Genomic DNA, 72,089 nt, shown 5'->3' on the forward strand with positions numbered 1-72,089 from the left:
TTAATTACAATAATGATTTCTGGTTATGTTAGGCCAGCAGAAAAGGCCTTGCTGGCCCTGACGGCACACCACTAGTTAATGGCACCGTCAGAGGCCACAAAGAAAAGTAATAATACAAACCTTGTGTACATTGGCCACCTGTTTAGCCAACAACGAATTATTTTGCATCCCAGAATAGTTTTACTACTCCACTAATATAGAAATTTGCTACAATGATCCATGGTGTTGATCGATTGAGCTTTATCGCAAATTTCAAAAGAGTGCATTTGTTTGAAGGACAATGTGCAGTTACATTGAGAAGATGGCTGCATCAGATTTGGCACCATGCTCATTTCCATCTGTAGTCCTTTTATGGCGCATTTAGCATCCACAATTAAAATGACACAGGATTGAAAATACACAACAATATTAAAGTTCCATAACGATAAGCAATTTAAAATACAAGTACAATACATAAGAGGGTATGAGAGTTACAAATCTGTTTTGACACCACTTTATAGTTATTAACCGCTGAGGGTGCGTGGGAGGGAAGCTGCACTTATTCCCTTCAATATCATCAATCAATCAATGTTTATTTATATAGCCCGAAATCACAAGTGTCTCAAAGGGCTGCACAAGCCACAACGACAGGCCTGGCCCTAACCAATCTGGCGCCCTAGGCAAGATTTTAGGTGGCGCCCCCCCCACATCGGCAGTGAAGTGTATATACTCACAAGAAACCGAATAGCTTTGTCTTTGACCTTTTTTTTACTTAAAGAAAGCAAATGAATATATTATATGAGAATGTTATGTTATGATTATCTTTAACCGAATCACAGCAGTGCTCAAATTAAAAAACAGCATTTCCTCTCATGTGATATTGCTTAATTAACATTAATGATGTGCACTTTAACAACTAGGCTTACAACTATACCTAATATATAAAGGGGTGGAAAAGTGACTATTACCTGCAGGACAAACATTAGCTAACCAGAAGGCAATAACAATGTAAACAAAAAACACCTGCTTAAAAGATCTAATACAAATGTCCCTGAGGAATGTAAGGTGTAATTACCTAACGTTACATTATTATTTTCCATAACAGTTTAGCCCCCTCCACAATATTAACCCGACGTTAAAATAGAACTAGCTATTTATTGATTAGCAATTGCCGAATCATGTAATATTAGCTTAATGCTAAAAAGCCAGGTTACTATCACATTCTGTAACAGACAAATAATTTCATGTAGGCTAACGTTACCTACCTGCTACCTCTGTCTTTTTCTCGTTTCTCCTCCTCTTCTTTTCTATTTTTTCTTCCCTGGGCACCTGACAGTTTTGGCCGTTTTGACATCTTTTGTAGATTCTTTGATGTGGTAAGAGTCATGATACGGGAAGGGAGGGGCGCACCGTGCGGGGGATGGGGGGGCGTAATGTTGTAACAAATAATATTTCTATTAAATAAGCTTTACTTTGCATTTTAATTAACGTGGGATTATTTTTTGTATTTAGAAATAATAGTACCAACTTTTTTTTTTTTTTTTTCTCCAACATTTGTGGCACTGGCGTGGCGCCCCCTGATGGACGGCGCCCTTAGCATTTGCCTATACGGCCTATGCCACGGGCCGGCCCTGCACAACGACATCCTCGGGTCAGAGCCCACATAAGGGCAAGTAGAAACTCACAACCCAGTGGGATGTCAATGTGAATGACAATGAGAAACCTTGGAGAGGACCGCAGACCCCCTCCCCCCCCAGGGGAGACTGGATGCAATGGATGTCGAGTAGGTCTAGCATAATATTGTGAAAGTCTAGTCCATAGTGGATCTAAAATAATAGTGAGAGTCCAGTCCATAGTGGAGCCAGCAGAAAACCATCCCGAGCGGAGACGGGTCAGCAGCGCAGAGACGTCCCCAACCGATGCACAGGCGAGCGGTCCACCCCAGGTCCTGACTCTGGACAGCCAGCACTTAATCCATGGCCACAGGACCTGTGCCCCCCCTTCCACAAGGGAGAGGGGGCAGAACAGAAAAGGGATGGCAGATCAACTGGTCTAAAAAGAGGGTCTATTTGAAAGGCTAGAATATACAAATGAGTTTTAAGATGGGACTTAAATGCTTCTACTGAGGTAGCATCTCTAACTGTTACCGGGAGGGCATTCCATAGTACTGGAGCCCGAATAGAAAACGCTCTATAGCCCGCAGACTTTTTTTGGGCTCTGGGAATCATTAATAAGCCGGAGTTCTTTGAACGCTGAAGTATGCAAAAAGTGCATGCTTCAGGAAGTTTATTTTCATATAAGAAACATTTTAATAATATATATTCTTTGAAAAAAAAACTAACAAACTAAAGGACACCAAAACGCATCAATTGAATTTATTTTAATCAGCCCTTTAGGTCCTTTATAACAGCCATACAATAATAAAAGTATGTTGCTGAATAGGCGAAATGTGTAATATTTGTTTTATTTCCACTAATCCTGCTGCCGTTTGAATGTCCTTCTGACAAGTGTTAAATAAAACGCAAAATAGTGCTCCCAAAACAGTGATGAGTGTTGATAAATCACATTGCTCGTACTAAATAAGTATATTTGCATTTTCTCCTACCAGTATTGTGGGCGTTTTGACGATCAACATATATTTAGCATATTAATGAAGACAGACACGCACAATGCATTGCACGCCTTATTCCGCTCACTTTACAGGCGCAATCCACTTTGCACGCGTTTAGAAATTCAGCTTTGCGTGTGCTAACAGTTTTGCACATTTTGGTACACGCAAACCTTTAGTCAATCAGGCCCAGAATGTTTTATTTTGAGAATCAACCACAGATTTATTTAGTTTGCGTTGTACTTCCTGTCCTGCTCCTGCATCCTTGCCACATTGCCTCCAGTGCAAATTGAAACCCTGCGTATTTTCTGCTGAGAGCTCCAGAGGGCTTGAGGTGTGACAGAGTAGACGTGCAACACAGCTGAGCTGCTGGACGTTGACTAATGACTAGAGTGGAAACCAGCGGCGGCTGCTGTTTTTTCAAGCAGGGGAAGCTCATTTTCAGCTGATTGATTGATTGATTGAAACTTTTATTAGTAAGTTGCACAGTACAGTACATATTCCGTAAAATTGACCACTAAATGGTAACGCCCGAATAAGTTTTTCAACTTGTTTAAGTCGGGGTCCACGTTAATCAATTCATGGTAATGAATTATTTTCTCTCGAAACACGCAGACAGTCTCCAATAGCAGATGAAAGATGCTAGATTTTACTTTATTTTTAGTGTAGACTATATTGGTCTAGATACAGAATGTCCCAGATGTAGTCTAGACTAGGGTTGTCCCGATACCAACATTTTGGTACTGGTATTAATCTACTTGTTCATTTACTGTTAATATCTGCTTACTTTCTCTTTTAACATGTTCTATCTACACTTCTGGAAAAATGTAATAATCCCTTATTCTTCTGTTGTTAGGATGCTTTTCATTAGTTTTGGATGATACCACAAATTTGGGTATCAATCCGATACCAAGTAGTTACAGGATCATGCATTGGTCATGTAGAAGTTGCTTCCTAGCAGTTCCACTGTAGACACGGCACAGGAGCTAAGCGTGCAGTTTTAACAAAGTTTTAATGTGCATATATTTTTGTCAAAGTCTTTCTCCAGTACAACGTGACTTTTCAGTGACGTCCGTATCTTCTCGCTCCTCCTGCTCTCGGCCGCCTACTGTTAAAGACAACAGATGATTAGATTAACACGTACCAACTGGGAAATCTAATCACCTGTCAGCTGTGTCTCGCCGTCAGCACATGCCCTGCCCCTATCCGATGGTGCTCGTCCTCAGCCCCACAGACAGAGGCGGTGACCTTTGCTCCTGCAGGCGCGCTGGCCACACCTCCCTCCACAGGTCATTATCAAAGTCCTCATGTGTCCAGGGACATATTTCCCGAGTTTATAAACATAATATACATTTTTTTAAAATTAAAAAAGATTTTGTCATGCTAAAAAATATCGATGTAATCATAGTAGCATCGACTAGATACCCTCCTGTACTTGGTATCATTACAGTGGATGTCAGGTGTAGATCCACCCATGGCGTTTGTTTACATTGTGACGCCGGTAAACTACAGTGTGTAGCGAAGCATGTTTAGCCATTCCTCGTCCTGCAGGGATGATACTTGTAAGAAACTTACTTTATTTGTCGCCATGGAGGCGAGGATTAGTGATTTAGAAGTAGCTAAAACACTGCAGACTGCGGCTGGACGTTAGCCGCTAACTAGCTAGCCATGTTTTAAAGCACCTCTTCCTAAGGGCGTTTCAGTGTTATAACTTTATCTTTAGTTTTTAGTCCAAAATGCGTCCCTTCTCCCTTTTCTGTCTACACACTGTGTCTGCTGTAAGTACTCTGTGTTTGTGCGCTGCCGAACACGCTCCTCTGCTCGTAAAACCGACGCACCGTCATGCCCGTTAAAAAAAGGGGGGGAGGAACCGGTACTTTTTAGAGGCAGTATAGTATCGAATATGATTATTAGTTTCGCGGTACTATACTAGTACCGGTATACAATACAACCCTAATCTAGACTAGATTTATTTAGATTATCTTGAGGTGTGTTTAAAAGTGAGTTTGTCCCAAATAATTGGCTTCAAAACTGGTCGGAGCGAACAATCGTAAATATTGAGCAAAACTTTTACCGTCTGTTGGGAAAGCCGCTTCCAGATTCACTTCATTTTGTGGTAATTTTGGAGACAGCTGAATGTTTCCAAAGACAAGAAAGGCTTGTAATAAAAAACACATCATGTCCAGGACATGGTAATATTGCAGGCATGCAGCATGCTTGTATTTATTTCTTGGAGACACATTGGTTCAGTGGACATCATCTGTGACCCAGAAAGAGTATGTTTGCGTCCGGTCCGGATGAAGTTAATCTGCAGCTAATCAAGTCAAACAAAAGTTGCTGTGCTTTCTTTCCAAATATCATAAAGTGTTAGCTGCAATAAAATTGATTCAGGAAATAATTACACAGCACATTTGGCTGAGACTACCTGCTTCTTTTTTATTGGAAATTTACTGCATTTTTCTTTTTTCTTGGCAAAAAAAAATGCTGCTTTTGTACATTTGTAGACACATTCGCACATTGCCTGGAAATCAGAAACAGGTACTGTATTTTTCGGATTATAATTCGCAGTTTTTTTCATAGGGGGTGCGACATATACTCCGGAGTGATTTATGTATGAAATTATAGAGGTTTATTTGAAATAGGGACTGATACAAAAACATAGACATCTGAAACAGTTATCCACTTGTCCCCAACAACAACAACAACAAAACAGATCCAACATCATTAAAATAGGAAAATAAAAAATAGAATGAGTCGATAATAATGATAATAGTAATAATACAGACAAAGTGCAAACTAGATAAAAGCCAATAATAATAATAACACAGACAAAGTGCAGACTAGATAAAAACCAATTAGTAAAAATTAGTAAAAACTAAACATGTGAACACGATTGTTGCTCAACTAGCCATAATAAAATTATTAACACATTACCGTAAAATATCAAATAATATTATTCATCTCATTCGCGTAAGAGACAAAGCAAATGGCAGCAATCGTCACACACACGTCAACCAATAAGAATTTGGCGGGGGCGGGTCATGGCAGAAGTGCATTGTGCGTCATGGTAGAAGTGCATTGTGGGTCATGGGATGCTAACTGCTACTGCTACACAGCACACTGCTACAACATTGGCGGTAACTTATAAAAACTGAGAAGGGCTGAACAAAAATGGCACCGAAAAGGAAATCATATACTGCAGATTACAAGCTATGGACGTAGTGAAATGTGCAACAGAAAACGGCAATCGAGCAGCAGAAAGAATGGACGCTAGCGGCGCATACCAGGAGCGACGAAGAGGAAGAAGATTTCATCGGATTTAGCGATCAGGAGTGACAGATTGTTTAGTAAACTTATAGCATGTTCTATATGCTATAGTTATTTGAATGACTCTTATGTTACGTTAACATACCAGGCACGTTGTCAGTTGGTTATTTATGCGTCATATAACATACACTTATTCAGCCTGTTGTTCACTATTCTTTATTTATTTTAAATTGCCTTTCAAATTTCTATTCTTGGTGTTGGATTTTATCAAATAAATGTCCCCCAAAAATGCGACTTATACTCACTCGAGTGCGACATATATATGTTTTTTTCCTTCTTTATTATGCATTTTCGGCCGGTGAGACGTATACTCCGGAGCGATTTATAATCCAAAAAATACGGTAGTCGCGGGAGAAAAAAAACAAGAGAAGCATTAAGAGACGTGTTGGTGATGAAAAATGTTACACTTGACCTGGGACTTTTTCAAAACCACGAGCTAAAATACTGCAAATAAACTATAGTATCACACTCCTGATCTCATTCACTGCTAACTGGATGCTCTCGGGGGTCTGTCAGTATCTGTTTGATTTCCATTTAGAACAGAGCTGGGCAAATATTTTCACTCGGGGGGCCACATTAAGAGAAAAAAATGTGTCTGGGGGGCCAAGGTGTATGTGTGTATAAATGATATATACACATTTAGCTGTAAAAATCTGCTGTACAGTATGTGTGTGTGGGTCCCTTTTTTTCCAGGAACACTAATACCAAAAGACACAATGTCGGATGGAATTCTAAAAAAGTTTTGACGGACCACCTCAATAAAACGGAATGGAATTGTACAATTTTTTTTACTGAATGGGACACCCAAAATGTACATTAAAATAAAGAAATGTACTATATTAACTATGAACAATAAAACATTGAATATTAACAACATATGAACCATCGCTCCTCTTGTACTTCTCAGACCAGCTCCTCCATAGACATCTTTTACAATCAAGCAAAATATGAATGCAAAGGGTAATAATAAACACATACAATATGATATATTATCACTTTTATACAGAAATTTGTTGTAAAAAAATCTTGCTTCCGCATCTGTTCCTGACACACGCATTTCGGGCTGGCTGCTCTGAAAACAAACCCCGCCCACTCTGCTTTGTTCCTCGTCTGAGCTGCTGTGACGTGTATTATAACACTCAAAAGCAAAAAAGACAGAAGACACAGAGGAAGATGGCCGCCGTGAGCAATGTGAGTTGAGACCGTCTCTACACAAGTCCCAGTATATAATGTTAAAAATGGCATAAACGCTCCAGTGACATAAGAATTTAAGTCGTTTTCGTTATATATATCCACCTCTCTGCAATTGGTGAGATATATACTCCTCACGAGGGTGATTTTGCGGAAGATAAGGTGCCTCGAACGCCGAGTGACTCATTGTTCACCTGCAAACATGCCACAACGCGGATCAAAGGAGTCTATACGCGGCCGTGATCAATTGTCCTCCAGTGATTTGGATGAAAAAGCAACGTTTACTCCGGACGATCGAAAAATGTTGCAAGCTATGGTTGAAAAACTTGGAAAATTTGACATTTTGGATGAACTAAAAACTGACGTTTCATACCTGAAAAAATCAGTCGAGCACAATCACGCTGAAATGGTGGAGATAAGAAAGGAACAGACAACGCTAAAAGTTGAGTTAACAAGCCTGAAACTCGAAACTACAAGACTGACAACGGAGAACGAGAATTAAAGGCAGACTTGTTAGAACTCCGCTGCAGGAGCATGCGGGACAACCTGCTAATCATGGGAATTAGCGAAGATGGAGGAGAAACTTACGGCATTGCGGAGAACCTCGTCAGAGCCTTTCTGCAGGAGCAACTCGGCGTCCCGGAGGAAGAAGTCAAGAGGATCCAGATGGAGCGAGCACACAGGATTGGCAGACGCAAGGAGGATGCTAAACCGAGACCTATGCTTGTAAAGTTTACTAACTCCAAATGCAAAGACGAAATGCTTGCTCTCTCCAGAAGACTGAAAGGTACTAAATTCTTCATGTCCAGCCAATATCCAATCGAGGTGGTGGAGAAACGACGTAAGTTGATTACAATTATGAAGTCCTTTAGGCAGAAAGGACAACAAGCTCGTCTTGTTGTGGATAAACTGTACGTTAACGGTGAGCTGTACAGAAGCATGTGAGGAACAATAATGTCGCACAGTGATTGCATCATCGCGACATCGCCATGGTAACAACTTGACGGATATGTTTTGACATTTTGTTTGTGGAGCTTTTTAGTTTATTCTGGGACCGGACAATGTAGTAGATGTTGGGAAACGGTCAGCGAATGATATATTTTGGGGGTTATGTGTTTGTTTGTCTTGCGTGCTGTGGTGTGAATGGTACGTCTGTGGGTTTATTAGAGGGGATCTTGGTTTCCTTGGAAATAGCAGGAGATGCTGCAGTTTTTAGTTATAAGATTTTCATGTCTATGAAACTTATGGTATTAAGAGAATCAATAAAATATACAATTAATTTACTCAGATTATATGATTTATAGGAACGATAATGAATTTGGAATAATTAGTTATAATTGCAATGGTCTTGCAGACAACAGAAAAAGAAAACTTATATTTATGTGGCTTAATGAAAAAAAACAAGATCTTTTTTGTCTTCAAGAAACGCATTCAACACATTTAGATGAAGAAAAATGGAGAAAAGAATGGGATGGTCCAATTTTCTTTTCACATGGTTGCAGAAATTCAAAAGGCGTTATGATTTTGATTTAAAAAACTTTTAATTTTCAATTTAACTCTATGGAAAAAGACTCACAAGGACGGCGATCGCAGGAGACGTGGGAAAGAAGCTCAAGGCCATGTCCTCGATAGTCTGGAGTATTGGCGCTGATCGCTTCGGAAAGAAACAACAAAAAGGCAGAGTAAACATCCAGCCCAAGGAAAACAGACGCCTGAAGGAGATAGCAATCCTTAGAGGAGATCTGCGTAGGCTTAAGAAGGCCTTTCGTGAAGCAACAGCAGATGAGAAACCAGCTCTCACAGAATTGCGAAACGGCCTGAGGGAGCGCATTAAGATCTTGCGACGAGCTGAGTGTCACCGCAGGAACAGGAAGCGGCGGTTGAAGGAAAGGGTGGCCTTCACAAAGAACCCATTCAACTACCTGTCGAAACTCCTGGGTGACAAAAGATCAGGAGAGTTGAAAGCAACAAAGGAAGAGGTGGAGGAGCACCTTCGGCAGGTCCACAGCGATCCCAGGAGGGAGGACACTTTGGAGGAGATGGAGAGGCTCATTAAACTAGCTGAACCAACTATTCCTTTTAAGGCGGAGGAACCAAGCTGGCAAGAAGTCAACAGCTTCCTCAAGAAGGCAAGAGGAAAATCAGCCCCAGGGCCGAACGGCATCTCGTACAATGTTTACAAGCATTGCGAAAGGCTCAGGAAACGACTCTGGAAGCTGCTGACGGTGGCGTGGAGGAAGAACTTCCTTGCTGATGAATGGCTGGTGGCTGAGGGGTGCTTCATCCCTAAGGAAGAAAACTCTTCAGGGATTAAGCAATTCCGTACCATCTCCCTCCTCAATGTGGAAGCTAAGCTCTTCCTGGGGATTCTGGCGAAGAGGTTAACCACCTTCATGTTGGATAATGGCTACATGGATACTTCAGTTCAAAAAGGTGGCATTCCAGGGGTATCTGGCTGTCTCGAACACACCAGCGTAATCTCCAAGATCATCGAGGATGCAAAGAGGAACCACGGAGACCTAGCAGTCTTGTGGCTTGATCTAACAAATGCCTATGGAACGATACCCCACAAGTTAGTGGAGCTGACTTTGAAGACCTACCACATACCAGAGCGATTCCAGAAACTCTTGCGTCAGTACTTTGACGGATTCAACATGCGATTCACCTGCGGAGAATTCACCACCAACTGGCAGAGACTCGAAGTGGGCATTGTCACTGGCTGCACAATTTCAGTGATTTTATTTTCTGCAGCCATGAATCTTCTTGTCAAGTCGGCAGAGAAGTTAGGTCGAGGCGCAGTCCTTGCAAGCGGAATCCAGATGCTGCCCATTAGAGCGTTCATGGACGACCTTACCATCACAGCAAGATCAGTGCCAGAAGGAAGATGGATTTTGGAGGACCTGATTGAGCTCACCAATTGGGCAAGGATGGAGTTCAAACCGGCAAAGTCCAGAAGCCTAGTTCTGAAGAAAGGGCGTGTTCAGGACCAGTTTCGCTTCAAGATCAGGGAGAACATCATCCCAACTGTCCAAGAGAAACCTGTGAAGTGCTTGGGGAAGTGGTATAGGGCAGACCTCAATGACCGGCTGAGTGTGAGAGAAATGCTTAGCCAAGCAGAAGCCTGGATGACATCCCTCGAAAAGAGCGGCCTCCCGGGCAAGTATAAGGCCTGGGGTTACCAACATGGGGTTCTCCCCCGTCTGCTCTGGCCACTCCTGGTTTATGAGGTACCTGTATCCACAGTTGAGAGTCTGGAGAAAAAGTTGAACACCTACTTGAGGAGATGGCTGGGTGTCCCAAGAAGCTTCTGTTCCATTGGACTGTACAGCACAGGAAGCAAGCTACAGCTGCCAATAACATCAGTGGTGGAGGAGTACAAGGTGACAAAAACACGCCAGGCCATGATGCTACGAGACAGCAAAGACAAGCGAGTACGGCAGGCAGGCATTGTCGTCAGGTCAGGCAGAAAGTGGTTAGCCAGCATAGCACTGAGGGAGGCGGAGGATCGACTGCATCACGCGGACATTGTGGGATCAGTAGCCCAGGGAAGACTTGGTCTGGGTTGCTCATCCAGAACAAGATGGAACAAAGCTGACCCAAAGGAGCGGCGAGGCTTGGTGCAGAGGGAGGTCCGAAAGGCTGAGGAGGAAAGCCGGTATGTCAAGGCAGTAGCCATGAAAAAACAGGGCAGCTGGACTAGATGGGAGAGTGTAAAAGACAGATCTCTAACCTGGCAGGACATCTGGAGCATGGAAGGCCACCGGATCAGGTTCCTGCTGTGTTCTACATATGATGTCCTGCCCACCCCATCAAACCTCCATACTTGGGGAATGGTAGAGAGCCCCAGCTGCACACTCTGCGGGAAGATAGCTAACCTGGAGCATGTCCTCTCCTCTTGTCACTCAAGCTTAGCAGATGGCAAGTTCCGGTGGCGTCATGACCAGATCCTTGCTCAGCTGGCAGAAGGTGTTGAGCAGGCCAGGAAGAGGACAAGGCAGCTCTCTAATGGGCCACGCTTCATCCACTTCGTCAGGGCAGGTGAAAGCGCAGCAGCAGGAGGGAGGAACAAAGGAGTTCTGGCCACAGCAAACGACTGGGAGATGCGGGCCGACCTGAAGAAGCAGCTCAAATTCCCAGAGGAGATAGCCCACACTACCCTGAGACCTGATATTGTTCTGTGGTCTAGAGGAACCAAACAGGTGGTGCTTATCGAGCTGACAGTACCTTGGGAAGAGAGGATGGAGGAGGCGTACGAACGCAAGCTCAAGAAGTACCAAACCCTCATCCTCGAGAGCCAGCACAATGGATGGAAGGCCTGGAACCTACCGGTGGAGGTGGGCTGTAGAGGCTTTGCGGGGCGGTCGCTCTGGAGAGCACTCGGACTGCTAGGGATCGAGGGGCTGGCTAGGAAGCGGCTGGTAGCCAACATCAATAAAAGGGCAGAGGAAGCATCGCGCTGGATTTGGTTACAAAGAAAGGTGCGATGGCAGAGCCGACCTACTGAAGGACTAGGGACATAGAGTTGGGTGGCATTCAGCGGGGGTAGATCCAGGACGCTGGATCTGCCGTCGAGCCCCTCCGAAGCGTCATGGGCTTAATTCGACGAAACGTTGATGACGGGGGGTGCCCATTTGAGAATCTGCTGATGCCAACCAACTCATGTCCAGTTGAGGTATGCGGTCAAGCTTAGTTTTGGCTCAGGGAGGAGGACGTCCCTGCCATGCAGAGTCCCGCCGGTGCCTTGATGGAAGGAGAGATGAAGAGAGCGAGGCCACAGGCTCACAGATGGTGCAGGGGCGAGTACCTGTAAAGGTGAGCCAGTTGCGATACCCTTATCGTATTTTGCATATGGTCTTGCAGACAACAGAAAAAGAAAACTTATATTTATGTGGCTTAATGAAAAAAAACAAGATCTTTTTTGTCTTCAAGAAACGCATTCAACACATTTAGATGAAGAAAAATGGAGAAAAGAATGGGATGGTCCAATTTTCTTTTCACATGGTTGCAGAAATTCAAAAGGCGTTATGATTTTGATTTAAAAAACTTTTAATTTTCAATTTAACTCTATGGAAAAAGACTCACAAGGACGTTGGCTAATATTAAATATGATTATTCAAGGTCAAAAGATGTGTGTTTTGAATCTGTATGGGCCAAATGTTGATGAACCTTCCTTTTTTGAAGTAATAAGTGACATGTTGCAAGAACAACAAGGGGAAATTATAATTGTGGGGGACTTTAACGTTGCTTTAGATAAAGTTTTGGACCGAAAAGGGAATTTTTCAATGGATTATCATCCTCAATCTTTACAAAAGATTCAAAATGTTATGGATGCATTTGATTTAATTGATATCTGGAGATTTAAAAACCCTAGGTTAGTACGGTATACATGGAGAAGACAAAACCAGGCAAGTCGTATTGACTACTTTTTTATATCATTTTCATTGCTAAACAAAGTGACTGCAATATCAATCGATGATAAATTGCGCTCTGATCATAATTGTATAGGAATAAATATTGCAATTGAAGATAATACACGTGGGCCCGGATATTGGAAGTTTAATCAAATGCATCTACAGGATGATGAATTTATTGAAAAAACAAAGCAATTTATTACTGACTTTTTTAAAAAATAATGTAGGACCTTCAAATCCCCAAATAGTCTGGGAAGCTTTCAAATGTTGTTTTAGGGGATATGCCATTGCATACTCTTCATGGAAGAAAAAAAAACTTAAAGCGGCAGAACAGGAATTAAAGAAAGAAATTGAGGATTTACAAAAAAACATTGACAGTAATGATAATCTAACTAGTGAGCAACTGAATACCTTTACAGCCAAACAAGAGGAGTTAGCAGATTTAGTTGAAAAACAATTATTGAAAAGTTATGACTGCAACAGAGCAATCTGGATGAAAAAAGGTGAAAAGTGTTCAAAATTCTTTTTAAATATCCAAACAAAAAACCGTTCTAAAAAGAACATTTCCAAGCTTATTAAAACAAATGGAAAGGTATTGGATACACACACCACATTGTTGAAAGAAATGGAAAATTACTTTAAAAACATTTTTTCTAATCCAGTAATCCCTCCGGAAACTACACATTTTTTTCCAGAAAATTATGAAAGAAAATTGAATTCGGAAGAAAGCCATTCATGTGAAGGCCTCATTAGAGAGGAAGAACTTGTGGAAGCTGTTAAATCTTTTCATCCAGGGAAAACCCCAGGATTAGATGGAATACCTATTGAGGTTTATCAAGTATTTTATGAAGATCTTAAGAAACCATTGCTTTCTAGTTTTAATTACTCATATAAAACAGGTTTTTTGTCCAACACTCAAACAGAAGGCCTTATTTCTTTATTATTGAAACAGGAAATAAATGGTCAGTATAAAGACCCAGTGCATCTAAAAAATTGGAGACCAATAACACTTCAGTGTTATGATGCTAAAATCCTGGCAAAATGTTTGGCTACACGACTTAAGTCTGTTTTGTCAAATATTATTCACCAAGATCAATCAGGCTTCCTACAAGGAAGAAACATAGGAAACAATATTAGACAGTTATTAGAAATTATAGAAAATTATAATATGGAAAATAAAAGAGGATTAATTTTTGTAGCTGATCTGGAAAAGGCTTTTGACAAAATTAGCTTGGATTTTATTTGTAAAAGCTTAGTTTTTTTCAATTTTGGCAACTCTTTATTACACTGGATCAAGACGCTATATAATAAAACTAACTGTAGAATTATCAATAATGGATACATCCCTGGGACAATACCTCTATTAAGAGGTCTAAAACAAGGGTGCCCTTTGTCTCCATACTTATTTATTATTGCTATGGAAATATTGGCGATTAAAGTTAGATTGAATAAAAATATTGAAGGGCTCAGTAATAATAATATTGAAAGTAAAATAAAAATGTATGCAGACGATACAAGCTTCTTTATAAGCCCCAATCCTCATTGTTTGCGAAACCTTCTTGATCTTTTGGATATATTTTCACAGCAATCTGGGCTTAAGCTAAATTATGATGAATGTAAAATATTAAGGATCGGAAATCTAAAGGGAACGTCCTTTCGAATGGAATGCAAAGTGCCTGTTTTGTGGACAGATGGACCAGTTAACATACTTGGTGTTGTTGTACCAGAGAATCTGGAAGATCTAGGCTCAGTAAATTATGATAATCGACTAAGAAAGCTGGATAAAATTATGCAATTATGGAAAGGGAAATCATTAACCTTGTATGGTAAAATATCTATTGTCAACTCGTTAATTATTCCTCAATTTATTTATTTGTTTTTGTCATTACCAGCTCCATCACAAAACTTTTTTAAGATTTATGAGCGGAGGGTCTTCGATTTTGTCTGGGACGGCAAACCAGAAAGGATTAAAAGAAAGGTTTTGTACAATGAATATGAATATGGGGGCCTGAAACTTCTCAACCTTGAAGCTATGTGTCTGTCTTTAAAAGCATCAATTGTTCCAAAGATGTATTTAAACACTGAGTGGTACACAAGTGTCCTGTTGGGCAAAAAAAATGTTCTGTATCAAAAGAAATTGTATCCTTTTTTACAAGTGATCCCCTCCCATTTTCCTTATGTAGAGAGTCTGCTGGGAAACATGGCGGGGTTCATAAAGGAAACAATCCACTCATGGTGGTGTTTTCAATTTTATGTACCAGAAAAAAGAGATGATATTTTGCAGCAGATAATATGGATGAACTCTAATATTGTAATAGATGGAAAGCCTTTCTTTTGGAAAAATATGATTGAAAGAGGAATCATTTTTGTCAATTACATTATCAATGAGAATGGTAAAATTATGAAATATGATGAATTTACAACTATGTATGGTGATGCTTGTTCAAGCTTTTCATTTAATCAACTAACTGGAGTCATTGGGAAAAGATGGAAACAAATTAATTATGGAACTACTAAATTATTAGTTTGTAAACCCTTAATAAGAAATTCTAGTTGGCAAAAAGGAACTAAAATAAATAGAAAAATATATAAGTTTTATTTAATAAAGAAATCTTTGAAGGCTGCCCCATACAACACATATGGAAAATGGGAGGACTTTTTTGACTGCCCGTTGCCGTGGGATGCAATATTCAAATTAATCTACAAAACCACTATCAATGTGCAAAATCGTTATTTTCAAATTAAAATTATTTATAACTTCCTACCCACGGGAAAAATGTTAAAAATATGGAATATGACAGAGTCAGATGATTGCCGATTTTGTTGTCAGGAACCTGACAACACTTGTTTTGGTATTGTCATATTGTGTCTTCATTTTGGGTGGAAGTTGGAAAAATGTGTTTAAAGATTGGTTTGTTTATTAAGCTTGATGTGGTTTCAGTTATTTTAGGAGAGTTCATTGACAGTCATGATAAATGATAAATGGGTTATACTTGTATAGCGCTTTTCTACCTTCAAGGTACTCAAAGCGCTTTGACACTATTTCCACATTTACCCATTCACACACACATTCACACACTGATGGCGGAAGCTGCCATGCAAGGCGCTAACCAGCAGCCATCAGAGGCAAAGGGTGAAGTGTCTTGCCCAAGGACACAACGGACGTGACTAGGAAGGTAGAAGGTGGGAATTGAACCCCAGTAACCAGCAACACTCCGATTGCTGGCACAGCCACTCTACCAACTTCGCCACGCCGTCCCTGATTTAGTCAATTTAATTATAGTACTCGGTAAAAGGTTTATTTTTAAGGCCAAAAACAGATATTCACTTAGTATTTCTTTCTTTAAAACATCTATTCAGTATTTTTTAACTTTAGAAAATTATATGGTTGAAAATGATAATGATGCCAAAAAACATAAAAAAAGATGGGAAGTCCTCAAAGGCTTATTTTGAAAATGTAAATTTGTTTATATATAATATGCAATCTGTTGTTGTATTCCCTATTTTAAGTGTACATAAAAGAAGGTGTGTGTTGCTGAGTTCGACTTGGATATGATCTGGACTGTACATGGGTGCTTAATTTGAAAATGTATTTTTGTATGTGGATTGTATGCAACCTGTTGTGTTCCCTGCATGGTTTTTGGTGTACATGGGTGAAGGTGTGTGTTGCTGACCCCGATCTGGACGTTATCTGAACTGGACCTGGTTTTAAGAACCCTTTTGAACAATCTGATTTCATTGATAACCCGGTCTGGTGAAGTTAGGGTCCTTTGTTTGTTTTGTTTGAAAGTAAAGCAATATAAAAACAATTACATAAAAAATAGTAATTAATGAAAATGTTAGTGGACCAGCACCACACACAATCATGTGTGCTCTAGAGACTGTATCCCTTGCAGACTGTATTATTCTATGTTGTAGGAACCAGAAGATTTTTTTTTTTTAATAACAGAAAGAGACAGCCCCTTTTGTGTAAATGAGTGTGGATGAGTGTGAGTGGGGGAGGGAGGGTAAAAAAAATAAAAAAAATAAAAAAAATTAAAAAAAACACTCAAAAGCACACATTTCAACCATTGAAATACTTTCTATAGTTCAAGACTTACAGTCATTTAAAAACATCACTGCACATCATTGGCGTTGTTAGGCCTATTTTAGGGGGGCTCAAGCCCCCCTAAAATGTTCTTAAGCCCCCCTAAATAATTTGGTGTTTTAAAAAAAAAAAATACATGCCGACATATTCATTATAAAGTGGCCCGAATATGAGTTTAAATAAATAATCATATAACCTGTCATTATTCACTCAGTTTCCCCTCACTTTTTAGTGTAAGGCAGAGAGCCCCTTTAGTGTGTCGGTATCCAATCCATTCCACTTGTTCATATAGAAAATGCCCACATCACTCAAAATCCAGTCCACATTTTCTCTGCGACCTTGCTTGCGGTCCTGCAGGTGTACGAAGCACATTAGCACACAGCACTGCGGAACAAGAACCTTGTGTCTGCAATTGTAAATAATTTAGTTTTTAAGTTTTGTGTTTTTTGTAGAATCTATATAAAGTAATATACATTAGCCTATTGTTAAGATAATGAAAACAACATCATTAAATATATTTGTTTTATTGTATTGTTACATTAATAGCTGTTGTATTATTATAGGATGGCTTGTTAAACATTTCATAGGATTTTCAGAGGGTGGAAAAACCAAGACATTTAATATAAAATGTAAAATAAATAAATACATAAAAAGAAAAAAAAAAATGGTTAAAAGCCATCGTCCCGGGGAGCATTTAATTTCGTCCAGTGCATTTTTTTTACCGTCCCCGGGACGACGGGACTGCATTAATCTCAAGCCCTGGAAGTTACATTTTATTGTTTGCATTATTTGTTTCAGCATTGCACTTTGAAGATGGTCCCTCAGCTCTTTGACAGCTTTGGCTCTTTTTCAGATCAGCAGACGGACTCTAAGTCTTTCTTATTTACAGTATATATAAACGTTTCTCATTTCTATTCAGACTTCCATATATATTTAATTTCCTTAACGGCTTGCCATAATATATATATATATATATATATATATATATATATATATATATATATATATATATATATATATATATATATATATATATATATAAATATATTATATACAAGTCAAATTATTGCGATCCAGATATTACTTTAATTCAAGTAATTAAGTAATATTTCCAGGGCTTGAATTTACAACCATTTTAGTCACATATGTGCCCAAAATGTAATCTGTGCAACTTCAAAATATTTGGGAACAAACAACTATTGTATTGTGAGCGAAAGTGGTGGCATTAGCCTCTATGTTGTGAATGAATAACATAGAGGCTAATGCCATGACTTTCATTGTGTTTCAGTGTATCTTGAAGGATCATGGAAGTAATTGTTTCTTGTTGATGCTGTAAACAAAATGTCACTGTGCAAACCCATGTTTGTTGTTGTACTGAACACAGATTGAAAATAAACCGACTGAAATAATAATAATAACAATGAATAATTTCTAAGTCTTTGTTAGCCGTTTGTGAAGTTTTGTGCTCTTGCACTACGTTCGCTCGCATCCTGCATCTCCTGGGGGCTAGGCCCCCCTGTCCTTAAAAGCTAGTGACGCCCCTGCTGCACATCATAATAGCGGCGACAGTTTTAATGTTAAAGGTCTAGAAATATGATGTAGAACGTCCGGCGGGCTGGATTGAAAATCTTAATGGGCCTCATGTGGCCTGCGGGCCCTATTTTGCCCAGATCTGATTTAGAATCACACATCTGCTTCCCAAGGAGTTGATGATGTTGTTGATTGTGGAATGTTGATCCTTTTCAATGTTTGTATGAAGTTGCAGGATATTGGCAGAAAGAAAAAAACACGCTTGTTGTACACGCTGATCAAGACATGTCCAGGGAGTATGCTGGCCATGCAAGAACTGAGATGTTATTTAGGTATTGTGTATCACGCCGTGCGTAAATTATCATGCTGCAACATGAGGTGATGGTTGTAGATCAGGGGTAACAAACTCATTTTAGCTCCGCATGAAGGAAAATCTATTCCCACGCGGGCCAGTCTAGTAAAGTCATTGCATAATAACTTCAAAATAAGACAACTTTATATTGTTTTCTTTGTCTCACTTTCATACTTGCCAACCCTCCCGAATTTTCCAGGAGACTCCCGAATTTCAGTGCCTCTCCCGAAAATCTCCTTGGACAACCATACTCCCGAATTTCTCCCGATTTCCAGCCGGACTTAAGGCACGCCCCCTCCAGGTCCGAGCGGACCTGAGTGAGGACAGCCTGTCGTCACGTCCGCTTGGCCAACCAAAAAGTAACCACAGAACACTATACCGTATAGTGTTCTGTGGTTACTTTTTGGTTGGCCAACGGTTTACGTTGTATTGCGCACCCTGACGGCAAGTGTGGGAGTCGGTTCTGACTCCAACCCAGAATATTACACTGCCCGTACCTATGCTCCTTCAAAGGCTGTGCTACTGGCTGCAAAGCATTGCACTTTCAAATACAACAATGAGTAGAGGAGTGTTATGTGTGTATACGTGTAAAAAAATGAACACTGAAATTCAAGTATTTATTTTATTTATATGTATATATGCATAATAAAAATAAAAATAAATATATATATATATATATATATATATATATATATATATATATATATATATATATATATATATATATATATATATATATATATATATATATATATATATAATTGTGCTCATAAGTTTACATACCCTGGGAGAATTTATGATTTTTTGGCCATTCTTCAGAGAATATGAATGATAACACAAAAACCTTTCTTCCACTCATGCTTAATGGTTGTGTGAAGCTATTTATTGGCAAACAACTGTTTACTCTTTTTAAATCAAAATGACAAAAGAAAGTACCCAAATGACCCTGGTCATAAGTTTAAATACCCCAGTGACTTTGATCTGATAACAGGCACAAAAGTTGACACAAACAGGTTTGAATGGCTAATCAAGGTTCCAATCCTCACCTGTGACATGTTTGTTTGTAATTAATGTGTGTGTATAAAAGGTCAGTGAGTTTCTGAGCTTCTGACAGACCATTGCATCTTTCATCCAGTGCTGCACAGATGTTTCTGGATTCTGAGTCATGGGGAAGGCAAAATAATTGTCAAAGGATCCACGGGAAAAGGTACGGTAATTGAACTGCATAAAACAGGAAAGGGGTATAAAAAGATATCCAAAGAATTGGGAATGCCAATCAGCTGTGTTCAAACGCTGATTAAGAAGTGGAAAATGAGGGATTCAGGTAGACCAGCAAAGATTTCAGCCACAACTGCCAGGAAAATTGTTCGAGATGCAAAGAAAAATCCACAAATAACTTCAGCTGAAATACAGGACTATCTGAAAAATTGTGGTGTGGCTGTTTCAAGATGCACAATAAGGAGGCACTTGAAGAAAATGGGATGCATGGTCGAGTCGCCAGAAGAAAGCCATCACTCCAAATTACTTTGTTCCAGATGTTTTGAGGCTTGTCTCTGTGCTGTTTGGCGTAATGTAAGCGGGATACTTTGTGACATTTGCGCAGAAATGGCTTTTTTCACACATTTAATACAAGAGGCCCCTGGTGGGCCTCTCTGGTACTGTTTTTAACTGGTTCCGCTCTTATCTTACACACAGAGGGTTTTATGTAGGTATGGATGCATGTTTCTCAGTAACCCATAAAATAGGGTGTGGGGTCCCCAAGGCTTAATTTATGTCACATTCTTTGTAATCTTTATATGCTGTCTCTTGGAGATGTCATTAGGAGACGCGGCATCCACACATATAAATGCATTGTTATTACTGTTATTGAATATTTTACTCACTCAGTGGCCTAGTGGTTGTCACAAAGTGTTGGTGACGAACTCCAAGATGCAGAGAAGGCAGGATTGGTGCAGGAAAACATGATTTAATGTCCATGAAATTTAGAAAAAACACAAACCAGGAACCAGGAAAACACGAGACAGGAAACAGGAACAAGAATCAGGAACCAGGGAGAACTGGAGACAGAAAACAGCCCACGGCATACAACGACAGCAACATGTATTACAATGACAATACTCCAGCACAGACTGGCTGGCAAGGCAGGTTTAAATAGCATCTGGCTGATTGACACCAGGTGTGGCCAGGTGCCAATCAGCCGCAGCTGAGGGAACACAGCGCACAGGGAGACAAGCAGGAAACAACCAAAATAAAAGCGCTGACAGGAAATAAAGACAAACACAGAGGAAAAACTAAAACATAACCAAACTGTTAGGGACAAGCCTGACAGTGGTTAGAGTGTCCGCCCTGAGATCGGTAGGTTGTGAGTTCAAACCCCGGCAGAGTCATACCAAAGACTATAAAAATGGGACCCATTACCTCCCCGCTTGACACTCAGCATCAAGGGTTGGAATTGGGGGTTAAATCACCAAAATTATTCCTGGGCGCGGCACCGCTGCTGCCCACTGCTCCCCTCACCTCCCAGGGGGTGAACAAGGGGATGGGTCAAATGTGTGTGTGACAATCATTGGTACTTTAACTTAGCTGAATTTAACTGAACTTAACTTAACTTAACTTAACTTGAGGTTTATTCGTTACTAATTTATAGACTTTTTTTCAAACTATTTGTAAAAGATGAGCTTTGGTGTTACAATAAATGCTGATTTCAAATTAAATAGTAATCGTGATTACAATATTAATCAAAATAATCCTGATTATTATTTTTGCCATAATCGTCCAACCCTAGTTTTGCCTAATGTTTCACGTGCGCTTCCTGTCTTTTGTTTTTTCACTTAATAAACACCTTATACCTTATTACGTTTCTGCTGCTGTTCTTCTGCATCGACCATGACTACCATTGCTATCAGCGTGACATAGAGGGCTTTAATAATATTTACACATGTATTTAAAAGGTTGTAAACAGTTGTTTAATTGATGACTCTCTCACTTTTAAACCTTATATTAATAAACTGGTGGAGAAACTAAAACTTAAATTGAGGTTTTTCGTCTGTAATAAGAAATGTTTTTCTTTTGGTGTAAAAAAAGCGCCTTGTCTCTGCCACATTTTTATCCATGCTAGATTATGGTGATCTTGTTTTATGTGAATGCGACTCGATGGTGGACTGTGTTTACCATGCTTGTTTGAGGTTCATCACAAACTGTAGAGCCATGACACACCACTGTGACGTGTATCCTCGGGTGGGATGGCCTTCTCTGTCCACTAGGAAACAGTGTCATTGGTACACTTTTATTTACAAGGCTCTTCTGGGACTATTGCCCCATTACTTTTGTACATTAATTACACAGAGAAGTATGGACTCTTATGCACTGAGATCCAAGGATCAGTTGTTGCTCTCTGTCCTTTTTGATCGCACTGAACTGGGGAAAAAAGCTTTTGTACTTGTACAGCTCCTTGTGCTTGGAACATGTTACAAAGAGACTGGAAGATGACTTAACGTTTATCCTTAAATGCTTTTAAATCTAAACTGTGAGAATTTGAAGGAGCCTCAGTTATCTGTAACTGTTTTACTTGATGTCCATCCTGTCATTTTAATGTGTAATGTGAATGTAATTGTATATGTAACTTTGCTGCCTCTTGGCCAGGACTCCCTTGAAAAAGAGATTTTTAATTTCAAAGGGATGTTTTCCTGGTTAAATAAAGGTTAAATAAAAAAATTTAAAAAATGAAGCTCTAACTATAAAAAAGTAATTAATTTACCGTGTTTTTCGGACTACAAGGTGCACTTAAAATCCTTTCATTTTCTCAAAACTCGACAGTATTTTATTTGGTACATGGTGAAATGATAAGTGTGACCAGTAGATGGCAGTCACACATAAGGAGATATGGGTAGACTGCAATATGATGGCAGTCACACATACGATATAAGTTTAGACTGCAATATGACTCAGGTAAAGAACACCAGCATTGCATATGTTCCATTGAAAATATAGAACATTACCAAGGCGCTCAAAAATCTATCAAAATGTTTTAGGATGACTTTGGTAAGCTATAAAGTCACATCGCTTGATGGATGGTACTGTGCTTCAACATACGAGTATTATTATTGTGTGTGTATAAGGTAAGACATTATCTGGCGTTTTGTTTCGCAATATTATGCAAAAGCAACTTTTCTTACCTTCTGGTACCTGCTGATCTGTATTTGGGATCTGCATAAGTCCTGAAAAAGTGTGCGCGTCCGCCTTTGTAGTCTGTGCCGAAACCGTAGTCAATAAGCTTCGTCTTTTTCTCTATCTTCTTGTTATGGGACATTCATCCTCCGCTGTTGCCATTTCTAATATAAAGTAGTGTAAAGTTCTTACTTATATCTGTCAGTAAACTCTCCATGAAAGTGCTAAAACATACCGGTGTAGTGAGTTTACATTATTCACCCAAGGAACTTTAGTTATTAGAGAGTTCCGGTCGGACAGTTTTTCAAGAGACACAGATGCTGCTTCGTATTGATTGAAGAAAATGAATGTCATTAAAACAGTTAGCTCCATCTTTTGACACTTCTTCCACTCCCGTCCTTGCACGCTACACCGCTACAACAAAGATGACGGAGAGAAGACGCTGTCGAAGGTGAGCCACATAAATAAGACAGCCCACAAAACGGCGCATGCAGAAGCGACTGTCAGAAAGCGACTTGAAGATGATCTGTAAAACATAATCTATGCAACATTTTGACCAAAGAACCACCATTACATGTTATGTAGACCACAAGGAAGTGTTTTCCATTCAGAAAAAAAATAAAAAATAATATGACTCCTTTAATGCGCCCTATAATCCGGTACGCCTTTTGTATGAAAAAAAGATAGACTATTCATTCAAAATAGACTATTCATCAGCGGTGCGCCTTATAATCCGGTGCGCCCTATAGTCCGGAAAATAGGGTAATCATTTTCTCTGTATGTAGTAAATAAAAACATAAAATCTCATGACTTGTGCGTTGTTTGGGAACAGTTGATAATGGTTATTATGTGCAGTAAAACTTAGAACTCAGCTCACCTTAATGTGTGTTCTTAACCGTGTGTTCCACGTCTTCCATGTCGAGAGCAGGCTTACTTAGACAAACTGTAACAATCCACAAGGGAAATTGTTCCACACAGTAGCTCAGTTACAAAGGATGGAAAGTGTAAGGATGGAAAGGATAATGGAGGTATAAAGTAGACTAAAAATGAGGGATGTCCGATAATGGCTTTTGTCGATATCCGATATTCCGATATTGTCCAACTCTTTAATTACCGATATCGATATCAACCGATACCGATATATACAGTCGTGGAATTAACACATTATTATGCCTAATTTGGACAACCAGGTATGGTTAAAAAATTATAAAATGAAATAAGATAAATAAATTAAAAACATTTTCTTGAATAAAAAAGAAAGTAAAACAATATAAAAACAGTTACATAGAAACTAGTAATTAATGAAAATGAGTAAAATTAACTGTTAAAGGTTAGTACTATTAGTGGACCAGCAGCACGCACAATCATGTGTGCTTACGGACTGTATCCCTTGCAGACTGTATTGAAGAAACAACCCTTTTGTGTGAATGAGTGTGAATGAGTGTAAATGGGAGAGGGAGGTTTTTTGAGTTGGTGCACTAAATGTAAATGTATATTGTGTTTTTTATGTTGATTTAAAAAAAAAAAAAAATTTAGAAAATTAAAAAAAACGTTACCGATAATAAAAAAAACGATACCGATCATTTCCGATATTTTAAAGCATTTATCGGCCGATATTATCAGACATCTCTACTAAAAATGTACCGTAGTAGCAATATAAAATATAACATATATGTAAAATATTCTCTGCATTTGACCCATCACCCTTGGTCACCCCCTGGGAGGTGAAGGGAGCAGTGAGCAGCAGCGGTGGCCGCGCCCGGGAATCATTTTTGGTGATTTAACCCCCAATTCCAACCCTTGAGGCTGAGTGCCAAGCAGGGAGGTAATGGGTCCCATTTTTATAGTTTTTGGTATGACTCGGCCGGGGTTTGAACTCACGACCTATCGATCTCAGGGCGGACACCCAAACCACTAAAATATGACAGTTATTTAAACATAACTCCTAAACAAAACATGCAATATGTCTAATAATGCCTTAAATAATGTATCTTTGTAAGTTTTACTAGAAACCTATGCTTTTGTAAGGTTTGCAAACACAAAAATGTGTTTTTTACTCAATATGACAGTAATGTTCTTAGAATCCTCAGATATTTTTTTTTTAATCTATCAAGATAAAAAAATGATATCAAAATCCAAATACAGTATGTTATTTATGTAGTTTGATCATTTTCCTCGACTGGTGCACTAACATCATGTGGTTTATTTTGTACATATGTAGCATCATCTACAAAGATACAAAGAATTGCTATTGCGACATCCAGTGGACACATTTAGAACAGCAGTTTCTTTCATTCAGATATTTCAGGTTCATTTTTATTCTTAGTAAACTCATCCCGTGGGCCGGAAAAAACCTGTTCGCGGGGCTGATCCGGCCCTCGGGCCGTACGTTTGACATCCCTGAGCTAGACCCTTTAGTATTTTATAGGTAAGTAGTAAAACGCCAGGAAGAAGGAGGAACTTACACACATAAGGGGCTGATGAGATGTAGATTTGAATAAAGGTTACAAAAAATGTTATTAATTTAAAATAAGACACGATATTTGAGTAAACAAAGTCAATAGAAATACTTTTGATTTTTTTTAAAAAATGTCATTCAGCATACTTTGTTGAACTGGATTGACATTATACTTAAATTGAGGACAAAAAATGGAATATGTCAATATGTTGCCTCCAGCACAAGTAAAAAGTGTGTGTGAGAGCGAGAGGGCGAGCTGGAGAGAGAGACTATTGCTATATGTGCCAATGAATACCCCTTTGTGCAAATGATGTAGTGTCCCATGGGTGCCAAGTGTCAGTTGTGAGGGCCTCCCAACCTTCCCAACCTCATTTGTAGCCTCAATGGCTTTACGCTCTGGAAGTTCTCACACAAACACACGCACCTATCCCTATTTTTTAAGTTATGGTTTTGCAAAGACCAGTTTAAAAATGTATTTGGGGCTCAATACTCCATGTGGAAAGCCAAGTAAAAAAAGACTTTGAAGAAAAGCTGGTAAAAGAGTGTTTGGGTTCAGACCGCATCCAGCCAAGAAGGGCCAGGGTGCCAGGGTTCCAGCATCACCCACACGGCACAAACACTGCATTTCTTCAGCTGCAAAACATCCAACTTAGCAACAGCTTTGTCTCAACAGCACAGAATACACACACACATTGTCGTCTTCCTGATAGGATATTCAAGTGTGGAAAGTGCGGTTGGTGTGGAAGACAAAAAGTATTTTCATGCAAGTGAATACCTGCTTTCAACGTAGGACTTTCAAAGAGAAAGACACACTGGACATAAGACGTATTGTCCACGCGTCTTCTCAGCCAGTGGAAGCCAATCTTCTGCATCAAAACATTTCACCCTTACAGACCTTTACACTCCATTCAGTATGTTTATGTGCACCAAAAAACGAAAGAACAAAATTTTGTTGCATTAGCTCGCTGTAGTGCAGGATAAAAAAGCAATAAGGTGCAGATATAAATAAATAGATTACTCTACAGATAAATATATTGCACTTTTGCATATGCATCCACGTTTATGGATGTATGTTATATTGTCTTTATATTCCAGCGAGTTAATCCATTTTTGGGGGGAATTGAGGGGATTATTATGATGCGTTCAAGAGTCTTACGGCCTGAGGGAAGAAGCTGTTACAGAACCCGGAGGTTCTGCTTCGGAGGCTGCGGAACCTCTTTTTAGAGTCCAGCAGTGAAAACAGTCGTTGGTGGGGGTGGGAGGAGTCTCTGCAGATTTTCTGAGCCCTGGTCAGGCAGCGGCTTTTTGCAAACTCCTGGATAGGAGGAAGAGGAGTCCTGATGATCTTTTCCGCCGTCCTCGCCACTCTCTGCAGAGACTTCCAGTCTGAGGCACTGCAGGCTCCAGTCCAGACAGAGATGGTCAGCAGGCTCTCTATAGTGCCTCTGTAGAATGTGCTGAGAATGGGTGGAGTGAGTTGTGCTCTTTTGATCCGATGCAAAAAGTGCATGCGCTGCTGAGCTCTTTTTACAAGAGCCCTGGTGTGTAGGGACCAGGTCAGAGTAACAGTTATCTGCACCCCCAGGAACTCGGTGCTGCTTACCATCTCCACCGCTGTGCCGTTGATGAAGAGTGGAGTGTGGCTGGACTGGTGCTTCCTGAAGTCAACGATGATCTCCTTGGTCTTGTCGACGTTCAGGACCAGGTTGTTGGTTCTGCACTGAGGTAATTGGCTTGAAAGCTAAGTTGTGCCGAATGTTTGCTCATTTTTTTAACATTTGAGGTCAAATTAAATGGTGAATCTAAATGTTAATTGTAAATGTTAACTGCAAATGTTAAATCTAAATGTTATAATTAAATCTAAACATTAAATCAAAATAATACATCTTAACTCTAAAGATGTTTAAATTGTTGTTTTAGGTTTTATTTATTCAGATATTTGAAAATTTGACAAGCACATTTTTGTATTCATGTACCGTATTTTTCGGACAATAGGGTGCACCGGATTAAAAGGCGCACTGCCGACGAGTGAGTCTAATCGGGCCGTTTTTCATACAAAAGGCACACCGGATCACAAGGCATGGGTCATGTTATGATTTTTTTCTAAATTTAAAACACTATCTTGTGGTCTACATCAGTGGCACAAGAAATAAAAATAAAAAATAAAAATAAAAAAATATATTTTTTTTTTATTTATTTATTAAATCAACATAAAATACACCAGATACACTTACAATTAGTGCACCAACCAAAAAACCTCCCTTACCTATTTACACTCACTCACACTCATTCGCACAAAAGGTTGTTTCTTTCTGTTATTAATATTTCTGGTTCCTACATTATATATCAATTTGGATCAATACAGTCTGCAGGGATACACCATGTGTAATGTTCTTTACTCTCAATGGAACATTTAAAGTTTTGGTGTTGTTTACTGCCATCGTATTGCAGTCTACACGTATCTTTTATGTGTGACTGCCATCTACTGGTCATACTTATTACACCACGTACCAAATAAAATTGCTTCGAGGTCAGTAAGCACAACCACAATTATTCCGTACATTAGGCGCACCGGGTTGTAAGGCGCATTTTCGATTTTTGAGAAAATGAAAGGATTTTAGGTGCGCCTTTTTGTCCGAAAAATACGGTAGTCTGAAATGGAATAGATAGAAGCCAAAACGTATTACACTTTTCCCAATGTATTTACAAAACAAAAACAGAAAAAAAAAACTGCGAGAGTTAACTTTTTTTAATCAAACCACTTCTTTAACAATAATAGTATTTTTTCTACTGTATCTTTTAATGTTTCTAGATTGTTACGTTGACTAAGTATGTCTTTAGCAAATAAAATAATATGTGATGTTTTTTAAACTAAATAAAGATCAGCAATATATAAGGAATAAAAAGGACCCAACACTGACCCCTGTGGAAAACCACCGGTCTCTGTCAGCAGCTGGAAATCAGTAGCTACTGTATGTGCACATTGACACATTTAATCAGATTAAAAGCCGAACAGGAATAAAAATGCTTCATGTAAACACACCATTAGGAATATTCTGACCCAATCACACACGTTTGGATCAAAATTTCATTCTGATTGAGATGGGTGGTTTTTATCAATGGCTTGATAAAAATATAGTTTTATCAGTAACATCAACTTGATTAGTGTTCACTATTTCTTTAGCCAATTTGGGGCCAATATTAGTGAAATATTGACTAAATTGATTTGCAATTTCATCGGATTGATTGATCCAAGTTCTATCGTTTGTTAGGAATTCAGTTGGAATGTCAACATTTTGATTTCCCTTTTTGACTATCCATCCATCCATACATCTTTTTCCGCTTATCCAAGGTCAGGTCGCAGGGGCAGCAGCCTAAGCAGAGAAGCCCAGACTTCCCTCTCCCCAGCCATTTCATCCAGCTCCTCCAGGGGGATTCCGAAGAATTCCCTGGCCAGCCAGGAGATATAGTCTTCCCAACGTGTCCTGGGTCTGCCCATGGTCTCCTACCGGTCAAAAGTGCCCTAAACACCTCCCCAGGGTGGCGTCCGGGGGCATCCTGACCAGATGCCAGAACTACCTCACCTGCGCCTCTGGATGTGGAGGAGCAGCGGCTTTACTATGAGCTGCTCCCAGATGACAGAGCTTCTCACCCTATGTCTGAGGGAGAGCCCCGTCACCCAACCATGGAAGGTCATTTTGGTAGCTTGTACCCAGGATCTTGTCCTTTCGGTCATAACCCAAAACTCATGACCATAGGTGAGGATACGGACGTAGATCGACCGGTAAATTGAGAGCTCAGCTCCTTCTTTACCATAACGGATCGATACAATGTCCGCAGTACTGCAGACGCCGCATCGATCTCACAATCCACTCTTCCCTCACTCATGAACAACACTCCGAGGCACTTGAAATCCTCCACTTGGGGCAAGATCTCCTCCCCAACCGAGAGATGGCACTCCACCATTTTCCGGGCGAGAACCATGGACTCGGACTTGGGGGTTCTGATTATCATCTCGGTCGCTTCACACTTGGCTGCAAACCAATCCAGTGAGAGCTGAAGATCCTGGCCAGAGGAAGCCAACAGGACCACATCATCTGCAAAAAGCAATCAAGCAATCAATCAAAGCTTATTTATTTAGCCTTTAATCACAAATGTCTCAAAGAGCTGCACAAGCCACAACGACATCCTCGGCTTAGATCCCACATCAGGGCAAGAAAAAACTCAACCCAATGGGAACAAAGAGAAACCATGAAAGGGACCGCAGATATAAATAGCATCAAATGTAACTAGTTACAGAAGCACTTCAGATAGAATGGCTCAGATCCCCCTGAATATCTCCAAGAGGCAAACCTTGAAAATCCTCCATGTTACTTTCAAACATCCAGCCATACGGATGAAGATGATATGGTGTACGAAGACATTGACAAACTACTTGATGAAGACAAGGCAAATCACACAATTGTCATGGGTGATTTGCTAAAATAGAACAACAGAAAGATGACAGTGAGTCTAGGATGGGGAAATTTAGAATAGGCACTAGGAATGATAGGAGAGACTGGCTGCTAGAATTTGCCCTCAACAATGGTTTGAAGATAATAAACAACTTCTTCAAGAAAAAGGAACATCAAAAATGGACTTGGCGGAGTCGAAATAGTGCCACCAGGAATGAGATGGAGTTCATTCTGATCAATAGGCCAAATATTGTCAAATATGTAAGAAACCTAAATCACTTCAACATTGGCAGTGACCACAGGCTAGTGAGAGCAAAGCTACACATCAATTTGAAACTTGAAAGATGCAAGCTGATTAAGAAGAAGAAGTCACATCTGGCCAATATTCAACAGCGTTAAGAGGAATTTCAGATAAACTTCTATCCATCCATCCATCCATCTTCTTCCGCTTATCTTAGGTCGGGTCGCGGGGGCAGCAGCCTAAGCAGGGAAGCCTAGACTTCCCTCTCCCCAGCCACTTCGTCCAGCTCTTCCAGAGGGATCCCGAGGTGTTTCCAGGCCAGCCGGGAGACATAGTCTTCCCAACGTGTCTTGGGTCTTCCCCGTGGCCTCTTACTGGTCGGACGTGCCCTAAAAACCTTCGTAGGAAGGCGTTTGGGTGGCATCCTGACCAGATGCCCAAACCACTACTCCTCCTCTCGATGTGGAGGAGTAGCGGCTTTACTTTGAGCTCCTCCCGGATGGCAGAGCTTCTCACCCTATCTCTAAGGGAGAGCCCCGTCACCCGGCGGAGGAAACTCATTTTAGCCGCTTGTACCCGTGACCTTGTCCTTTCGGTCATAACCCAAAGCTCATGACCATATGTGAGGATGGGAATGTAGATCGACCGGTAAATTGAGAGCTTTGCCTTCCGGCTCAGCTCCTTCTTCACCACAACGGATCGATACAGCGTCTGCATTACTGAAGACGCCGCACCGATCCGCCTGTCGATCTCACAATCCCACTCTTTCCTCACTCGTGAACAAGACTCCAAGGTAATTCAACTCCTCCACTTGGGGAAGGGTCTCCTACCCAACCCGGAGATGGCACTCCACCCTTTTCCGGGCGAGAACCATGGACTCGGACTTGGAGGTGCTGATTCTCATCCAAGTCGCTTCACACCCGGCTGCGAACCGATCCAGTGAGAGCTGAAAATGCTGGCCAGATGAAGCCATCAGGACCACATCGTCTGCAAAAAGCAGAGACCTAATCCTGGAGCCACCAAACCGGATCCCCTCAACGCCCTGACTGCGCCTAGAAATTATGTCCAGAAAAGTTATGAACAGAATCGGTGACAAAGGGCAGCCTTGGCGGAGTCCAACCCTCACTGGAAACGTGTCCAACTTACTGCCGGCAATGCGGACCAAGCTCTGACACTATACGTACAGGGAGCGGACCGCCACAATCAGACAGTCCGATACCCCATAATCTCTGAGCACTCTCCACAGGACTTCCCGAGGGACACGGTTGAATGCCTTCTCCAAGTCCACAAAGCACATGTAGACTGTTTGGGCAAACTCCCATGCACCCTCAAGGACCCTGCCGAGAGTATAGAGCTGGTCCACAGTTCCACGACCAGGACGAAAACCACACTGTTCCTCCTGAATCCGAGGTTCAACTATCCGACGTAGCCTCCTCTCCAGTACAACTGAATAAACCTTACCGGGAAGGCTGAGGAGTGTAATCCCACGATAGTTGGAACACACCCTCCGGTTCCCCTTCTTAAAGAGAGGAACCATCACCCCGGTCTGCCAATTTAGAGGTACTGCCCCCGATCTCCACGCGATTCTGCAGAGTCTTGTCATCCAAGACAGCCCAAGAGCATCCAGAGCCTTAAGGAACTCCGGCATAATTGCCAACACTCCCGAATTTTCCGGGAGACTCCCGAATTTCAGTGCCTCTCCCGAAAATCTCCCAGGACAACCATTCTCCCGAATTTCTCCCGATTTCCAGCCGGACTTAAGGCACGCCCCCTCCAGGTCCGTGCGTACCTGAGTGAGGACAGCCTGTCGTCACGTCCGCTTGGCCAACCAAAAAGTAACCACAGAACACTATACCGGTATAGTGTTCTGTGGTTACTTTTTGGTTGGCCAACGGTTTACGTTGTATTGCGCACCCTGACGGCAAGTGTGGGAGTCGGTTCTGAAGTATGAAGTAAAGAGACGTAACTTCATCACCTCGCCTGGTTATTGACTCCTACCCAGAATATTACACTGCCCATACCTACGCTCCTTCAAAGACTGTGCTACTGGCTGCAAAGCATTGCACTTTCAAATACAACAATGAGTAGAGAGGAGTGTTATGTGTGTATATAACATTTTTTTATTTTTTTTATTTTTTATTTTATTTTTATTTTATTTAATAATGTCCTGCCCAGCTTCTCGGGCAAATCATATAGCAGATGTAGATGCCCATATCGGCTGTTCAGATTTACTTTACAAAAGAGAAGTGTAGGATACTTCTCTTGTTGCCTTACTTGTATTTTGACTTTATTAAATGTATTTATATTATCATTTGGTGCAGCCGGGCCGGAGCAGGAGGGGATAGAAAGAGAGAAAAAGGAAGACAGAGGGGGGAATTGTGGGGACAAGAGGGGGATTAGACAGAGAGACAAAAACAACAACAGCAAACACAACAACAACAACAAAAACAACAACAACAGAGCAACATCAGCAAATACGACATGTACAAATATGATGGTAAAAGTAATAGCAAATAAGCAGTTAGCGAAAATTTTAAAAAAAATACAGAAATGAGCATTATTACACTAAAAATGGAGCAATATGAATACCAATAGAAATAGTGCTATTGATAATAAACAATACCAGTACTTTACCTTTATTATCAACAATACAATTGTTCAAATGCAACAATACATATACGTAATGATAACTTGAGATACGAAAGAATGCAGAAAAATGGAGGGGAAGATATAGAAGCAATCTTAACCTTGTAGATTGTTATAGTAACAATAGGTTAAGCTTTGTCAGTGTGCCATGTGTTATACCCAGTTTACCCTAGGGCAACAACGTTAATATATGTTTGATGAAACGTGATTATGTGCATGAGTGTATGTGTGCATATGTACAGTATGTGTATGTGTGCTTGTACAGTGAATGTATATGTACAGTATGTGTATATGTGTGTACAGCGAATGTATATGTACAGTATGTGTATACAGTATGTGTGTTTGAACAGTGAATGTATATGTACAGTATGTGTAAATGTGTGTTTGTACAGTGAATGTATATGTACAGTATATGTATGTGTGTGTTTGTACAGTGAATGTATGTGTAGTATGTGTATGTGTGTGTTTGTACAGTGAGTGTATATGTACAGTATGTGTATATGTATGTTTTTACAGTGAATGTATATGTACAGTATGTGTATACAGTATGTTTGTATAATGAATGTGCGTGTGGATGTACGAACTTTGAGTGTGTAAATATGTACTGTATTTATTTGTATATGTATGTGGGAGCGTAGGTACCTATGTATGTCTGTATGTATGTGTGTGAGTATATGTGAATTTGCATGTACAATACATTTGACTCCCAGTGTGTGCGGGAGCCAGAGTACGGCCCCAGCCTCCCCGAGAACCCATCCCACAAACAGTAGGTGTGGTGCCCAGGGAACCAGGGGCCACTTCCCCCACGCAGCCAAGCCGGACAGCGACAGGAACCCCAGAGCCTGGCCCACCGTGCCGCCCACAAGGGCCAGCAGCAGTCCGCAGACAGACGCACCCGGCAGAGGACAAGGCACGAGAAAAACAGGGGGAAGCCAGACCCCAAGCCAGCGAGAGACCACACCCCACACGGACAGAAAGGCGGGACGCCCCGCCCGAGGGGCCCGGAGACCCCCCGCAACCGGACGGGAAGACCGCCCCCGCCCCACCGGCAACAGGGCCCCCACGAGCCCCCCCCCCCCCCACCCCCGGAGAGCGCGGCGAGGCCAGCCCACGGCCACCCCACCCAAGCCGGCCGCCACAGGACCACCCAGCACGGGGCCACAGGAACCACCCACCCCACCCGCAGGGACCCCAACGATGGAGATGGAACAACCAGCAACCGCCCCGCCGAGTACCCCCCCCTGAGGTAGGGGAATAATTAAATAAAATAAATAAATACATAATAATAATAATAAAAAAAAAATAATTTTAAATTAAAAAAAAAAAAAAAAAGGAAAAAAATAAATAAATAATTAAATCTATTTATTAAAAAAATAAATAAATAAATAAATAAATAAATAAAGAATTAAAAGAAGATCACAGACATGCTGACACACAAGGTCGCTACCCCAACAACTGGCCGACTCGCAGCACCTCGGAATACCCTGCAGCACCAAGCCACCACAGTAGACGCAGGGACCAGACCCAGCAGGCCCCAACCAAGACGGGCACCCGGAAGGGATGGACGGCGGGACCCAGGAGCTCCAGACACGCAGTCCGGATGCAGTAGCCTGAGGCGCCGACCCCCACCCGACAGGCAGGCCCAGAACGTACCCCCAGAAATATACATACATATATATATACATACACAATAACATACACATGTACACATACACACACATACACATGCATACACATACACATATACATACATACATACATACATACATACATACATACATACATACACACACACACACATACACATACATATACACAGTTTGTCAGCCCCGACAACCACCACGCGCGCGCGCTGCCACCAGTCACAACATCAGCCACCCCCCTGCACCAGACCCAGCAGCCACGGGCGCCCACACCACAAACAAACGGCAGCAGAAACAGCAGCCACAACACCCCCAGACAGCCAGCACCACCCAATCAAATCAAAGCGATCAAAAAAAAAAACGCGACCGGCAACCACACGCCAACAGGATCACAGATACCAGCCAGCGCCAGCCCGCCAGCAAGCCCAAACGCCAACACGCAAACAAGAGACCCCACCACCCCAACCCAAACCCGCACAAACACACCACCGCCCAAACAACCGAGACACAGTATCCAGACCAGACACGGGCGCCGCGCCGCCACCACATCAAGTCGCCAACAGAGACCCCACAGCGCAAGGTCGGGCCACACGGGCACGGACCCCACCCAACAGGAAGCGAGACCCGCGCGACGCCACACACAAATAAATAATACGATTAAACAAAAATAACAATAATTAAAAAAAAATAATAATAATAATAATAAAATGAAATACAAATGAAATTAAAAATAACAAATACAAATAATTAAATAAAATAAAGTAAGTAAATAATAAAAATTATTTAAAAAAAAATAAAATTAAAAATAAATAAATAAATATATATATATACATATATATATACATATACATACATATACACATACACATACATACATACACACATACACACATATATATATATACATATATATATACATATACATACATATACACATACACATACATACATACACACATATATATATATATATATATATATATATATATATATATATATATATATATATATATATATATATATATATATATATATATATATATATATATACATACATACATACATATAAATACACATACATACACACATATATATATACACATAAAAAAAAAAAATAATAATAATAATAAATTAATAAAAGCCTGGCAGGCCACCAGAACGCAGTCCCCGGAATCCGCGCCGGCCGACAAGGCAATGAGGGGTGCGCCGAACCCCAACCCCCCCACATGCATGTGTACAAGGTCCCCAGAGTGTCTACTGTGTAGTTAAAATTAGGAGGTCAGCCATTACAGCCGACCTCCAGTCCCTATTGATGCGTGTACTATAGCGTGAGTGAGATATGTATGCTTGTGGGAACTAATAATGCGATTAAAATTGGGGGACATCAAGGTCTTGGTGGGTCCCAACCAAGCCGAGCCCTCTAAATCCTAAGTGTCTAATATGCAGCTAAGATTGAGGGATGGACGAGCAGGGGACAAGACAGGAGGACCGGAGCCCCATAGGAGGCATCCTCAACCCCCCGCCATGCCTCCCCGCAGGACAATCCCCCAAAGTCCTATATTTGTGTGACTGTGTGTGCTATAAGTAGGAGGAGTAGAGGGCCCGGACATCCCCCCCAGTCCATGCGGCCGACAACCAGGAACTACGGCCAGGAAGCCCCCCCCCCCACGGCCCGTGACCCACACCAGACCACTTTAGCGTGACGTCACGCGAGCCCACCCCCCGCCAAACAAAGCCATCCCCCGCCCGCCCCAACCCAACCCCGCAGAGCCCATACCAGCAACCAAACGCAGAAAAACTGCACAGCCCCATGCCCAATGCAAACACCGCATCCCGGCCATCCACACAGCAACGTACCCATACGAGTTCCGGCCAGGGGATGGTGCCCCCCAACTGGGGAAGAAGTCAATGCACCCCGTCCGCACGCCAGCCCCCAAACCAGCCGGCAAGCCAACGCCAGCCAGCCCCCACAACCCCACAAGCGCACAGATACCAGCCACAGTCCCCCAACCACTCCAACCCAACACAGCGACGCCAACCGCCGGCAGTACCACAGCAACCATCACCACCACCGCCCGTCCGCAGTACAAACACCCGCGGCCGGCGAAACCTGAAACAAAAAAAAGCGACCTACCCCGTAAACCACAACAACGCACACCCCCAGCTACCACAGAGGCCGCCAACCCACCTACCCCAACTCATCCACATACAGGCCAATCGATCCACCGGACATCCACACCCATACACACACCTACACATACATACACACATACATACACACATACACATATACATACATATATGTATATACACATACATACACGTACACACATGCATGCATATACACATACACACACACACACACACACACACATATATACACCTACATACATATACATATGCACACATATACACACACATACATACACCAAAACAAAACAAAAACAAAAACAAAAAATATAAAAAATTAAAATTAAAATTAAAATAATAATAATAATAATAATAAATATAATAAAATAAACCCTTTAAATAAAATAAAATAAAAATAAACATGAGGCCTGGTTGCCAACAGTGTCCAGCGCCACCAAACCCCGCAGCCATACCCGCACGTCCAGGCCCCCCCGCCCACCACCCACCAGGCACCCCATCCGGTAAAAAGCCATAAGGGCCCAGCCCCGCACCCACAGCCGGCATGCCATGGCATCTCTGCAGGCCTGGTGCCGCAATCAGCAATGCACACCGGGGCAGCGACACACACACATGTACCTACATACATACACACAGATTCCACCATACATACATACAAACGTACACACACACACACACACACACACACGCACTTATATATACATATATATAATTTAACAGAATAAATAAAATGTATTAAATAGAAAATTAAAAAAATATATATATAAGTATATATATAAATAAAATTAATAAATAAATAAGGGCGGAGTAAAACACAGGAGGGAGACCCCGCAGGGCAGTCGGGCAGCACCGCCGGGGCCCCAACAAGGGAGGAAAGCAGCCCCCCCAACCCGGCACCAGGCGGGCCCGCACAGCCGCAGCGTAGGGCGACCCCTGGCAGACCCCGCCCCGCGCCCCAGGGGAAGGAGGAAGCCCACGGACACCCGAAGCCAGAGGGGCACGAGCCGACCCCCGCCCGACAGCGGCAAGTGTATATAACATATAACATAATATATATTGGGACGGCGTGGCGAAGTTGGTAGAGTGGCTGTGCCAGCAATCGGAGTGTTGCTGGTTACTGGGGTTCAATTCCCACCTTCTACCTTCATAGTCACGTCCGTTGTGTCCTTGGGCAAGACACTTCACCCTTTGCCTCTGATGGCTGCTGGTTAGCGCCTTGCATGGCAGCTCCCGCCATCAGTGTGTGAATGTGTGTGTGAATGGGTAAATGTGGAAATACTGTCAAAGCGCTTTGAGTACCTTGAAGGTAGAAAAGCGCTATACAAGTATAACCCATTTATCATTTATTATAAATGATTATATTGTAAATAAATGAACACTGAAATTCAAGTATTTATTTTTTTTATATGTATATATATATATAATAAAATACATATATATACATTCATATAGCTAGTGAATTCTAGCTATAAATATACTCCTCCCCCCTTAACCCGCCCCGACCCCGCCCACCTCAAAGTTCCCCCCCCAAAAAAACTCCCAAATTTGGAGGTTTCAAGGTTGGCAAGTATGATCTCCGGGCGGATTTCATCCACCCCTGGGGCCTTGCCACCGTGGAGTTTTTTAACTACCTCAGCCCCAGAAATAGGAGAGCCCACCACAGATTCCCCAGGAACTGACGTGTTGGTAGGATTAAGGAGGTCTTCGAAGTATTCTCTCAACCGATCCACAACATCCACAGTCGAGGTCAGCAGAACACCATCCTCATCATACACGGTGTTGACAGTGCACTGCTTCCCCTTCCTGAGGCGGTGGATGGTGGTCCAGAATTGCTTTGAAGCTGTCCGGAAGACGTTTTCCAAGGCTTCTCCGAACTCCTCCCATGTCCGAGTTTTTGCCTCCGCGACCGCTGAAGCCGCACACCGCTTGGCCCGTCGGTACCTGTCCGCTTCCTCCGGAGTCCTATGAGTCAAAAGAACCCGATAGGACTCTTTCTTCAGCTTGATGGCATCCTTCACCACTGGTGGACCAGCGGGTTCTAGGATAACCGCCAAGACAGGCACCAACTACCTTGCGGCCACAGCTCCAATCAGCCGCCTCGACAATAGAGGTGCGGAACATGGTTCACTCGGACTCAATGTCCAGCACCTCCCTCGTGACATGTTCAAAGTTCTTCCGGAGGTGGGAATTGAAACTCTCTCTGACAGGAGACTCTGCTAAACGTTCCCAGCAGACCCTCACAATGCGTTTGGGCCTGCCAGGTCTGTCCGGCATCCTCCCCCACCATCGCAGCACCAGGTGGTGATCGGTAGAAAGCTCCGCCCCTCTCTTCATCCGAGTGTCCAAAACATGAGGCCGCAAATCCGATGACACAACTACAAAGTCGATCATGGAACTGCAGCCTAGGGTGTTCTGGTGCCAAGTGCACATACCCTTATGTTTGAACATGGTGTTCGTTATGGAAAATCTGTGACGAGCACAAAAGTGCAATAACAAAACACCACTCGGGTTCAGATCCGGGCGGCCATTCTTCCCGATCACGCCTCTCCATGTTTCACTGTCGTTGCCAACATGAGCGTTGAAGTCCCCCAGTAGGACAAGGGAATCACCCGGGGGAGCACTTTCCAGTACTCCCTCGAGTGTATCCAAAAAGGGTGGGTACTCTGAACTGCTGTTTGGTGCGTAAGCACAAACAACAGTCAGGACCCGTCCCCCCACCCGAAGGCGGAGGGAAGCTACCCTCTCGTCCACCGGGTTGAACTCCAACGTGCAGACTTTGACCCGGAGGAGAAACAAGAATTGCTACCCCAGTTTGTCGCCTCTCACTGCGTGCAACGCCAGTGGGGAAGAGAGTCCATCCCCTCTCGAGAGAACTGGTTCCAGAGCCCTTGCTGTGCGTCGAGGTGAGTCCGACTATATCCAGCCGGAACTTCTCCACCTCGCGCACTAGCTCAGGCTCCTTCCCCCCCAGCGAGGTGACATTCCACGTCCCAAGAGCTAGCTTATGTAGCCGAGGATCGGACCGCTAAGTGCCCTGCCTTCGGCTGCCTCCCAGCTCACATTGCACCCGACCTCTATGGCCCCTGCTATGGGTGGTGAACCCATTGGAGGGGGGACCCACGTTGCCTCTTCGGGCTGTGCCCGGCCGGGCCCCATGGGGTCAGGCCCGGCCACCAGGCGCTTGCCATCGTGCCCCATCTCCGGGCCTGGCTCCACAGGGGAGCCCCGGTGACCCGCGTCCGGGCGAGGGAAATCTAAGTCTTGGTTCTTGTATTTCCATAGAAGTCTTCAAGCTGCTCTTTGTCTGATCCCTCACCTAGGACCTGTTTGTCTTGGGAGACCCTACCAGGGGGCATGGAAGCCCCCGGACATCATAGCTCCTAGGATCATTGGGATACGCAAACTCCTCTACCATGGTAAGGTGGCAGCTCAGAGAGGAGTTTAAATAAATTCAAATTCAGATAAATTTGAAAAACAAATTTTTAAATTTTACATGGCTAAGTAGACCAAAAAGATGTAAATAATATATATGACAATTTTATAAAACCATCCAAGACAGTGCTTTGAATGTTAAAGGTAAACAAGAACCACAGAAGATTGATAAGATCACAAAGGAGACTCTTGATTTGTTGAAAAAGAGAAGCGATATGAAGACTAAAACACAAAAGGAGAGTATTGAAAATACAGAACTGTGTAAAACCATTAGAAGATGCATGACAAATGAAACTCGCAACTACAACATCAAGAAAGTAAAAGAGACCCTTGAAAAAACAGTTCTAAACCTGCAAAACGAAAACTTGCAAGCGAGAAGTCACAACTGATAGCTTTAAAATGGGAGAATGGAACGATAATCCCCGACAGCGAACATATTTTTACACATGTGAGGGACTACTACCAGAAACTTTACTCCAGCAAGGTACATGTTGACCCCCGATCCATTATTGTGGACACTGATGATGACGTACCACCTGTTAAAGCTGACAAGTGTTACAATAATTATGTATAATTTTTCACACAACTCTTATGCTTAAAGGCCCTCGCTATAGTTATTATCAATTGTGCTGAAGTTGTACTTTTCTATCTGTGCAAAGGCACACAACTTGTAATCTTCCATTGCGAGTTGTTTCGCATCAGCAGTTTGTTTCCAGACCCTGCCTGCTGACAGCCAAGGACGGACATCGAGTACCTCAACGCAGACAAAACAGAGACAGGGCGAAATCACGAGTGTCAGCACATTTCCATTCTGAATAATCATGTATTGTGTCTACTGGGGCTGCTTGCATTACCCCTTCAGAAGCAGCCTCAGTGATGTTAACTAGGGAACTCCCGAATGAATAGAGGAGCACGTTGGACTGTACCTTAGAGTGTAGGGTGAAACTGTAACTGAGTGTGCAGCCCCAAACGTTTGAGCAAAGTTGAACTCTGTCTCTGCCTGATTCCTTCTTCTTGTCTTGTGTAATAGATAGTTCGGTGTTTGAACCTGACACAAGTTAGCTAAAGCCCTTAAGAAATGAAGAGATGAAAAGCACCATGCCATAATGAAATACTTGTGGATATCATGAAAGATTGAGGATATAGTATCTTGGATCAACTGGCCAAGTTATTGACAGTTTGTATTGAAATAAATCAAATACCAGATAGCTGGAATAATGCACTCATAATCCTCCTCCACAAAAGGGAGACATTAAGAATGTGGGAAAACTACAGACCAATCAGCTTACTCTCAAACACCTACAAGTTATTAACCAAAGTCTTTACTAATCGAGTCGCAAGAATCCTAGACTTCAACCAACTAAGAGAACAGGCTGGTTTCAGAAGTGGATTCTACACAACGGATCATCTTCACACACTCAACAAGTTCATTGAGAAAATTGTGAATACATGCGTTGGTTTAGTGGATTATGCACAGCCTTTGATAGCATCGAAACCCAGGCAGTGATCTCCAACAACAGGGTGTCTACTACAAATGCATCAAACTCATAGAGATGATGCATAGTTAGGCAACTGCGACCATCCACCTGCATAAAGATAGTGACGAACTTCCCATTAACAGAGGAGTCCGGCAGGGAGACACTATATCTCCTAAACTCTTCAACGCTTCACTTTAGGCTATCTTTCGTAAAATCAGCTGGGAGAGTAAAGGAATAAACATAGACCGTGAAAGATTAAACCACCTACAATTTGCTGATGACATCATCCGAATTGCTGAAGATGGTTACAAGTCAGAAGAAATGCTCAATGAACTTAGCTTTGAAAGCAACGAAGTCGACCTGAAGATAAACATGAAGAAGACCAAAAAAATGTTCAATCAATTCTGTAGAGAACAGTAAATTATATTAGATAGCACTGAAATTGAGAAAGTAGACCACTATGTGTATATATTTAGGACAGCAAATTAGAATGGATCAATGAACTATTAGATGAGGTCAAAAGAAGGACAAGAGCTGGTTGAAAGTCGCATGAAGAAGCACATTAAAATCTAAATTATTGAATGACAAGGCGCTTCATATAATAATTTACCCCAAACATATCCTGGCCACGTCATTGATTACAATATGAAAAGTAAATAAAGTAAATTTTCCCTCTGATGGCGGACGTCATTAGTACCTGTAGTGCCAGGCAGCAGAGGTTGGGTCCGAACCCTGGTCGAGGGTGAAACTTTGGTATTTTTTAAATTATTTATATTTTAATGACGTTAAAATTGTGTAAAATGATCAACTTCAGGATATTAATACAAAAGTGGACTGTTACAAAATCATGTTGACTATCAAAGATGTTAGATGAGTTAAAAGTTAAAGTGCCAATGATTGTCACACACACACTAGGTGTGGCAAAATTATTCTCTGCATTTGACCCTTGACCCTTGATCACCCCTTGGGGTTAGTTATAGCTCAATTAAAGCTTTTGCTATTCTGGAAATTCATTGTGTTGTTCGAGGTAATATAATTTATATGGTGCTGGGATACCCATGATTTCTGTTACAGCTCAAGCACCCTCCGCTGCCACACATTCTTCTGTGTGCTCCTCTGAGCACTCTCCTGCTGCGGCCGTGCATCCGGCTGCATTCAATCTGCAATCTTCACACCTGACGCTGATGAGGAGGCACCACACTTTTTAGGCCAGCGTGTCCTGCGTTCCAGTGCCAGAACGTAGCTACCTGTATTGTACAGTAAGCCCACACGTCTCTAGCTTCCTTTTCCATGTGCCTACTTGCTCTCTGTTTCCCCTCCTCTGTGCTCATTGTGTCTTGTCCTGTGTTGTCATCCTGCAGCTCCTCTCTGTCTCCTGGATTCAAGCCGTGTGCCTCGTCTCCCAGGACTTTCCCTGGACTTCTTGCTGCCTTCTCGGATCTCGACCTTTCGCCTGCCCCCGCACATTGACGCCTCTCTCCAGCCCTCGACCTCTCGCATGCCCACGGACTTCCGACCCTGCCTTGCCCTCTCTGGACTTCTGCATTGTTCACAACACGCACATTCAACACCTGCCGGTAACACTCTCAAGTTAACCGCAGCACATAGTCGCACACCACATATTTTGGCTAGTTGCACACTTCATACTCTCGTATTAATAATCACGCCTAAGGATAAGCGACGTCCCTGTCTCAGTGCCGTCTCCTTCTCCACTGTACCATCACAATTTCAGCCTTTCAAGGTTTCTCTTGGACAACCCATTTTTGACCTCGGTGTTTGTCAAATCCTAGTTATGGCCCTGTGTGTCTCTTCCCAGACCGGAAGCCCCAGTGACCCTACCCCAAATCTCCCCCGCAGCACACATTTCCAAATCAACGTAAGTCTTGGTACATCTTAACTTTGCCGTGAAAAAGGGCGTTCGGCAGGTTTATGTGCGTACACTAGCTTGTTACATGGGGCCTCTGGTCTGCACACACATGTCCTCACAGAATGTATAATGCCACAGTGTGAGTGAGTTTGTCAAGATTTCCATGTTACTTCAAAGACACTCCTATCAGTACAATCAAAGCAGACCTGTAACTGCTGTTTTGATTTCTTTGACCATCTCTTTACTACAGGCTGAGCAGTTTTTAACTTCTGCCTGTTGGTCGGGATGATCTGAATTAGACAGTGATCAGAGAGTCCTAAATCTGCACAGGGATCAGAGCGATAGAAGTCATTTATTACTGTGTAGCAGTGTCTGTCACGTAGGTCCACTACTAACCACATTTTGAAGTATGCGGACGACACAACAGTAGTGGGCCTCATCCGGGACAACAACGACATGGACTACAGGGAGTAGGTGAAACATCTGGTTGACTGGTGCAGAACCAACAACCTGGTCCTGAACGTCGACAAGACCAAGGACATCATCGTCGACTTCAGGAGGCACCAGTCCAGCCACAATTGTCAATGGCACAGCAGCAGTGGAGATCGTAAGCAGCACCAAGTTCCTGGGGGTGCAGATAACTGTCAATCTGACCTGGTCCCTACACACCGAAGCTCTTGTAAAAAGAGCTCAGCAGCGCATGCACTGTTTGCGTCGGATCAAAAGAGCACAGCTCCCTCCACCCATTCTCAGCACATTCTACAGAGGCAGTATAGAGAGCCTACTGACCAACTGCATCTCTGTCTGGACTGGAGCCTGCAGTGCCTCAGACTGGAAGTCTCTGCAGAGAGTGGTGAAGACTGTGGAAAAGATCATCAGGACTCCTCTTCCTTCTATATAGGAAATTGCCTAAAAGCCGCTGCCTGACCAGGGCTCAGAAAATCAGTAGAGACTTCTCCCACCCCCACCAACGACTGTTTTCACTGCTGGACTCTGGAAAGAGGCTCCGCAGCCTCCGTAGCAGAACCTTCTAGTTCTGTAACAGCTCAGACCATAAGACTCTTGAACGCATCATAATAATCCCCTCAATTCCCCCCAAAAATGGATTAACTCGCTGGAATATAAAGACAATATAGCATACATCCCTAAACATGGATGCATATGCAAAAGTGCAATATATTTATCTGTACAGTAATCTATTTATTTATATCTGCACCTTATTGCTCTTTTATCCTGCACTACAATGAGCTAATGCAACAACAGTTGTGTTCTTATCTGTACAGTAAAGTTAAAATTTGAATGATAATAAAAGGAAGTCTAAGTCTAAGTCTAAGACATGAATGCTGTGCATTGTGCGTGAGTGCAAGTGTGTGTGTGCTTGCTTGTGTCCTCACAGGGGGTGGGATACACTTGCAGTCAATCTCTACAGCTGTTCTTGCTTTTATTGAAGTTGTCTGGGAAGGCCGCAGGAAATGAATGTACTGTTATAAAAGTTGTATTTCTTAAGGCCACCACGGACCTCAAATGCTTTGGAATGTGCAGGGTTGCCCCCGGCATAAATGTGGATAAACCTATGACTTACACTGAAACGAATATTGTTATTACTGACCTTTGTCTTTTTTATCCTGCGTTTCAAGCAGATGTGCTACTTTTTATATTTGCACTCTCCAAAGTAGCAGTGCATTCCTCAGGTGCGCAGTCAGTCATTGTAAGGTATAACAAATGTACAACTGCAATACATAGAAAGACTAACAGAGCATGTAGAGGAGACATTTCATGACGTGAATGTACATATAAAAGTATTTTATTACATAAATCACAATAATAATAGTTGTCAGGTGGTTCTAAAGATTGGTCGACAGTGGACAGATTTGGCAGGACGACTGTGAAACAGACACTTTGGCCTTCAAAATAAAAGATTAGTCACCATGCTGTGCCAAACCTGTGCCAAAATTCAAGTTCTTAAAGGGGCCTCCATATCTGGGTTTACATACATACTTTTATGACTCACACCACCCACTGGAGCATAAACTGGATGTTATCAGAACCTTACATCACAGAGCTGATAACATTCCCACCAGTCCACAGGCCAAAGATAAATAACATTAGCACTTGAGGGAGGCCTTGAAAATCTCTAAAACCCCAGCTGGTCGTTCTTAAAAAAGCGCATCCAGTTCTAGAAGAAACAAGAACAAAGTGGGTGAGGCAGAAAAGGTGACCGACACAATAACATTGTGATAACATACATACATACATATACATACTTGGGTTGTCCCGATACCAATGTTTCGGTACCGGTACCAAAATATATTTCGATACTTTGATACTCTTCTAAATAAAGGGGATCACAAAAAAAGACATTATTGCCTAGGCTGACCATACGTCCTCTTTTCCCCGGACATGTCCTCTTTTGCGGGGGTGTCCGGGGTGTCCGGGCAGGGTTTCTTAAATGCCTCAAATGTCCGGCATTTTGAGTTAGGGTTGTGTGTATTTTCAATGTACGTCCAGGGTTAAGTTAAGAAGAGGTTAAACAAAACAAACTGTGAAGGTGCGCACGCAGAAACATTCGTGAGGGAGGGGCAGAGACACAGAGCGAGAGAGCTAGTGAATGGAGACAGACATGAAAACAAGAAATGCCGAAAAGTAAATGCAACTTCACGGATGATTTAAGGAAAAAGTATTCGTGTTTTGGTCCTGGCCGTGACACATGGGAAGCAGAATGCACTGTGTGCAAAGCAGGAACGTGTATATCTGTGGCAAATAAAGGGGCCAACGATCTACAAGCCCATATCGACACTACAAAGCACAAAACAGCTGTGCAGGGCGAGAGCTCGTCTGCTGTTTTTTGTTTGAATGTAATTAACTTCTTTTGAGGCATTATTTATGTTTAGATTATATACAAGAGGTTATTTTGAATATTTCTACCTCTGCACTTTTTTACCAAAACTTACAGAATATAAGTGTGACTTATTTTGTTATACTGTCAAACAGTGTTGGCGTTAACACACTTTTTGTGTCTTTTTAACGCATTGAAATCAGAAAGGACGCAATTTATTTATTTTTTTTAACATTTGCGGCCCACAGCTAATGTTTTAAAGGCCCACGGCACATTCTAAAAATACTATTAAAATAAACAAAAACATAACAAAAGTGAAATAAAAAAGCTTACAGGTGAAATGTCATTTAGAAAGAGTTGCAATGTTGACTAATAAAACAAAAACAAAAATTTTTCTTACAAACTGTCATTGCTCAAAACATAATAATAATAATCAAAATCAATGTTATTGTGAATTATTGACCTATCAAAGGTTCCGATTACTTCACATCAAATATTCCACTAAGAAAAATATTTTTGGTGGAAGATTTTGCATATTTTGTGTGTTTGCCATAAAAACATAGTTTTGTTTGACAAAAAAGGGCGGCAAACAAACAAAATACACAACATAAAAAAACTAAAACATTTTGAAATGAGGAATAGATGTGAAGTTGATGTAGACTCCAGAGATTTAAGCGTTAAATATAAAATGTATGTATGCCCTGGCACACAATTATCATCATTTCATGACCCAAGCAAAACACTTTTTACACTTTTATACTGAAATAAATACACCTACAACTTATTAAATAAAAACATAGAAAAAACTACCAGCAGCGGTAAAGTTCAGATCCATGAAGGAAAGAAGAAAGTGAAAGAATGTTTATAACTGAATACATTTACATATGAATACACATTTGTTTTCTTTTGTATTATTTTTTTTTAATGAATTAAGTAACGTTTATGACAACCTTTTTCCAAAACACAACATAGAATGTGAGATATAACAGGATAATGCATACATTTGTCATTTATTTTCAAAACGCTTACAAAAAAGTGGTACACCAAAAATTTACTCTGGCACCCCATTTTTATGACTTGATGGGGTCCCTGGGACCCCATTTTGAAAATTCCTAGCGCTGCCCGCCTTGGCACGCATATATGTGTCTTCTTTTTGGGATTTCAGAATATGGTCAGAGACAGCCCTCGCAAAAATGACTAATGATCTATTGCTAACGATGGATTCTGATGCGTCATCTATGTTGCTGCTTCTTGATCTTAGCGCCGCTTTCGATACTGTTGATCATAATATTTTATTAGAGCGTATCAAAACGCGTATTGGGATGTCAGACTTAGCCTTGTCTTGGTTTAACTCTTATCTTACTGACAGGATGCAGTGTGTCTCCCATAACAATGTGACCTCGGACTATGTTAAGGTAACATGCGGAGTTCCCGAGGGTTCGGTTCTTGGCCCTGCACTCTTTAGTATTTACATGCTGCCGCTAGGTGACATCATACGCAAATACGGTGTTAGCTTTCACTGTTATGCTGATGACACTCAACTCTACATGCCCCTAAAGCTGACCAACACGCCGGATTGTAGTCAGCTGGAGGCGTGTCTTAATGAAATTAAACAATGGATGTCCGCTAACTTTTTGCAACTCAACGCTAAGAAAACGGAAATGCTGATTATCGGTCCTGCTCAACACCGACATCTATTTAATAATACCACCTTAACATTTGACAACCAAACAATTAAACTAGGCGACTCGGTAAAGAATTTGGGTATTATCTTCGACCCAACTCTCTCGTTTGAGTCACACATTAAGAGTGTTACTAAAACGGCCTTCTTTCATCTCCGTAATATCGCTAAAATTCGTTCCATTTTGTCCACAAGCGATGCTGAGATCATTATCCATGCGTTCGTTACATCTCGTCTCGATTACTGTAACGTTTTATTTTCGGGCCTCCCTATGTCTAGCATTAAAAGATTACAGATGGTACAAAATGCGGCTGCTAGACTTTTGACAAAAACAAGAAAGTTTGATCATATTACGCCTATACTGGCTCACTTGCACTGGCTTCCTGTGCACCTAAGATGCGATTGATTGAGTGGCATGCAGAGTTTCACGCTTTTGGGCGTGGCTTTTGAGCAAGATGGCTGCAACTGTTTCTCTCTGCTGAAAGGCCTAATGAAATCGACTGAAATCATCTAAATGCACTGACATCCAACAAGAGTCAAGATTGCTCGAAGAACAATGACTACCAATGCAAAGTTAGCAGCTGAAATGGCGGGGATTAAAGATTCCCTAAACTTTATGTCAAGAGAAATCAGTGAAATGGTGGAACAACAGAGGAAACTGACAGGCCTCATGGAGGAGATCAGGCAGCTAAAGGCTATCATTCAACACAAGAATGAACGGATTGAGCTCCTAGAACAAAGGGTGGATGACTTGGAACAGTATTCCAGAGCTGATGACCTTGTGGTCACCGGCCTGGAGACCAGGCATCGGAGTTGCTGGCCCACCTGATGACCAGCATGGTGAGGATGCGCCATCTGAGGAGCTTGACACCTTGGAGCAACAAGTGGTACGCTTCATGAAGAGTAAACATATTCCTCTGGAGAGTCAGCACATATCAGCATGTCACATTATTCCAAGTAAGGACAAAAAAAACAACAAGCCTAAAGTCATCATCAAGTTTGCAAATAGAAAGCACAAGGTGGAAATGCTGAAGGCAAAAAACTTAAAGGTACTGGAGTGTATCTAAATGAGCACCTGACAAAGAAAAATGCTGAAATTGCTTGGACAGGCCGGATCCTCAAAAAGCAAAATAAAATCCAATCGACCTGGACCAGGAATGGAAAAGTTTTCATCCGGACAAACGGACCACCAGAACAAACCAAAGTGATTGTGATGAGAACATTGAAAGACCTGGATCAGTACAAATGAAAATAGTGAGTGAATTTTTCTTTTTTCTTTTTCTTCTTTTTTGCTTGATTATTGGATCTTCTGTAAGGAACTCATGACTCTTTCTTTCAAGACTGAAGCCCTTTCAAGTGTTGATTATACAGAAAGTGGCACATTTGATTTTGAGAATGAAGTGGATCCAGAGACTTATCTAGACTCATCCAGAGACTCCAGAGGCACATTTGATTTTGATAATGAAGTGGATCCAGAGACTCATATATTTAAGCATATCAAGGATTCTTGCCATTATTATACTGAGGAGCAACTTGATGACGTAGGCATAGAAAATACATTTTCTTTGATTCATTTTAATTGTAGAAGTTTACCAAAACACTTTCCTAAAATCAAAAATGTTTTGGAGTCACTTAAAGGTAGATTTAAGGTAATTGCTTCATCTGAAACATGGATAAAGAAAGGCAAGGAGGTTGATTTGAAATTAAAAGACTATGATCTGTATGTCACTAGCAGAGACAATAGGACTGGAGGAGGGGTGGCCCTCTATATATATAATGAACTAAAATGCAGACCAGTTAAATGTATGACAATGGCCATAAATGATTTAATGGAGTGTGTAGCTGTTGAGATAGAATTAGAACAAAACAGAAACATTGTTGTTGCATGTGTATATAGGAAACCAGCATCAAAAGTGGAAACCTTCATGGATAAATTAGAGGAAATGATTAATGGTCTAAATAAAAATAGGACTATCGTAATTTGTGGAGATTATAATATTGATCTTCTAAAGGTAGATTCACATAAACAGACATCAGATTTTTTAGAGATATTATATGAAAAAGGGCTGTACCCATTAATTACAAAGCCTAGCAGAATAACCACAACTAGTGCAACCTTAATAGACAATATCTTTACAAATGTTTTAGGGATTCACATCACTACTGGGTTAGTGATAAATGACATAAGTGATCATCTGCCTATATTTGCAATATTTGACTATCAATTCCCTAAAAGAACATATCATCAAATACTTAAGAGGAAAAGAAGTGTCAATCATATTAATAACTTCAGGAATGACCTATTAAAACAAGAGTGGAAAGAGGTCTACACAGACGATATAAACACTGCCTATGATTCTTTTCTTAAACATTATATTACTCTGTATAACAAGCATTGTCCTGAGGTACCATGCACATCTAAACAAAGGCAAAATAATGCACCTTGGATGATAAACAGTTTGAAAAATGCATGTAAAAAGAAAAATAGACTTTATAAGGAGTTTATCAAATCACGAACATAGAATGCTGAAAAACGCTCTAAGAACTACAAAAACAAGTTGACCAATATATTGAGACAAGCAAAAAGGGGAATATTACAAAAGAATGTTGCATGAAAATAAAAATAACAAAGGCTACATGGAATATTTTGAATAAAGCAATAGGGAATAGGACAAGGCGAACAGAACTACCTAGATATTTAAAAAAAAGATAATATGTTAATTGAAAACAAAGATGAAATTGTCAATGAATTAAATCAATTCTTTGTAAATGTAGGACCTAGCTTAGCAAACAAAATACCAAGAGCTAATGATCAATCAGGGGGTGTCTGGAAAAGGGAAAATAGGGTTATGCAGTCAATGTTTCTTAGTGAAGTGACTGAAAATGAAATATTATCTGTGGTTTATAAACTAAAAAACAAGACCTCAACAGACAATGAGGGTATTGACATGAAAATAATAAAAAACACAATTGATTGCATCATTAAACCATTACATTATATAATTAATTGTTCTTTTAAAGTAGGAGTTTTCCCAGACCGTATGAAAACAGCTAAGGTCATACCTTTATTTAAAACTGGAGACAAACATACATTTGGTAATTATAGACCAGTATCTCTCCTATCTCAATTTTCAAAAGTGCTTGAAAAACTGTTTGTTAATAAATTAGACTGCTTTATTGAAAAACATAAATTATTAAATGAAAGTCAGTATGGATTTCGATCAAATAGGTCTACGAGCTTGGCCATCATGAACATTATTGAAGATATTACAACTGCAATTGATCAAAATAAATACACAATAGGAGTTTTCATTGATTTAAAGAAGGCATTCGACACTATAGATCATCAAATTCTCATTTCTAAATTATATACTTATGGAGTTAGAGGAGTTGCACTGGACTGGTTAACCAGCTATTTACAACAACGACAGCAATATGTTGAGATCGATGATCATAGGTCAGAATGTATGAATATTGAATGTGGAATTCCACAAGGTTCGATTTTAGGACCTAAACTTTTTATTTTATATATAAATGATATTTGTGAGGTTTCGAAAATTTTACAGTACGTATTATTGGCAGACGATACAAATTTATATTATTCAGGAGATGACTTGAAAATCTTAGCCGATAATATTGAAGAAGAAATGGTTACACTAAAATTGTGGTTTGATGTAAATAAATTATCTTTAAACTTGGAAAATACTAAATTTATGGTATTCAGTAATAAAAGAAAGATAGAAGTTAGTTTATCCATAAACAATGTGAAAATTGAGAAGGTGTCTGAAATCAGATTTCTGGAATCATCTTAGATGAAAAGTTGACATGGAATATTGCATGTGAAAAATAAGGTATCTAAAAGTTTATTTATTTTGAACAAGGTTAAATACAGTTTCCCGTATAATACAATGAGAATGCCGTTGTGTCCTTGGGCAGGACACTTCACCCTTGCCCCCGGTGCCGCTCACACCGGTGAATGAATGATGAATGAATGATAGGTGGTGGTCGGAGGGGCCGTAGGCGCAAATTGGCAGCCACGCTTCCGTCAGTCTACCCCAGGGCAGCTGTGGCTACGAAAGTAGCTTACCACCACCAGGTGTGAATGAATGATGGGTTTTTAACATGTAAAGCGACTTTGGGTACTTAGAAAAGCGCTATATAAATCCCAGGTATTATTATTATTATTATATTGCTCAATTATTTTACCTTATTTCAATTATTGTGCAGAAATATGGGGAAATACATATCACAGCAACATAATGCCTTTATTTCTTTCACAGAAAAGAGCCATTCGTATAATTTTTACAGTAGGATATAGAGACCACACAAATCCACTCTTCATTAGGTCAGGATTATTAAAACTAAAAGACATTGTAGAATTGCATACTCTATAAGTGATGTTCAAAGCTAGAAATAAAGTTCTTCCGAAGGACTTACAAAAGTTATTTGTGTTCACGTCTGAAGATGAGAACCACAGAAGGCGGTATGATTTTAAACATCCAAGAGTGCGAACAAATTTGAAGCAAATGTGCTTGTCTGTTGTTGGTGTGAAAGCATGGAATTCTCTAGACAAAGACTTAAAAAGTTGCAAGAATATCTTTGAATTTAAAAAGAGTTACAAAAAGAGACAACTGGAATTATATCAAACTGCTTTTTGATTTTGATTGGACGTGTCATTTTGAAAATGCTTGAACGAAAATTAAAAGTATGTTGGAGTTCGGGTGTTAGTGGAGGGAACAGTTATAAAGTCATCTAAATAATTTGTGTTAACAAGGGGGCAGATAAATATAAGAATAGTATTCTTCCATCTGCTCCTTTCTGATCATGGAAATGTATAAGAAACTAAAAAACAATGAAAGTGTCAACTGTAAATGGCTTGTATAAATGCATTTTTATGAAAGGAATAAAAAGAAATGATGATGATGAAGGTTTTACTACTTACGTATAAAATACTACACGGTCAAGCTCCTGCCTATCTTGCCGATTGTATTGTACCATATGTCCCGGCAAGAAATCTGCGTTCAAAGAACTCCGGCTTATTAGTGATTCCCAGAGCCAAAAAAAAGTCTGCGGGCTATAGAGCGTTTTCTATTCGGGCTCCAATACTATGGTATGCCCTCCCGGTAAAAGTTAGAGATGCTACCTCAGTAGAAGCATTTAAGTCTCATCTTAAAACTCATTTGTATACTCTAGCCTTTAAATAGACTCCCTTTTTAGACCAGTTGATCTGCCGTTTCTTTTCTTTTCTGCTCCCAACCCGGGGTGGACCGCTAGCCTGTCCATCGGATGGGGACATCTCTACGCTGCTGACCCGTCTCCGCTCGGGATGGTTCCTGCTGGCCCCACTATGGACTGGACTTTCGCTGATGTGTTGGACTTTCACAATATTATGTCAGACCCACTCGACATCCATTGTTTTCGGTCTCCCCTAGAGGGGGGGGTTACCCACATATGCGGTCCTCTCCAAGGTTTCTCATAGTCATTCACATTGACGTCCCACTGGGGTGAGTTTTCCTTGCCCGTATGTAGGCTCTGTACCGAGGATGTCGTTGTGGCTTGTACAGACACTTGTGATTTAGGGTTATATAAATAAACATTGATTGATGGATTGATTGATTGTATTATTTTTTTTAATGAATTAAATAATGTTTATGACAACCTTTTTCCAAAACACAACATAGAATGTGAGATATAACAGGATAATGCATACATTTGTCATTTATTTTCAAAACGCTTACAAAAAAGTGGTACCCCAAAAATTTACTGTGGCACCCCATTTTTATGACTTGATGGGGTCCCTGGGACCCCATTTTGAAAATTCCTAGCGCCAACCCTGCTGTCAACATAGGAGAAAAAATGCTTTATTTAAATAAATATATTACTTATGAAGCAAGTTCGAGTATCATTGGCAAATTTTCGCCTAGTTCCGGCCTTGGCATGCTGCCCGCCTTGGCACGCATATATGTGTCCTCTTTTTGGGATTTCAGAATATGGTCAGCCTATTATTGCCTTTATTTTAACAAACAATTAAACATATGTTTCAGGGCTAGCCGGCAACCGGCCACATCAGTACAGTTCCCCGCAACCAGTGGGCCGCGTAACTGGACCCCACCACCCCGGCTGTCTGTGCCATTCTCTGCCACTGTGTGCCCTCCAGCTGTCGGTGCGATTAGTCCTTGTTGACTGGGATCGCTGCCTCCACAGTTGGCTCTCTGCTAACTGGTGGCTAGCAGATAGCCACAGTTAGCTCTCTGCTAACTAGCCGCCGCTCCGCGGCTGGTGGCTGGCAGCTAGCCACAGTTAGCTCTCTGCTAACTAGCCGCCGCTCCACGGCTGGTGGCTAACAGCTAGCCACAGTTAGTTCTCTGCTAACTGGCCGCCGCTCCGCAGCTGGTGGCTGACAGCTGGCCACAGTTAGCTCTCTGCTAACTAGCTGCCGCTCCGCAGCTGGTGGCTATCAGCTAGCCACAGTTAGCTCTGCTAACTAGCCACCGCTCCGCAGCTGGTGGCTAACAGCTAGCCGGCCTCCAGCCACCCTGCCCTAGCAGCAACAACACGCAGCCGGCGCGGGTCCCTCCCGCAAATCACGGACCACTGTCCCTCCACCAACTCCTCTCTCCTCTCCTCTGTCATGCTGTGGGTCGTCGCGTTGTGCCTGTCTCTCCATCTCTGGCCAACAAGTGTGCGGCCGTCGGCCAACGATCCCAGGCTAACATCCACCACTGCCAGCATGCTACTCAAATACTCTCTGCAACTCCTCAAACTCAACAACCACATCACCATACCTCCAGACATCACAGCAACCATCAAAACACACGGACTGTTTCGCCGACTCAGATACATCCACAGAAGCTCCCGCAGAAAGTTTATTTACTCCCGGACTGAACAACACTGCATCCCATCACTCTGGTCATGCAACCGATCCACCCCCAGTGACGTCACATGTCATCACAATAACAAACCACACGTGCGCTTTGCCTATCTGCAACCTTTAACTAAAGCTCCCCCACCCATCCAACTTCACCCATCCCTCAAATTCGCTCTGTTCAATACCCGCTCACTCAATAAAAAAGGACCAATACTCAGTGAATTTATAACTGACAACAACATAGACTTTTTCAGCATAACCGAAACCTGGCAAAAACCACTGGAATACATTCACCTCAACAGAGCTACACCCCCAGGATACACCTACATGGATAAACCATGTGACGGTCGTGGTGGCGGTATAGCTACATTATACCGCCAACACTTGAAATCCACTGCTGTAACCATCACAACCCCCTCCTCCTTTGAGCTCCAGTCATTCAAGCTGCCTGGCCCCAAACCCCTGGTCACTGCAATCATCTACCGCCCCCCCAAACCCAACCCTGCATTCCTTTCCGATCTCTCTGAATTTCTCACCCAACTCTGTGCCATTTCACCTTCAGTCATGCTACTGGTAGATTTCAACATTCATGTCGATTCCACCACCTGCAAAACTGCCACTGAATTTCTGGACATTCTCAACTCATTTAATATCACTCAACACATTGACTTCCCCACCCACAAAAAAGGACACACCCTGGACTTAATTTGCACCACTGGACTCTCCATCAGCAACCTCACCAGCTTCAACCTCAGAGACATCCTCTCAGACCATCTGGCCCTCACCCTGGACATAGACATCCCCACCCCCCTTATCAAGGAGCAACGCTCCATATCATACCGGAACATGAAATCAATCCACCCCCCCCCCCCCCCCCTTTTTCCGCCCTACTGACTGACACCACCTCCGATCACACCCTCACTTTGAACGCCTCCCCCACTGAACTGGTTAACAGCTACAATAGCGCACTCTCCTCCTGTCTCAATGAACTAGCCCCCACAAAAACCAAAACTGTCTCCTACACCCACACCGCTCCCTGGTACACTGACCACCTCCGTCACCTTAAAGCCAAGGGCCGGCAGCTTGAACGGTTCTCAAAGAAAACCGGTCTCACTGTTCACCTGGACATCTACACACTACACCAACAGGAATACAGAGATGCCCTCAACAATGCACGCACTTCCCACTACTCCTCCGTCATACAATCCGGCAGCAACAACCCCAAAATACTCTTCTCTACCGTAACCCAACTCCTCAAACCCATGGACACCACCACCACCTCATTCACCACCAGCAAATATGAAGAATTTTTATCATTTTTTCAATCAAAAATCAACACCATCCACTCTGAACTGGCCGCCTCCTCTCCCACCTCCTCCCCTACACCCCTGATCATGCCCCCCCTTTACTCTCCAACCACCCACTCAACTTCTTCTCCGAAATCACCACAACTGACCTATCCTCCATAACTTCTGGTATGAAAGCCTCCACCTGCATCCTAAACCCAATCCCATCCACTTTAGTCATAGCCTGCCTCCCTTCACTCTCACCTCTCATCACCATTATAATTAACTCCTCCCTATCCACTGGCTCTGTCCCTCCTGCCCTCAAGCTGGCTGCCATCACCCCCATTCTCAAGAAACCCGGTCTCGACCCCAACTCCCCCAACAACTACAGGCCCATCTCCAACCTCCCCTTCCTCTCTAAAATTCTCGAACGTGCAGTTGCCTCCCAAATCAAATCCCACCTTCACCACAATAACCTATACGAAACGTTCCAATCTGGCTTCTGCTCACTCCACAGCACAGAAACTGCCCTCCTCAAGGTCACCAACGACATCCTCCTCTCCGCCGACTCTGGTTCCCTCTCTTTCCTCATCCTCCTCGACCTCAGTGCTGCCTTCGACACCATCAACCACTCCATCCTCCTATCATGCCTTCACTCCTCCCTTGGTTTATCCGGCACTGCCCTCTCCTGGATGAAATCCTACATCTCTGACCGTCAGCAATTCATCTCAACCAACAACTGCACCTCCTCCACTGCCCCAGTCACCCACGGCATACCCCAGGGCTCAGTACTTGGCCCCCTAATCTTCACCATCTACCTCCTACCCCTCGGTCAGATCCTCCGCCACCACGGCCTTCAATTTCACTGCTATGCAGACGACACACAACTATACCTTTCCACCACGACCATCACCACAGCCACCCACTCCACCCTCACCACCTGCCTCACAGACATAAAAACCTGGATGCAAAAAAAACTTTCTAAAACTCAACTGCAACAAATCTGAAATAATTATTATTGGCCCCAACTCCCTCACTCACTCAGGACTTTTCATTAATTATTGAAGGCTCCCTTGTCACTACCTCCACCCACATCCGCAATCTAGGTGTAATTGTCGACCCTACCCTCTCATTCCTCCCCCACGTAAACCACATCACCAAAACTGCATTCTTCCACCTCAGAAACATTGCCCGTCTCCGGCCCTCCCTCACATCCTCTCCTGCCGAAACCCTCATCCACGCCTTCATCTCATCCCGGCTAGACTACTGCAACAGCATCCTCTACGGCATCACCTCCAAAACCCTCAACAAACTACAATATTTCCAGAACTCCGCTGCCCGCCTGCTCACCGGAACCCGCTCCAGAGAGCACATCACACCTGTCCTTCATGACCTCCACTGGCTGCCTGTCAAATACAGAATCACCTTTAAAATACTCCTCACCACCTACAAGGCACTCCATAACCTGGCTCCACCCTACCTCTCTGACCTCCTCCAGCTACACGTCCCGTCCCGTTCCCTCAGGTCTAGTGATGCCGGCCTCCTGGAGGTCCCTAAGACCAGGCACCGAACCTGGGGCAACAGGGCCTTCTCCGTGGCTGCCCCCTCTCTCTGGAACGCTCTCCCCAGGCACATAAGAGATGCCCCCTCCCTCCCTACCTTCAAAACCACCCTAAAAACTCACCTCTTCACATTAGCCTTTCCAAACTGACCCTGCCCTTGGTGTTTCTTTATTATTTTACTTTTTTATTTTCTTAGTTTCCTTTCCTAATAAAGTTGTTTTTATCCTCCCCCCTCCCCCTGCCCCCCCCCCCCCCCACCCACCCACACACACACACATGTAAAGCAACTTTGGGTATTTAGAAAAGCGCTATATAAATCCCAGGTATTATTAGCTACACAAAAATGTAATAATCACTTATTATTGTGTTGTCTTGACGCTTTACATTAGTTTTGGATGATAACACAAATTTGGGTATCGATCCGATACCAAGTAGTTACAGGATCAAACATTGGTCATATTTAAAGTCCTCATGTGTCCAGGGACATATTTCCTGAGTTTATAAACATAACATACATTTAAAAAAAAGGAAAAAAAGATTTTGTGATGATAAAAAATATCGATGTAATCATGGTAGTATTGTCTAGAAACGCTCTTGTACTTGGTATCATTACAGTGGATGTCAGGTGTAGATCCACCCATGGCATTGGTTTACATTGTGCTAGCCTGTTAGCGGTGAGCTATTGTATCCTCCTACGGTGTGTAGTGAAGCATGTTTAGCTATTCCTCATCCTGCAGGGATGATACTTGTAAGAAACGTACTTTATTTGTCACCATGGAGGTGAGGATTAGTGATTTAGAAGTAGCTAAAACACTGCCGACTGCGGATGGATGTTAGCCGCTAGTTAGCTAGCCATGTCTTAAAGCACCTCTTCCTGAGGGCGTTTCAGTGTTATAACTTCACCTTTATCTTTAGTTTTTAAGCCAAAATATCCATTCTCCCCTTTGTCTACACACTGTCTGCTTTTAAATATTCTGTGATTGTGCGCTGCCGAACATGCTCCTCTGCTCGTAAAACACGTGACAACGGCGCGCCGTCATACCTGTGCGTGCTTCGTTTTAAGATGCTATTTTAAATTTGTTGTGATGAGAATCCGTGTAACAATAGGCGCCGACTTCTGGGTTTAAGTGCGGACATAACAAATGGTGTAATTAATTTTGATTTATTTATGATAACGCATCTTTTATTATTAATCATATGCGTTAAGCGTTAACTTTGACAGTCCTAATATATATATATATATATATATATATATATATATATATATGTATATATATATATTGTGAATGTGAGTGTGAATGTTGTCTGTCTATCTGTGTTGGCCCTGCGATGAGGTGGCGACTTGTCCAGGGTGCACCCCGCCTTCCGCCCGATTGTGGCTGAGATAGGCTCCAGTGCCCCCCGCGACCCCAAAGGGAATAAGCTGTAGGAAATGGATGGATGGATGGATATATATGTTGTGTTTGTTGTCTTCTCCCTGCCTTCTCTATTGGTTTGTCAGTTTCTTTCCCCAGTTTTTTGTCCCCAACGAGGCACACCTGCTGCTAATCACTTCCCGGTAGCATTTAAGCGTGTCTCCACCAGCTGGTCCCTGCCGGTTATTGTTCCTGAACTCCGCTCTGACATGTGCTACCTTGATTCTGCTTCCCTGGTATGTTGCCTTCGCATATTTCTGTAATATTGACCTTGTTGTGTTTTTGTTTTCCTAGCCACCTTGTTTTGAGAGGACTTGTTTTGCCACGCTGTGTGCGTCCTGGCCTTTGCTCTGCCAACCTCTGAAAGAGACTACTTTTGTTATATTTCCCATGGTGTGCACTTTTGCCCCCATCACCCTTAGTTACCATTTTGGACTTATTAAATATTTTCTTTTTTTATCGCATACCTTGCCTCCATTCTCTGCATCCCGGGGTCCACCCTTGAACTCAATCGTAACATAATAACCGGCCTTTATCATGGACCCCGCAGAGACGGACCCGGTAAGAAGGGCGTTGCAACAACAAGCTAATCGACTGGGACAACAAGAAGAACAACTTGGCGTTCTTGGAGCTTGTGTCAACGCCATGGCGGAACGCCAAGACACCCGCCTTGACGCATTGGAGAGACAGCTGGGAAGCGTACTTACCGCGCTGCAGGCGTTGCCTTCCCCCACGGTCGACCCAGCAGTCCAGCAGATACGTCCCGAAAATGTTCCTTTACCCAACGACACTCCTCCTGCTTCCTGTCCACCACTCTCCAAGCCCGAGCGTTTCTCCGGCGAGTCAGGTGACGTGCAACCTTTTCCCACCCAGTGTGAGATTTATTTTGAACTATTACCCGCATCCTTTTCCTCTGAAAGAGCTCGCGTGGCTTTCGTCATGTCCCACATCAGTGGCCGGGCATCCGCCTGTGCCACCGCAGAATGGGGGCGTGGATCTCCCGTGTGTTCCTCGTACGCCGCTTTTTCCAAGGCGATGAAAGGCATCTTTCAACGCGAGAAGCCAGGACGTGAGGCGGCCCGATCGTTATTATGTCTGCGGCAAGGGCTGCGCAGCATCACAGACTTTGCCATTGAATTCAGAAGGCTGGCTGCTGTGAGTGGATGGCCCACTTCCGCATTGGTGGACGTCTTCTCCCTCGGCCTGGCCGATCGAGTCCGGAGACTTATGATTCCGCTTAAGACTCCCGATAACCTCAACGAACTTGTCGCTATGGCGGTGGAAGTTGAAAATCGCCTCGTTGATTGGGAGAGAGAGAAATTCTGACGACAGGGGCTGCGCACCTCCACGTATAGTGGGAGTGGCCATGGAGCTCAGCAAACCACGGCTGCACCGATACCCAGTGTCGACGCTGGGCCAATATCATGGGAGGATGAACCCATGCAGCTTGGAGGAACTCATATCACTCAAGCTGAGAGGGATCGTCGCTTTCGTCTTCACCTTTGTTTGTATTGCGGAGAAGCTGAGCATCGCGTCACCCACTGTCCTCATCGCCCTGCCCGCCATCCCACTCAAGCTCCACCTACTCGACGCACTTTAGCTTCTCCTCCCCATCGTTCTCAAGCATCCTCACCTCCTCGCACCCAAGCTCCACCCACTCGCCACACCCCAGCAACACAGGCGCCAGCGACCGCTCCTGCTCCTCTGCCGCCATCTACAGGTCAGACTCTGTCACGACTTCAACTAGGTCATTTTGAATACCTGGTCATGTCTTTTGGCCTCACCAATGCGCCGGCTGTCTTTCAAAACCTCATTAATGATGTTCTTTGCGACATGCTCGATCGATTTGTGGTCGTTTACTTGGACGATATCCTCATTTTTTCTCCTAACTCCGAACTTCACGTTCAGCATATTCGCTTAGTTCTTCAACGTCTTTTCGAGAATAGACTTTTTGTCAAGGCTGAGAAATGCGTGTTTCACACTAAATCCCTTCCGTTCTTGGGGTTTATTGTAGAGAAGGGTCAACACCGAGCAGATCCCGCAAAGATTAAGTCGGTGGTCGATTGGCCCACACCCACCACTAGAAAGCACCTCCAAAGATTTTTAGGTTTTGCTAATTTTTACCGCCGTTTTATCCGCAATTTTAGTCAGGTAGCTGAACCTCTTACAAAGCTTACATCTACCAAGCACCCTTTTTTGTGGACCTCTGAGACACAGAAGTCCTTTGAGAAACTTAAGTTGTTGTTTACTTCAGCACCTGTTCTTGTCCACCCTAACGTGTCCACTCAATTTTTTCTCGAGGTTGATGCTTCCAACTCCGGCGTGGGAGCTGTTCTTTCCCAGCGTTCTACCTTCGACCGGAGGCTGCACCCATGTGCCTTCTTCTCACGCCGCCTGACTCCTGCTGAGCGCAACTACGACATAGGTAACAGAGAACTACTCGCTGTTGTCTTAGTGCTGCAGGAATGGAGGCACTGGCTGGAGGGCTCGGAGACTCCGTTTGTTGTGTTCACGGACCACAAGAATCTGGCATACATCCGCACTGCTCAACGGCTAAATCCAAGGCAAGCCAGGTGGACATTATTCTTCACCAGGTTCAATTTTACCATAACCTTCCAACCCGGCTCCCAGAACGGTAAGCCTGACGCCTTGTCCAGAATGTACACCTGCCCCGAGGAGGAGGCCAAGACCGAGACCATCATTCCTCCATCACAAGTGCTGGGAGCTATACAGTGGGACATTGAGAGTCGCGTGACAGAGGGACTCAAAAAGGTTCCTTCTCCTCAGAACTGTCCTCAGGGTCGTTTGTTTGTCATTCCAGAGCTCCGTCCGGAGGTCTTGAACTGGGCCCACAGCTCCAAGGTCGCCTGCCACCCAGGCATTGCTCGTACTACTTACCTCCTAGCCCAGCGCTTCTGGTGGCCTACTCTCAGGATTGACGTGACGGAGTACGTATCTGCCTGTTCCACCTCATCGGGCACCAGCGGGCCTTCTACGGCCACTTCCCATACCCTCCCGCCCGTGGTCCCACGTGGCGTTGGACTTCGTCACAGGACTTCCACCATCTAATGGCAACACCGTAATATTGACATTGGTGGACCGATTTTCCAAAATGGCACATTTCATCCCCCTTCCCAAGTTGCCCTCGGCACTCGAGACTGCAGAATTACTAACACGCCACGTTTTCCGGCTGCATGGTATCCCGGTGGATGTAGTCTCGGACAGGGGACCACAATTTTCTTCGGCAGTTTGGAAGGCTTTCTGCAATTCGTTGGGAGCATCACCGAGCCTTTCTTCTGGATACCATCCACAGACTAACGGTCAGACGGAGCGCGCCAATCAGGATCTGGAAGCTGCCATCCGCTGCGTTTGCCACCAGCTGCCGGCCTCCTGGGTGCTCAGTCTATCTTGGATTGCGTACGCTCATCAGCTCGGCTACAGGTATGTCTCCTTTCCACTCTGCCTACGGGTACCAACCTCCTGCCTTTCCGTCCCTGGAATCTGAGGTCGCTGTTCCATCGGTTGCTGTCCACCACCGCCGTGCACGTCAAGCCTGGCAGAATACCCGGTCCGCACTGTCACGCACCTCGGAGCGCAACCAGCGTCTCGCCAACCGCCACCGCAGCACAGCTCCGGATTACAAGCCCGGTCAGAAGGTATGGCTGTCATCTCGTGACTTACCTCTCCAAGTTTCCTCCAAGAAACTGCAGCCACGATTTATTGGACCTTACACTATCGAACGAGTCATCAACCCTTCAGCGGTTCGTCTACATCTTCCGGACTCTCTCAAGACCCATCCGTCCTTCCACGTCTCCCTACTCAAGCCTGTGTCCTCCAGCCCCTTGAGTCCTCCAGAGGTGCCTCCTCCTCCTCCTCCCAGGCTGATCGATGGACACCAGGCGTTCACGGTCAAGGCCATTCTTGACGTGAGGAGAAGGGGCAGGAGTTTCCAGTATCTGGTCGACTGGGAGGGTTACAGCCCCGAGGACCGATCTTGGGTCCCGCGATCGCTTATCCTTGACCCTTCTCTCCTTACTGCTTTTTATGAACGTTTTCCAGAGAAGCCAGGTAAGCCGCCAGGTGGCGTCCTTTAAGGGGGGGAGTACTGTTGTGTTTGCTGTCTTCTCCCTGCCTTCTCTATTGGTTTGTCAGTTTCCAGTTTTTTGTCCCCAAGGAGGCACACCTGCTGCTAATCACTTCCCGTTAGCATTTAAGCGCGTCTCCACCAGCTGGTCCCTGCCAGTTATTGTTCCTGAACTCCGCTCTCACATGTGCTACCTTGATTCTGCTTCCCTGGTATGTTGCCTTCGCATATTTCTGTAATATTGACCTCGTTGTGTTTTTGTTTTCCTAGCCACCTTGTTTTGAGAGGACTTGTTTTGCCACGCTGTGTGCGTCCTGGCCTTTGCTCCGCCAACCTCTGAAAGAGACTACTTTTGTTATATTTCCCATGGTGTGCACTTTTGCCCCATCACCCTTAGTTACCATTTTGGACTTATTAAATATTTTCTTTTTTTATCGCATACCTTGCCTCCATTCTCTGCGTCCACCCTTGAACTCAATCGTAACACATATATATATATATATATATATATATATATATATATATATATATATATATATATATATATATATATATATATATATATATATATATATATATATATATATATATATATGAAATGCCTATAATGTAATTTTAATGTTATGTAATTAGATAAAGCACTATCTCATTATTCCAATTCATTGTGCTCAACTGAGTGTGCGATGATCATTGTGGAGGGGGGCGTGGCCTGCGGGCCTGCCGCGGAACGGGGTGAGCCAGTACCGGCCTCGAAGACAGAGACAGGTGAGTAGATGGCCTAGGTGAGCCTTGTTATCTAATTACCTGTCGCCTTTATTAGCAGCAGCTGGAATGAGACACGCGTTTTGGAGTTGGAGTGGGAGCCAGAGAGAGAGAGAAAGACACGAAAAAAGAGAAAAATTTTGCTTGAAAGCAAAACCTTCTCCACATTTTATGAAAATAAAACAGTGTTGTACCCTGAAATCCGGGCTCTCGTGGCAGTGTGTGGTGGTCCGAGGAACCCACTAGAAGGCAACCTCTACAATCATGTTTTAAACAGATGCTTTCATACGGGATTGAAGAGAGAAGTTTGCATGACAAACAAATAAAAATTCAGTACAACCTGCAATAAAGTCTAATTTTCAGGGGGAATTCGCCAATACGCTGCCATGAAGACCCGGGCGTACTCAACACACAACCAAACAGACATACATTGACACACACACACTAAAACACACACTAAGACCCTATTTTTCGTCACACAGCACAGCCCTGATTTTAACGAAACAACAAACTTTCGTACAAAAATAAAAGATGTACTGTAGAATTTACAGTATTATTAGGAAATGAACAGAGACACTTCAGTTTGTTAAAACAATAATTAAAATAAGTTAATAGACACAACTGACAGATATTGATGCCACCCCATCTTTACAATGTGAAGCATGAACGATAAAACATTGAATATTAAGAGTTTGTTCACCACTCCTACCTTTGTTTCCTTCTCTGACAGCCAGTTTTGTAATCAATCAGAAATATCAAGAAGCTAAAAAATGTCAAACATGTTTTACATTTTGCCAAACATGCCTTGTAGTAGATTTGAATGGATGTCATTTTGAATTATGTATTGTGCGTGGACATTTTTTATAATGTCAACATATTTCAGTGGGCATGTTGTGTGTTTTGTACCACATGCATTTACTTTCTGTGTTGTTTTTTTATTTTTTCTGGACGATGGATGGGAAAGGTTTTCCGAATTGATTCCTATATGTTGCTTCTATGCACTCTTAAAATAGTGTAATGCTCATGGTCAATGATTAACAATATTGACATTATCCAATAGATGGCAGTACATTAGCAATGTTACAACGTTGATGTCATCAAAAATTACCTTGGAACATTCCGCGGGCCACATTGTGGGCGCTGACGGGCGGTAGTTTAGAGACCTTCTGGGATAAATAGAGTTTAGATCCTGCAACAAGTGCTGGACGATGGTTTGTACAGTCCAGGTAGAGAATGAGGAGTTTAGGTATCTCGGGGTCTTGTTCACGAGTGAGGGAAAGATGGAGAAGGAAATCAGCCGTAGAATCGGAGCAGCTGGGGCAGTATTGCAGTCTCTCTGCCGCACTGTTGTGACGAAACGAGAGCTGAGCCAGAAGGCAAAGCTCTTGGTCTACCGAGCTATCTACATTCCTACTCTCACCTATGGTCATGAAGTGTGAGTCATGACCGAAAGAATAAGATTGGATACAAGCGGCCGAAATGAGTTTCCTCAGAAGAGTGGCTGGAATCTCCGTTAGAGATAGGGTGAGATGTTCAGTCACCAGAGAGAGACTCGGAGTAGCGCCGCTGCTCCTTCGCTTGGAAAGGAGCCAGCTTAGGTGGTTCGGGCATCTCGTGCAGATGCCTCACAAGCGTCTCCCTAGGGAGGTCCTCGTTGCACGTCCGACTGGAAGGAGACCCCGCGGCAGGCCAAAGACCAGATGGGGGGGATTCCATCTCCTCTCTGGCCTGGGAAAGCTTCGGGATTCCCCAGCAGGAAGTTGCTAATGTTGCTCTGGAGAGGGACGTCTGGGGGTCTCTGCTGGAGTTGTTGTCCCCGTGACCCGATTCCGGATAAGCGGTTGAAGATGGATGGAACAAGTGCTGAGACTAGATCTGACTCATCTAAGTCTCTGAGCATGAACTGATGCTCGGATAAGAGGCAAAATGTCTGCTAAGACAAACTGTTGATATGTGATTGATTTAGTGCCCTGGGAATACAATGACCTGGATGAATGAGAATATGCATAGGCACGTACCAGCATGTTTTTGAATAGCTTAGCGTATTTTCCGGACCATAAAGCGCACAGCAGATGAGCGGGTCTAGTCAGGTCTATTTTCATACAAAAGGTGCACTGTATTATAGGGCGCATTAAAGGGGTCTTTTTTTTTTTGTAAATGGAAACCACTTCCTTGTGGTCTACATAACATGTAATGGTGGTTCTTTGGTCAAAATGTTGCATCGATTATGTTTTACAGATCATCTTCAAGCCGCTTTCTGACAGTCGCTTCAGGATGCGCCGTTTTGTGGGCTGTCTTATTTACGTAGCTCACCTTCGACAGTGTCTTCTCCCGTCATCTTTGTTGTAGCGGTGTAGCGTGCAAGGACGGGAGTGGAAGAAGTGTCAAAAGATGGAGCTAACTGTTATTAATGACATTCAGACTTTACTTAAATCAACAACAAAGCAGCATCTCCTCATCCGTGGCTCACTAGGGCAACAAACCGTCCAACCAGAACTCTTTAATAACTAAAGTTCCTTGGGTGAATAATGTAAACTCACTACACCGGTATGTTTTAGCGCTTTCATGGAGAGTTTACTGACAGATATAAGTAAGAACTTTACACTACTTTATATTAGAAATGGCAACAGCGGAGGATGAATGTCCCATAACAAGAAGAAGCTTATCGACTACGGTGTCGTCACGGACTACAAAGGCGGACCCGCGCAAATTTTCAGGACTTATGCAGATCCCAAATACAGATCAGCAGGTAACAGAAAGTAAGAAAATTTGCTTTTGCATAATATTGCGAAACAAAACGCCAGATAATATGTCTTACCTTATACACACACCATTATAATACTTGTATGTTGAAGCACAGTACAATCCATCAAGCAGTGCGGCTTCATAGCTTACCAAAGTGGTACTAAAACATTTTGATATATTTTTGAGCGCTGTGTGTAATGTTCTATATTTTCAATGGAACATATACAATTTTGGTGTCGTTTACTTGAGTCATATTGCAGTCTACACGTATATCTTATGTGTGACTGCCATCATATTGCAGTCTGCCCATATCTCTTTATGTGTGACTGCCATCTACTGGTCACATTTATAATTTCACCTTGTACCAAATAAAATAGCTTTGAGGTTGGTCAGCACAACCAAAATTAAGGCACACATCGAGTTTTGAGAAAATGAAAGGATTTTAAGTGTGCCTTATAGTCCGAAAAATACAGTACATTCTAGAACAGAACATTTGGATTTATGATTTATTCAGAATTGAAATTGCATTTTTGCCATGCTTTTTTGTTGTGGTAATTTCTGTTTCCATTAGTTTTCATATGTATGCTTTTTTTTGCTGGCATCTTTTTTCAAGTGGCTGGGAAATGACCAACAAGGCAAGTGAACACAATCTATAATTAGTCGGATTTGTCTACACCAGGAAGATTACTCGAAGGACCTGTGTGTGTTGTATTTGTCGTACTTGTAAAGTCTTGTAAAGTCTCCTGTTTGGGAACCCTTGAGCTTCTCGCTAAAATACGTAAACAAAAGGGACAAGTGGTAGAAAATGGATGGAAAAAACATAGGCATAAACACATGTACACGTTAAAGTACCCACAAACCAAAAAGGACACCAGAGCAGAAAAGTGGAGAAAGTAAATAAACAGGTAAAAAGAGAAACAACTGAGAAAGTGCAGGGAACAAGCTTGTAATGGGGCTGTGGGAATCTACTGCATGGGCTGGGTCAACATGATACAATAATACTGACTTAACTGCTTAATGGTGTTAGTCAGGCAGAGCTTTGAGTCTGTTCAGCCAAATTAGCACTGGATTCCAAATAAAAAATAATTTGTCCATTGACCCCCATGAGGGAATATTTTATTTTTTCTAGCTGGATAAAATGCATCACTCACAATGACAATCTTGGTGGCATCTTGAATTTCCAATGGAGTGGTATTCTTCTACCTGCAAGTAGTGTTGCCAAAGCAAGTATGTTTTTGTGATCTTTCTTAATTCTGGAGTGATTCCCAAAAAGGGTTGGAAATGAACACAAAGTGCTTCTGACAGTGTTTTAAAAATTGCAGACTAATGTGAAGCTAGTAATGGGCGAGACCAGAACATATGGGTTAAGTTAGCAGGGGTGTTTTGACATCTATTACATCTTGCGTCTAGACAAGGGTATATTTTTGCCAGTCTTGCATTTGAATAGCCAAAACAAGCTGGTGAGACTCCTGCTCAACCTCCCATACAGGACTCACCTAACTCAAGCCCACTTTACCAAATTGGGATGGCTTGGAGTTGAGGAAAGAGTACACCAAATCGCAATGTGCCTGGTATTCAAAATACTCAGAGAAACTGTCTCCAAGTACCTGTCAAACTATTTCACCAGAGTAAGTGATGCTCACGGGTACTACACGAGAGGGAGTTCCTCAGACCTTGTCCCCCCCACCCCCAAATTCAAGACTCTCATGGGAAAAAATGCATTTTACTATTTTGCCACCACACAGTGGAATGCACTACCAACAGACCTTCAAATTCGAACTTCCCTACTCAATTTTAAAACTGCCATAAAATCCTGGCTCAGCTCAACCTCTAACTGATCTGAACTAAAATAGATACCCAGCAACTCTTCGAAGTATCAAACAGGTTTATATGTGGTTATAGTGTATATATATTTTCTCATTCTGTTTTGCACACTCTTGGAGTCAACATGTGCATAGTCATGTAGCTAGTGTCATGTACATAGTGTATATACCCCCCATATATATATATATATATATATATATATATATATATATATATATATATATATATATATATATATATATGTACATAACTTATCAATTTGTTAACGTAATGTTTTATATACAGGTTGTATATCTTTTATTATTGAATGTATCAAATGTGATGAATATTTAATGGACCACAATGGAAACAAGCCATTTGGCTTTTTGTGGCATCTATTTGCCTTTTAAAGCATTACATGGATTCAATTATTTAAGATGTCAATACATTTCTCAATCAATCAATAGCGGCAGCGATGTAAGATCTTAAATTATATTACGCTCAGTTTTGCACAGGTGGTGCTGTTGTTCACCCTCTGCAGTGCAATACTCCAGGTGTCATCTTCCAAGTGTACTCCCAATTCACTCTCCCAGTCTGCCCTAATTCTTTGAACAATAATGTCCTTGAGATAGGCGATACAGTCCTTAATTCTTGAAATGAATTTCTTGGGGTTAAAAAGGCTTTCCAGCAGCGTGTCTAATGTGGACACTGGAAGTATATATGGGAAATCGGGGTCGTTGCACTACAGCGAGGATCAGCGAGCCGCATGCGGCTCTTTAGTGCCGCCCGAGTGGCTCCCTGGAGCATTTTTCAAAAAGGATAGAAAATGGAAAAAGATGGGGGGAAAATATTATTTTTGTTTGAGGACAAACATGACACAAAACTTCCCAATTGTTAGAAAGCCCACTGTTTAATATGTTGGTGTGTATGCTTCACTGATGACAGTATTTGGTGAACATCGTTTTGTACTACTAATTTTGGCGGTTCTTGAAGTCACCACAGTGTGGACTGTGACGCAAAAGTTTGTTCACATGTAAAACGTTCCACTCCTTCTTTGTCTCATTTTGTCCACCAAACGTTGTATACTGTGCGTGAATGCTGTTGTTGATGTTATTGACTTGTTGGAGTGCTAATCAGGCTTATATGGTCAGAGCAAGACTGCAAGCTAATCAATGCTAACATGCTATTTAGGCTAGCTGTACGTACACATTGCATCATTATGCCTCATTTATTTATAGTAGGCTAATATAGCTAAAATAGACACTTACATCACGTGTTGCCTTCATTATAACACTTATATAAGACTTTAAAAGTCATTTAGATAGTGGGCTATTATAGCTAATATAGACACATCATGTGTTGTCTTCATTATTACACTTATATAAGACTTTTAAAGTCATTTTGATAGTAGGCTAATATAGACACTTACGTCATGTGTTGCTTTCATTATAACACTTATATACAAACCCCGTTTCCATATGAGTTGGGTAATTGTGTTAGATGTAAATATAAACGGAATACAATGATTTACGAATCATTTTCAACCCATATTCAGTTGAATGCACTACAAAGACAACATATTTGATGTTCAAACTGATTAACTTTTTTTTTTTTTTTCAAATAATCATTAACTTTAGAATTTGATGCCAGCAACACGTGACAAAGAAGTTGGGAAAGGTGGCAATAAATATTGATAAAGTTGAGGAATGCTCATCAAACACTTATTTGGAACATCCCACAGGTGAACAGGCAAATTGGGAACAGGTGGGTGCCATGATTGGGTATAAAAGTAGATTCCATGAAATGCTCAGTCATTCACAAACAAGGATGGGGCGAGGGTCACCACTTTGTCAACAAAAGCGTGAGCAAATTGTTGAATAGTTTAAGAAAAACCTTTCTCAACCAGCTATTGCAAGGAATTTAGGGATTTCACAATCTACGGTCCGTAATATCATCAAAGGGTTCAGAGAATCTGGAGAAATCACTGCACGTAAGCAGCTAAGCCCGTGACCTTCGATCCCTCAGGCTGTACTGCATCAACAAGCGACATCAGTGTGTAAAGGATATCACCACATGGGCTCAGGAACACTTCAGAAACCCACTGTCAGTAACTACAGTTGGTTGCTACATCTGTAAGTGCAAGTTAAAACTCTCCTATGCAAGGCGAAAACCGTTTATCAACAACACCCAGAAACGCCGTCGGCTTCGCTGGGCCTGACCTCATCTAAGATGGACTGATACAAAGTGGAAAAGTGTTCTGCGGTCTGACGAGTCCACATTTCAAATTGTTTTTGGAAACTGTGGACGAGGAAAAGACCCATCCGGGTGTATTAGTGCCCAAGACATGGGTAACTTACACATCTGTGAAGGCGCCATTAATGCTGAAAGGTACATACAGGTTTTGGAGCAACATATGTTGCCATCCAAGCAACGTTATCATGGACGCCCCTGCTTATTTCAGCAAGAAAATGCCAAGCCACGTGTTACATCAACGTGGCTTCATATTAAAAGAGTGCGGGTACTAGACTGGCCTGCGTGTAGTCCAAACCTGTCTCCCATTGAAAATGTGTGGCGCATTATGAAGCCTAAAATACCATATCGGAGACCCCCGGACTGCTGAACAATTTAAGCTGTACATCAAGCAAGAATGGGAAAGAATTCCACCTGAGAAGCTTAAAAAATGTGTCTCCTCAGTTCCCAAATGTTTACTGAGTGTTGTTAAAAGGAAAGGCGATGTAACACAGTGGTGAACATGCCCTTTCCCAACTACTTTGGCACGTGTTGCAGCCATGAAATTCTAAGTTAATTATTATTTGCAAAAAAAAAAAAAAGTTTATGAGTTTGAAATTCAATTATCTTGTCTTTGTAGTGCATTCAATTGAATATGGGTTGAAAAGGATTTGCAAATCATTGTATTCCTTTTATATTTGGGGCGGCATGGCGTAGTGGGTAGAGCGGCCGTGCCAAAAACCTGAGGGTTGCAGGTTCGCTCCCAGCCTCTTGACATCCAAATCGCTGCTGTTGTGTCCTTGGGCAGGACACTTCACCCTTGCCCCCGGTGCCGCTCACACTGGTGAATGAATGATGATTGAATGATAGGTGGTGGTCGGAGGGGCCGTAGGCGCAAACTGGCAGCCTCGCTTCCGTCAGTCTACCCCAGGGCAGCTGTGGCTACAAATGTAGCTTACCACCACCAGGTGTGAATGAATGATGGGTTCCCACTTCTCTGTGAGCGCTTTGAGTATCTGATAATATAAAAGTGCGCTACAAAATCTAATCCATAATACTAATTATTATTATTATTATTATTATTATATTTACATCCAACACAATTTCCCAACTCATATGGAAACGGGGTTTGTAAGACTTTTAATTTTTTGCGGCTCCAGACAGATTTTTTTTTATTTATTTTTGTTCCAATATGGCTCTTTCAACATTTTCGGGTTGCCGACCCCTGCACTACAGGAAGTTACAAATCTGAAAATACCAGAATAGACTGGATCTAAGTGACAGGTCTTCATAGCTTGCAAATGTGTTATTTATGTATAAATCTTTAAAACTACAAATACCTCGCCGTTGCCATCGAAGGAATGCTAGATCTGATTTTGCGGCAGGGAAAAAATTATTAGGTATTGGGTCTAGGTCGGGGGTCAGCAACCCGCGGCTTTCAAGCCGCATGCGGCTCTTTAGCACCGCCCTAGTGGCTCCCTGGAGCTTTTCCAAAAATGGAAAAAGATGGGGGGAAAATGTATTTGTTGTTTTAATAATATTTCTGTAGGAAAACAAACATAACACAAACCTTACTAATTGGTAGAAAAGCCACTGTTTAATATGTTTGTGTTTATGCTTCACTGATGACAGTATTTGGCATGTTTTATGCCACTCCTTCTTTGTCTCATTTTGTCCACCAAACGTTTTATGCTGTGCGTGAATGCACAAAGGTGAGCTTTGTTGATGTTATTGACGTGTTGGAGTGCTAATAATCCATGCTAACATGCTATTTAGGCTAGCTGTATGTACATATTGCA

Source organism: Entelurus aequoreus, linkage group LG04, assembly GCF_033978785.1.
Source record: "Entelurus aequoreus isolate RoL-2023_Sb linkage group LG04, RoL_Eaeq_v1.1, whole genome shotgun sequence".
Lineage (NCBI taxonomy): Eukaryota > Metazoa > Chordata > Actinopteri > Syngnathiformes > Syngnathidae > Entelurus > Entelurus aequoreus.